General features: G+C 35.7%; 4 protein-coding genes and 4 long non-coding RNA genes across 17 annotated transcripts; 3 read left to right on the top strand and 5 right to left on the bottom strand.

Moving 5' to 3' along the window:
* Positions 1–62: 62 nt before the first annotated feature.
* LOC137572487 (uncharacterized) lies at positions 63–1,488 on the bottom strand. 3 transcript variants are annotated; one of them, XR_011031673.1, is made up of 4 exons: positions 1,474–1,488; positions 534–706; positions 284–477; positions 63–193 (listed from the first exon to the last, which is right to left on the bottom strand). It is a non-coding gene; the product is annotated as an uncharacterized lncRNA (long non-coding RNA). The 3 variants fall into 3 exon arrangements; XR_011031672.1 differs by lacking the exon at positions 1,474–1,488 and adding an exon at positions 779–793; XR_011031671.1 differs by lacking the exon at positions 1,474–1,488 and having other exon boundaries at positions 534–725.
* Positions 1,489–8,171: 6,683 nt separating this feature from the next.
* On the bottom strand, positions 8,172–11,134 carry LOC137572483 (uncharacterized). 5 transcript variants are annotated; one of them, XR_011031665.1, is made up of 5 exons: positions 11,120–11,134; positions 10,421–10,614; positions 10,176–10,348; positions 9,926–10,119; positions 9,707–9,835 (listed from the first exon to the last, which is right to left on the bottom strand). It is a non-coding gene; the product is annotated as an uncharacterized lncRNA (long non-coding RNA). The 5 variants fall into 5 exon arrangements; XR_011031666.1 differs by lacking the exon at positions 10,421–10,614; XR_011031667.1 differs by lacking the exons at positions 9,707–9,835; positions 10,421–10,614; positions 11,120–11,134 and adding an exon at positions 8,172–8,189 and having other exon boundaries at positions 10,176–10,368.
* Positions 11,135–19,475: 8,341 nt separating this feature from the next.
* On the top strand, positions 19,476–20,753 carry LOC137572480 (uncharacterized). The gene is made up of 4 exons (XM_068284236.1): positions 19,476–19,567; positions 19,634–19,964; positions 20,106–20,220; positions 20,542–20,753. The coding sequence occupies exons 1-4, from the start codon at positions 19,476–19,478 to the stop codon at positions 20,751–20,753; spliced, it is 750 nt and encodes a 249-aa protein (XP_068140337.1).
* Positions 20,754–21,294: 541 nt separating this feature from the next.
* LOC137572482 (uncharacterized) lies at positions 21,295–22,672 on the top strand. Its single transcript, XR_011031663.1, has 2 exons — positions 21,295–21,645; positions 21,703–22,672. It is a non-coding gene; the product is annotated as an uncharacterized lncRNA (long non-coding RNA).
* Positions 22,673–28,735: 6,063 nt separating this feature from the next.
* On the bottom strand, positions 28,736–34,727 carry LOC137572486 (uncharacterized). Its single transcript, XM_068284241.1, has 3 exons — positions 34,444–34,727; positions 30,693–31,170; positions 28,736–29,465 (listed from the first exon to the last, which is right to left on the bottom strand). The coding sequence occupies exons 1-3, from the start codon at positions 34,447–34,449 to the stop codon at positions 28,897–28,899; spliced, it is 1,053 nt and encodes a 350-aa protein (XP_068140342.1). The 5' UTR covers positions 34,450–34,727; the 3' UTR covers positions 28,736–28,896.
* A 3,428-nt stretch (positions 34,728–38,155) lies between these two features.
* LOC137572481 (uncharacterized) lies at positions 38,156–38,589 on the bottom strand. Its single transcript, XM_068284237.1, is given in 3 exon segments — positions 38,156–38,419; positions 38,421–38,477; positions 38,536–38,589. Coding segments are annotated over 3 exon segments (348 nt in total). The 3' UTR covers positions 38,156–38,182.
* A 766-nt stretch (positions 38,590–39,355) lies between these two features.
* On the bottom strand, positions 39,356–55,976 carry ckd (cracked). Of its 3 annotated transcripts, XM_068284239.1 has the most exons (6): positions 55,933–55,976; positions 55,126–55,389; positions 41,406–41,676; positions 39,841–40,007; positions 39,491–39,613; positions 39,356–39,426 (listed from the first exon to the last, which is right to left on the bottom strand). In XM_068284239.1, the coding sequence occupies exons 3-6, from the start codon at positions 41,467–41,469 to the stop codon at positions 39,358–39,360; spliced, it is 423 nt and encodes a 140-aa protein (XP_068140340.1). In that variant the 5' UTR covers positions 41,470–41,676; positions 55,126–55,389; positions 55,933–55,976; the 3' UTR covers positions 39,356–39,357. The 3 variants fall into 3 exon arrangements, with proteins under 3 accessions (XP_068140340.1, XP_068140339.1, XP_068140341.1); XM_068284238.1 differs by lacking the exon at positions 55,933–55,976 and having other exon boundaries at positions 55,126–55,583; XM_068284240.1 differs by lacking the exon at positions 55,933–55,976 and having other exon boundaries at positions 55,122–55,583.
* Positions 55,977–68,263: 12,287 nt separating this feature from the next.
* LOC137572485 (uncharacterized) lies at positions 68,264–70,437 on the top strand. Of its 2 annotated transcripts, none has more exons than XR_011031670.1 (3): positions 68,264–68,552; positions 68,620–68,802; positions 70,417–70,437. It is a non-coding gene; the product is annotated as an uncharacterized lncRNA (long non-coding RNA). The 2 variants fall into 2 exon arrangements; XR_011031669.1 differs by lacking the exon at positions 70,417–70,437 and adding an exon at positions 69,787–70,410.
* Positions 70,438–72,089: the final 1,652 nt, after the last annotated feature.

Below are 72,089 nucleotides of genomic sequence, written 5' to 3' on the forward strand. Positions count from 1 at the left end.
TTTAAATGCAGATGGATTCAGACGTTTAGCCACACTCCCAAATGTGAACAATAAAAACAAAAAAAGATTCAAAAATGATTTATTTAAGTACACGGATTGCTCTGGTGAGCCGCATCCGTACTGCAGGTAGCGTGGAATGTTCTGACATCCGTCACTTGTTACTTGTCAACTGTCATTAGAGGGAGTTTCCAGGCTACATGTCGAGTCGCAACAGAATAGTGTAGTGGAAACGGCGGTTAAGTGTGAAATTGTTTTGGTCTGGTATGTCATTTTGGAAACTCACTGCGAAGTCTCTTTCACTTTGTGCTCCCTGGGTAAAATGTTCACCTGCTGATGCTAAAAGCTCATCCGGGAATATTGTGGGCACCAGATGACCCTCTGCTGTCAACCGACTGCAACTCAACATTCGTATATGCTCCACCCGTCTAATATCCTGCTGACTTATAATAATTATTTTGTTGCCGACAATTTGAGGGACTAGGAACAGGTAAAAATGGTTAGCTACGGATTACACAGTTGCCCAAATTGCTAACCTTGAACCACTGGTGCAGTCTCCTCAGACACGCTCATTAACTTCTTTATCGTCGGATTGAAATCCATTTTAAATGACTAGCCGACAATTGTTAATTTTGAAATATTCTAGTAAATAAATATTGTTTCGAACTTAAATTTTGCGCTGTAAACGTTAGCTGCTTGAAATCGAAAACTATAAATAGAAATAAGAGAAAGCAAACTCAAAAATATGAAGTTAAGAAGATCGTTTGAATTTAGTACTTACTGAAAAAGCGGTGCCTACTTAGATTAGCTGTATTGGCAATATTGTTCAAAATCGGATAACTATTTTATTTAGCATATAAACATGCGATAAAACACCAAGCTACACAGATGGTCCGCAATGCTCCAGCCTCTGTTTCTTTGCCGTTCTTTCGCGGAAAATAGAGGGTAACAACAAACAAGAGGATAACGATCGCTCTAAAAATAACAAGGTTACATACAATATTCACAAAAATCACTCTTCTCGACCGATCGTTCCTATCTAAGCTATATGATATGGTAGCCCGATCTTGATCACAAGTAACACAGTATATGTATATGTACATATATTATATATATGTATGTATGTATATATTGTTTGAAATTTTCCAAACAAAAAGCTGTTTTGCGAGTAAAACTTTAATATCAATATATTCGACATACACACATACATTAAACTTTATTTCCCATTTCGTTGACAAAGATGGGTAATGATTTTAGCCAGTTTTGTCAGAAAAAACCAAACAAATTTTTAAAATTTGAATAAACCGATGCATTTTCAAGTGTTTCGCATAGATAAATTCTTACTGCATTTTATACCAAAACAAAATCAAGTAAGTCGACTTCGGTATGCCATGCAACAAGTGGAAAAATATTAAAAAAAAAATAAAAATTTGCGCGGATACTAAAGAAGTCTGCCTCCCAAATTTAGTGGCTTACGTTTTGTTAGTCTTCGAGAAAATCAGTTTTATCTAATTTGCGGGAGCGGAAGTGGACGAGTCTACATACCAAATTTGGTGTGTGTTCATACGGACGGACAGACGGACGGACTGACATGGCTAAATCGACTTGCCTGTTGATCAGCAGATATTTATATATGCTTTATGGGGTCTGAAAAGCTTCCTTCTAACTTTTATTTCGACTTTATTATACCATTTTCCCTATGGGTGCGTGGTATAAAATGACCAATGTGCAAACAGAGCTTCCGAATCCAGAAAATAACAAGAACACGAACCATTAAGAGCTTCAGGTTTTTGACCGGGATAAGCGAAAACACGAACCACCGATCGAGCAGGGGAAATAAAATCCACCAATGAAAATGAGCAAAGGAGGTTTAAGCATGTGGCTAAATATCTTGCTAGATGTCTTGCTTGCAAGAAGAAGCGAGAGAGCATATACTTGCTATGCAGCATGCAAACAGAAAATGATGTACATCCATTTGCAATTATATATTTACGAAAATTGTTTTCCTTGGTGCATGGTATACCGAAGACGGCGAGACGACGTTTGCCTCAAAGCAACACTGCCCATAGTATTGAAAACAACAGAAAAAAGACAAATTGGATGTCTGGTGGACACTAAAACCAGACATCTTAGAAACAGAATTCCCTCGATCGATTCTAAACAACCCTCTTTCATGTAGGGCCATTAATGGTATAAACAAAATGAAATATATATTATAACGACTCCATCCCCAAGAGTAATTCCTTGTTGAGGAAAGTTTGAATAACGGGACAGAATTTCCTAAAATTATTTCCCTTGAAAATCGATGGACATCTAAAATTCGTTAGGTACGCTACCCTACAGATACAATTGAATAATGTATACACACTATAACCATCACACAAACGTTCCTAAGCCCTTTAACCTCGAGCATCTAAATGATCTGCAACAACAGCCAACGATATCGTTGTTAAGCAATGTCGAAGACCTTATTTTTAATAAAGCCGACATCCTCACAGCAACACGTGAAATTTGCTAGTGGATAAATCATAAAATTCAAGAATATATACAAATACAACACCTACAACAAATTCACGAAGAGACGATAAACATGCGAATAAAAGAGATGCTAGACCAAAACATGTTCCCGGAAAGTCATTCATCCTCAAATTTCGACTAGTCATTGATTACAAAAAAATTAGATGAGTATGGTCGACCATAATATGGTGAAAAGCTTTTACTGAAAAAATACAGTTTGCTCCTACATTCCAAAGATTAAACACTATCAAAAAAGAGGATTTTGGACATAGTCGTGAAATAATCAAACCACGTATCTACGGTGAAGAGTTTGAACTAGGAAGGCCCACCAACTGTAACTTACATTAGATGTACACATAAAAGATACCACACTATCAAAACAACAACGTGACACGGCTAAAAAAAATTTGCTTTAGTTTTCCACAGTGCACAGTACAAAGAATTTACTAAAACGGTACCACACTGCGAAAACTAAAAGGATTTTAAAATATTAACATATATGTAAGTATGTACATTTGTATATGCCCGTTCTTTGACAAACTGCACGGGGCGGTATCAAAAAATCAGATGAATTATAAAGTATTATGTTTCAATGTATGTCGAAGTGATCTCTTTAACTCACGCAAAAATGCCACCTCATAAATTATAAGTAAGCCATCTATGGAAATATGTAAATCTATCAAGCCGAAGGCCTTAGCTGCCAGCGCTGTGGTTAAAAGCTATGAATAATTTTAATTATTCCTAACTTTATTATAAATAAATATGTGCTCCGGTTAATAATGTTTTGGTGGGAATCGCATAAGACACAAACCCGTTTTTCTGACCAAAATAATATTCGACCGGTTGTTCCCCTCATTGCTATCTAAATACCACAAACCAAATAGAAAATAATGATGGATCATTCTTATGATATACTGGTCCGATTCCGCTGAATCTGAAATATACAATGCCTTAAGCTTAAGAGGTCTAGGAGGAGTTTGAGTTGATCCAGGCAGACTGTCAGATGGACCGACATGAGCTACTCTCATCGTTCTAGTCAGGAATATAAATATTTATCTTATATTGTCAAAGATGCTTCTTCTATGCTCTGCAAACTTCTGACCAATATTGTTATACCTTTTTTGCGTGTTAAAGGGCGTGAAAGAAATTTTAACAATAATCTGTACCTTTAGCACGCAAGGCTTAAAAAGAATCCGTGCTCAAAAATTCATCAGGTGTGTGAGTTCATCGGGGGGAATTATAAACCAAATAGTATGACGGGGTTTGTTGCTAAACTTTTGGCAATATTTAATATTTATATTTACTGGTACCATTCAGCAATGTAAATACCAAGATCTCAGAAGGTATCTTCGGGACATTGCCTACAGCTTCTATTAAGATTGTGCTGTTGCTAAGGCAATGCTTTCAAATGGGAGTAAAAGAGATGGGCGGATGTAAGAACACCTAGATTAGGACGGTTTATCTTGATCCAGAATGCCTAGCGTCAGCGTGCATTAATCCAAGTCCTCTCAGAAACCAGTGGGAGTCATTAGAAATTTGAAGGTGATCAAAGACAGAAGTGTCAGAGAAATAAAAAGTTGAAGAGGCTTGGAAAAACAAAGTTGAACATAGAATCAAATTCAAAAACTCAAACTCAGTAGCGTTATATGTATGTATGCATATTCGTAAAAGTTCGAAAAACGAAAACCATTTTTCGATTCTTTTTCCTATGGGACGTTTCCTAAGAAATTGAATTCGCCAAAAAACGGCACAGAAACGTAGACTGGAACAACGCGGGGTCGGGGCCGCTGAACTCGGGTTTTCTGGGTAGTTTCTGATTTTTCAATATACTAGCAATTTCAAATTCAAAAAAAAAAGATGCATTTAGGTTTGTTTAAAAACGTTTCTTAGGTTTATGTTTCAAAATATAAAATGTGGAAAACATATGATTTTTGCCAATTTATTCAAAATCAACTCGGTGTTTAGAAACTTTTGAACGGTCCTAAAATTGGTATTTCCTAATAGTATCTGCTTTCTAACCGACAAAAAAGAGAAATAGATATCCATTCATACATAAACATATCTCAAATATATACATAGGTTCCCATGAAGTACAGCGCTTCACCATTATGTTTCTGGAATTCAGATTGTTTTAAAATAAATTTGGTGTAAAACTATAAATATTTAGTTATAGTACATCTATAAACAAAGAATGACCATAATGAAAGCACAAGAAAACACTATTAAAAACATGAAATAGGACATAAAATATAGGAAAATATAAGAAACAAAGTAACCACAAAAAACAAAAAAGCTCATTAAGTCGCTGTGCCTACATACTTTTTGGCGGCTCCAGTGCGAATTTATTATTTAAATTTGGCCTCATGTATTTGAAGTATATTTTTCATTTGATGCAGGGTAATTTTGTTTGCATTTTTTCTGGCAAACAGAAACCAAACATTTTTTTGTTGATTGCACAATTAACTTTTTCAGAACTTTCAGTTTGATGTGTTTTAAATCGAACTTCACAAAGTCATCGCACATCTACAACTCAAAGAGTGGCAAATTGTTTCTAATCCAAATCGGCGGAAGCAAAGCCTAACTTTGTTTTAATTTAACAAATAATCGACACTCTTAAATACCACGACTTTCTCAAACTGTTTCACCACTGTTGAAGTCACAACTTCGACTGAAAAGACCAAGGGGTCTGTACGTTGTACATAGTCGTGGTTATATAGGCCTTATATACATACGTACATGTGTACGATCACGACCCATGTACATATGTATGTTTATAAGGACTAAGACGATTCCTATGCTGCGGAGTTGCTTATGCTGCGTTTTCGACAATACAGAATGCTATAACACATATACATATGTATGTACATGTATATGTAGACAGATATGAGCATATACATACATGGATACATACATAGATACATACATAGATACATATGGCTATGTAGCCACATACATACATAAATGCCCAAGTAGTGGCATTAAATTTCAGTAAACAAATTTGACTTAAAGATTATATGTATTCTTGTTAGAAATACGTCTGAGTGTCCGCACAAGCATTGTAATTCTAATGGATCAGATGGTGATACGCAACGAAAATTGATTTCTACCCCACTTTTTAGAATTGTTCCCACTCTGGGCATGGCTAAGGTCAGATATTTCTTTAAGTATTTATTTTAGGGCATACAAAATGACTCTCAATTAGTTTCGAAATGTCGTGCTGAAATTTTTCAAAGTAAATCGCAAAAACCGGGTGCCGAATGCAAAAATAAGTCCTACTATTGTTCTTGCAAAAGATGTTTGTCAAACCTCCATCACTGGCCCCTTTTGATCCAATCGGACAACATTTGCAAGATTGTTCCAATTAACTAACTAAAAACCAACGGGACTTTGAAGGTAGGATCGAAATAAATAAAGCTGTATAGTAGACATTGTCAGGTCACTCCACAAATATCCTTCTATCCCCGTCGAAAGAGACACTTTTTGTAAGTTTCAAGTAAGAATATATTGAGCTCCACGTCTTTTTTTTTTTTGTACCATGCACCCATAGGGTAAAATGATATATTAAAGTTGCCAAAATGTATGTAACAGACCGACCCCATAAAGGATATGTATTCTTGATTTTCCGTCTGTCTATCCGTCCGTCTTTCCATATGAACACCTAGATCTCAGAGACTAAAAGAACTAGAAGCACCAAATTGGGTTTGTAGACTCGTGTAGTAAACGCGCAGATTTCGATTGTGTCAAAATTTTTCCATGCCTGTTTCCACCTCCGCAATTTGAAAAAACCCGATTGTCTCCCTTTTGCTATCAAATCTGGCACACTTAAATTTTATATCCAGCAACATACCAAATTTTATCCAAATCGAACAAAAAATAGACAAGGTATTCATATAGACATTTTCCCATAAGGCCAGAGTTGGCCGTTGGCTCGTGGGGGCACATATGCTTGAGTGAGCGATCATGTGAACATAATTTTTTTAAAATACATAAATGCATAAAAATAATAAATAAATTTTATAATAACTTAAAATATGTTTGTTTTACTGGTGCATGGTAAACCTAAATCGGCGAGACAACTTACTTAATTCAATTTTGTTGAACTCCGAAAATGTTCACCAGTTTTTGATATAGAGATTTACAATGTAGATTAGTAATAATGGCACAGATTCTACCCCCTTTTTATATCCTTGCAGAGGTTATTATAAACTTGGTCAGAGGTTTGTAACGCACAGAAAAAAACGTTTCCGACCCCACAAAGCATGAGAAGCTGAGTCTGTCTGTCTGTCCGTCGGTGCGTATATACATAGGTGACTATATCAAGCAGCTTTTATAGGAACGATCGGTCTAAACCAGTACCAAATTTGAATCTGACCATAGGAGCGATCAGTGGAAAAGAGTGACTTTGATCAATAACTTCGTTATTTGCTATGCTAAGATTGTAGGCCGTTCTTTCGCAAACATTCATTTCAGATAGAAAGTTTTTCCACTTCGCAGGCCATAGATAAGGGAAAAGTATCAAAAATCTTGCAAGCGTATAGAAACTTTGACACGGTCGGAGTTAGCCTTGGTCCTCTGGATTTTATTCATTTTATATTGGATCTAAATATATATATGTATACATCTTTTTGTGTTTTGTTGTTGTTGTGTTTTGTAATTTTCTTTGTTTGATCGATATTATGTCCATTTGTTGAGATTCTTTGACGATTTTTACATGGAAAGCTTAAAAATATATTGTCTTTTTACTATATGAAAACTAATTTTAAAGTTGAAGTAATCGAGGTAAACAACTCATTGAAAGTTCTCAAAGGCGACAGTCTTATCTTTGCTAACAATATTTATATGTAAATCAAAATAACTAGAACGGAAATCTTAAACATAAACAGGAAGAAAGGATGAAATGGCATTTCGGCAAACTGGACACCTGTGTTCGAAGCGTTGTTTAAATTGCTGTGAGCATTCCTTGCACAAGCAGAGGTGACGACATGGCAGGATGACTTCATTACGATTACGATCTATACAAATTACACAACCAGGACGATAATTCAATGAGTTGACATCCATGGGTGTGTCACGCATCTTCTGCATCATTCAAGCCAATTGTCGATCTGTCCAGAAGTAGGCACTTCTCATTTTGGCTGCCATTATAAGTCGCAAACGACCCAAAACATATTCGGTTATAAAAATGTACAAATAGTGACGATATGTATGCATAAGCATGAGAAGAACAAATCCTACGAAGAGCAGAAACAAATTGTTCAATAGCTGCATGCCAAATTCGACAACAGAATTGAATACGACATCCAGCACGTTGTCGGCCAAAGCAATTATTGCTCGCGGCAACAGGAGCACCACCCACAAGACAACTGTTCCTATGGCAATCAATAGATTACATATAAATGCTAGAATCCCTTGGCCCACATTCATAACAAGCCAGAATCCATCTTCAGTCCCGAGATAGACATAATCGAAAACATCAAAGGTGATTAAGCCCACATCATTACAGAAGCGGGATATTTCAGCATATCCGAATCGAATGAAATTGCATCCAGCGAGTCCTCCTTCCACCAGGCAATATCCAACCAGCCAACTGCCCCACAGAAAGTAATGATTCACAGCCAAGATGGTTTCAATAACAAATGCAATTGGCTTCAGCAGCACCAGGTCGACACAACTGCCTATGGTGACCAGAAGGGAAAACATTTTCGTTAAATCATATTAAATTGGCTGAATTTACTGAAATAATAACAAAAAAATAAACAAAAAATAGACGCCGGCTGATGACAATCGATAGTTTTTTTTTTTTCTTATCTTTATTTCTTTGATGATCTTTGTGGATTAACCGCGAATGATTTGATCCTGTCTAATACATAAAAGAGCTCTTCTAGGTAGGTACGAATAAAGCCTCGACCCAATATTGCAACTTTTAAAGACACCGAAGAATATTAAATGTCAATAAGTCATCAAAATAATGCGCATGCAAATCAAATTCTCTTGGGCAGGGGAGAAGGCAATCACGTCCAGATATTGTCATGGTAGGGAGGGCAAGAATTTTAGTATGTTGGCAGTTATGTTGGTCCTTCATTTTTTTCAAAAGTGGAATTGTTATATTTTTCAAAGACCAAATTTATTGTTTCGTGAAAATTGGCAGGGCAAATGTGAGACTCATAGGGTCAAACAGTAGATTAGGATAGTATGTACCATTTAAAACTAATGTCAATTTAATTCGGCACACAAATATTTGTTATCAACACTGGATAAACTAAAAAGCGGAATTGACGAGACAGTTCATCTTTGCTTAACAATGCAAATTTGAAATAGTTGGAAGCGACTACAACCAAGTGAAAACTTGGTGTATAGGACACCAAAGTCCTATTCACGTGTCAAAGCGAAACGAAGGAGTATCCAAAAATTCAAAATTTACCACAATGAGCGGCCTACAAACTGAAGCTGAAGCATGCGGCTCTTATAAATGAAATAAACATAGAATAATTGAAAGAAATATTCGGTATTGATCGATATGGCCAGAAACTGCCATGTTAATTAACTAATTTTGTGATAATCGCATTATTTTTTGACTGATCGTTTCTACGGAAATAATCAGAGCTGTTCTCGATTCTGCTTCCAAGCCAAATTATTCGGTTTGAAATAATTTGCCTTTGAGTAAGTGGAAAACGAAAATAAATTGCAAATTTTTCTATGAATTCATGATATTGACGACTTTGAAATATTTTTTATAATCCTTTCATAGGTCGAATTACTTATGCCACATTACATGGTTGACAATAAACGACAAATAAAATATACCAGGGCTAAAATTAAATTAGTTCAATCTGAATTACTATTGTCGGGTCGTGCACTCAAAACCACTCGGAACTAAGAATGGCAAGTTCGAAAACAATGCTGAATTGCTCTCGATTAACGTTTGAAATAGCCTCCAATACAAGAAAAGTACTAAATTTTATTTTTTATGACAATACAATTTGACAATTGACAAAAATCACTCCTCGCGGCTAAGGAAGCTCTATAATTTGGCACAAGTGTGAAGTGAGAACGAAGTAACAAAGGTGTTAACAAAAGTCACTGGTAGTGACTCAGTAAATATTTTAATGAAAATGTTCATAAAAAAAATGGTTAAGATGGATTCAGAGGTTTAGCCACACTTCCAAATGTGAACAATAAAAACCAAAAAAAATTCAAAAATCATGATTTATTTAAGTACACGGATTGCTCTGGTGAGCCGCATCCGTACTGCAGGTAGCGTGGAATGTTCTGACATCCGTCACTTGTTACTTGTCAACTGTCATTAGAGGGAGTTTCCAGGCTACATGTCGAGTCGCAACAGAATAGTGTAGTGGAAACGGCGGTTAGGTGTGAAATTGTTTTGGTCTGGTATGTCATTTTGGAAACTCACTGCGAAGTCTCTTTCACTTTGTGCTCCCTGGGTAAAATGTTCACCTGCTGATGCTAAAAGCTCATCCGGGAATATTGTGGGCACCAGATGACCCTCTGCTGTCAACCGACTGCAACTCAACATTCGTATATGCTCCACCCGTCTAATATCCTGCTGACTTATAATAATTATTTTGTTGCCGACAATTTGAGGGACTAGGAACAGGTAAAAATGGTTAGCTACGGATTACACAGTTGCCCAAATTGCTAACCTTGAACCACTGGTGCAGTCTCCTCAGACACGCTCATTAACTTCTTTATCGTCGGATTGAAATCCATTTTAAATGACTAGCCGACAATTGTTAATTTTGAAATATTCTAGTAAATAAATATTGTTTCGAACTTAAATTTTGCGCTGTAAACGTTAGCTGCTTGAAATCGAAAACTATAAATAGAAATAAGAGAAAGCAAACTCAAAAATATGAAGTTAAGAAGATCGTTTGAATTTAGTACTTACTGAAAAAGCGGTGCCTACTTAGATTAGCTGTATTGGCAATATTGTTCAAAATCGGATAACTATTTTATTTAGCATATAAACATGCGATAAAACACCAAGCTACACAGATGGTCCGCAATGCTCCAGCCTCTGTTTCTTTGCCGTTCTTTCGCGGAAAATCGAGGGTAACAACAAACCAGAGGATAACGATCGCTCTAAAAATAACAAGGTTACATACAATATTCACAAAAATCACTGTTCTCGACCGATCGTTCCTATCTAAGCTATATGATATGGTAGCCCGATCTTGATCACAAGTAACACAGTATATGTATATGTACATATATTATATATATGTATGTATGTATATATTGTTTGAAATTTTCCAAACAAAAAGCTGTTTTGCGAGTAAAACTTTAATATCAATATATTCGACATACACACATACATTAAACTTTATTTCCCATTTCGTTGACAAAGATGGGTAATGATTTTAGCCAGTTTTGTCAGAAAAAACCAAACAAATTTTTAAAATTTGAATAAACCGATGCATTTTCAAGTGTTTCGCATAGATAAATTCTTACTGCATTTTATACCAAAACAAAATCAAGTAAGTCGACTTCGGTATGCCATGCAACAAGTGGAAAAATATTAAAAAAAAAAAAAATAAAAATTTGCGCGGATACTAAAGAAGTCTGCCTCCCAAATTTAGTGGCTTACGTTTTGTTAGTCTTCGAGAAAATCAGTTTTATCTAATTTGCGGGAGCGGAAGTGGACGAGTCTACATACCAAATTTGGTGTGTGTTCATACGGACGGACAGACGGACGGACTGACATGGCTAAATCGACTTGCCTGTTGATCAGCAGATATTTATATATGCTTTATGGGGTCTGAAAAGCTTCCTTCTAACTTTTATTTCGACTTTATTATACCATTTTCCCTATGGGTGCGTGGTATAAAATGACCAATGTGCAAACAGAGCTTCCGAATCCAGAAAATAACAAGAACACGAACCATTAAGAGCTTCAGGTTTTTGACCGGGATAAGCGAAAACACGAACCACCGATCGAGCAGGGGAAATAAAATCCACCAATGAAAATGAGCAAAGGAGGTTTAAGCATGTGGCTAAATATCTTGCTAGATGTCTTGCTTGCAAGAAGAAGCGAGAGAGCATATACTTGCTATGCAGCATGCAAACAGAAAATGATGTACATCCATTTGCAATTATATATTTACGAAAATTGTTTTCCTTGGTGCATGGTATACCGAAGACGGCGAGACGACGTTTGCCTCAAAGCAACACTGCCCATAGTATTGAAAACAACAGAAAAAGACAAATTGGATGTCTGGTGGACACTAAAACCAGACATCTTAGAAACAGAATTCCCTCGATCGATTCTAAACAACCCTCTTTCATGTAGGGCCATTAATGGTATAAACAAAATGAAATATATATTATAACGACTCCATCCCCAAGAGTAATTCCTTGTTGAGGAAAGTTTGAATAACGGGACAGAATTTCCTAAAATTATTTCCCTTGAAAATCGATGGACATCTAAAATTCGTTAGGTACGCTACCCTACAGATACAATTGAATAATGTATACACACTATAACCATCACACAAACGTTCCTAAGCCCTTTAACCTCGAGCATCTAAATGATCTGCAACAACAGCCAACGATATCGTTGTTAAGCAATGTCGAAGACCTTATTTTTAATAAAGCCGACATCCTCACAGCAACACGTGAAATTTGCTAGTGGATAAATCATAAAATTCAAGAATATATACAAATACAACACCTACAACAAATTCACGAAGAGACGATAAACATGCGAATAAAAGAGATGCTAGACCAAAACATGTTCCCGGAAAGTCATTCATCCTCAAATTTCGACTAGTCATTGATTACAAAAAAATTAGATGAGTATGGTCGACCATAATATGGTGAAAAGCTTTTACTGAAAAAATACAGTTTGCTCCTACATTCCAAAGATTAAACACTATCAAAAAAGAGGATTTTGGACATAGTCGTGAAATAATCAAACCACGTATCTACGGTGAAGAGTTTGAACTAGGAAGGCCCACCAACTGTAACTTACATTAGATGTACACATAAAAGATACCACACTATCAAAACAACAACGTGACACGGCTAAAAAAATTTGCTTTAGTTTTCCACAGTGCACAGTACAAAGAATTTACTAAAACGGTACCACACTGCGAAAACTAAAAGGATTTTAAAATATTAACATATATGTAAGTATGTACATTTGTATATGCCCGTTCTTTGACAAACTGCACGGGGCGGTATCAAAAAATCAGATGAATTATAAAGTATTATGTTTCAATGTATGTCGAAGTGATCTCTTTAACTCACGCAAAAATGCCACCTCATAAATTATAAGTAAGCCATCTATGGAAATATGTAAATCTATCAAGCCGAAGGCCTTAGCTGCCAGCGCTGTGGTTAAAAGCTATGAATAATTTTAATTATTCCTAACTTTATTATAAATAAATATGTGCTCCGGTTAATAATGTTTTGGTGGGAATCGCATAAGACACAAACCCGTTTTTCTGACCAAAATAATATTCGACCGGTTGTTCCCCTCATTGCTATCTAAATACCACAAACCAAATAGAAAATAATGATGGATCATTCTTATGATATACTGGTCCGATTCCGCTGAATCTGAAATATACAATGCCTTAAGCTTAAGAGGTCTAGGAGGAGTTTGAGTTGATCCAGGCAGACTGTCAGATGGACCGACATGAGCTACTCTCATCGTTCTAGTCAGGAATATAAATATTTATCTTATATTGTCAAAGATGCTTCTTCTATGCTCTGCAAACTTCTGACCAATATTGTTATACCTTTTTTGCGTGTTAAAGGGCGTGATAGAAATTTTAACAATAATCTGTACCTTTAGCACGCAAGGCTTAAAAAGAATCCGTGCTCAAAAATTCATCAGGTGTGTGAGTTCATCGGGGGAATTATAAACCAAATAGTATGACGGGGTTTGTTGCTAAACTTTTGGCAATATTTAATATTTATATTTACTGGTACCATTCAGCAATGTAAATACCAAGATCTCAGAAGGTATCTTCGGGACATTGCCTACAGCTTCTATTAAGATTGTGCTGTTGCTAAGGCAATGCTTTCAAATGGGAGTAAAAGAGATGGGCGGATGTAAGAACACCTAGATTAGGACGGTTTATCTTGATCCAGAATGCCTAGCGTCAGCGTGCATTAATCCAAGTCCTCTCAGAAACCAGTGGGAGTCATTAGAAATTTGAAGGTGATCAAAGACAGAAGTGTCAGAGAAATAAAAAGTTGAAGAGGCTTGGAAAAACAAAGTTGAACATAGAATCAAATTCAAAAACTCAAACTCAGTAGCGTTATATGTATGTATGCATATTCGTAAAAGTTCGAAAAACGAAAACCATTTTTCGATTCTTTTTCCTATGGGACCTTTCCTAAGAAATTGAATTCGCCAAAAAACGGCACAGAAACGTAGACTGGAACAACGCGGGGTCGGGGCCGCTGAACTCGGGTTTTCTGGGTAGTTTCTGATTTTTCAATATACTAGCAATTTCAAATTCAAAAAAAAAAAGATGCATTTAGGTTTGTTTAAAAACGTTTCTTAGGTTTATGTTTCAAAATATAAAATGTGGAAAACATATGATTTTTGCCAATTTATTCAAAATCAACTCGGTGTTTAGAAACTTTTGAACGGTCCTAAAATTGGTATTTCCTAATAGTATCTGCTTTCTAACCGACAAAAAAGAGAAATAGATATCCATTCATACATAAACATATCTCAAATATATACATAGGTTCCCATGAAGTACAGCGCTTCACCATTATGTTTCTGGAATTCAGATTGTTTTAAAATAAATTTGGTGTAAAACTATAAATATTTAGTTATAGTACATCTATAAACAAAGAATGACCATAATGAAAGCACAAGAAAACACTATTAAAAACATGAAATAGGACATAAAATATAGGAAAATATAAGAAACAAAGTAACCACAAAAAACAAAAAAGCTCATTAAGTCGCTGTGCCTACATACTTTTTGGCGGCTCCAGTGCGAATTTATTATTTAAATTTGGCCTCATGTATTTGAAGTATATTTTTCATTTGATGCAGGGTAATTTTGTTTGCATTTTTTCTGGCAAACAGAAACCAAACATTTTTTTGTTGATTGCACAATTAACTTTTTTCAGAACTTTCAGTTTGATGTGTTTTAAATCGAACTTCACAAAGTCATCGCACATCTACAACTCAAAGAGTGGCAAATTGTTTCTAATCCAAATCGGCGGAAGCAAAGCCTAACTTTGTTTTAATTTAACAAATAATCGACACTCTTAAATACCACGACTTTCTCAAACTGTTTCACCACTGTTGAAGTCACAACTTCGACTGAAAAGACCAAGGGGTCTGTACGTTGTACATAGTCGTGGTTATATAGGCCTTATATACATACGTACATGTGTACGATCACGACCCATGTACATATGTATGTTTATAAGGACTAAGACGATTCCTATGCTGCGGAGTTGCTTATGCTGCGTTTTCGACAATACAGAATGCTATAACACATATACATATGTATGTACATGTATATGTAGACAGATATGAGCATATACATACATGGATACATACATAGATACATACATAGATACATATGGCTATGTAGCCACATACATACATAAATGCCCAAGTAGTGGCATTAAATTTCAGTAAACAAATTTGACTTAAAGATTATATGTATTCTTGTTAGAAATACGTCTGAGTGTCCGCACAAGCATTGTAATTCTAATGGATCAGATGGTGATACGCAACGAAAATTGATTTCTACCCCACTTTTTAGAATTGTTCCCACTCTGGGCATGGCTAAGGTCAGATATTTCTTTAAGTATTTATTTTAGGGCATACAAAATGACTCTCAATTAGTTTCGAAATGTCGTGCTGAAATTTTTCAAAGTAAATCGCAAAAACCGGGTGCCGAATGCAAAAATAAGTCCTACTATTGTTCTTGCAAAAGATGTTTGTCAAACCTCCATCACTGGCCCCTTTTGATCCAATCGGACAACATTTGCAAGATTGTTCCAATTAACTAACTAAAAACCAACGGGACTTTGAAGGTAGGATCGAAATAAATAAAGCTGTATAGTAGACATTGTCAGGTCACTCCACAAATATCCTTCTATCCCCGTCGAAAGAGACACTTTTTGTAAGTTTCAAGTAAGAATATATTGAGCTCCACGTCTTTTTTTTTTTTTGTACCATGCACCCATAGGGTAAAATGATATATTAAAGTTGCCAAAATGTATGTAACAGACCGACCCCATAAAGGATATGTATTCTTGATTTTCCGTCTGTCTATCCGTCCGTCTTTCCATATGAACACCTAGATCTCAGAGACTAAAAGAACTAGAAGCACCAAATTGGGTTTGTAGACTCGTGTAGTAAACGCGCAGATTTCGATTGTGTCAAAATTTTTCCATGCCTGTTTCCACCTCCGCAATTTGAAAAAACCCGATTGTCTCCCTTTTGCTATCAAATCTGGCACACTTAAATTTTATATCCAGCAACATACCAAATTTTATCCAAATCGAACAAAAAATAGACAAGGTATTCATATAGACATTTTCCCATAAGGCCAGAGTTGGCCGTTGGCTCGTGGGGGCACATATGCTTGAGTGAGCGATCATGTGAACATAATTTTTTTAAAATACATAAATGCATAAAAATAATAAATAAATTTTATAATAACTTAAAATATGTTTGTTTTACTGGTGCATGGTAAACCTAAATCGGCGAGACAACTTACTTAATTCAATTTTGTTGAACTCCGAAAATGTTCACCAGTTTTTGATATAGAGATTTACAATGTAGATTAGTAATAATGGCACAGATTCTACCCCCCTTTTTATATCCTTGCAGAGGTTATTATAAACTTGGTCAGAGGTTTGTAACGCACAGAAAAAAACGTTTCCGACCCCACAAAGCATGAGAAGCTGAGTCTGTCTGTCTGTCCGTCGGTGCGTATATACATAGGTGACTATATCAAGCAGCTTTTATAGGAACGATCGGTCTAAACCAGTACCAAATTTGAATCTGACCATAGGAGCGATCAGTGGAAAAGAGTGACTTTGATCAATAACTTCGTTATTTGCTATGCTAAGATTGTAGGCCGTTCTTTCGCAAACATTCATTTCAGATAGAAAGTTTTTCCACTTCGCAGGCCATAGATAAGGGAAAAGTATCAAAAATCTTGCAAGCGTATAGAAACTTTGACACGGTCGGAGTTAGCCTTGGTCCTCTGGATTTTATTCATTTTATATTGGATCTAAATATATATATGTATACATCTTTTTGTGTTTTGTTGTTGTTGTGTTTTGTAATTTTCTTTGTTTGATCGATATTATGTCCATTTGTTGAGATTCTTTGACGATTTTTACATGGAAAGCTTAAAAATATATTGTCTTTTTACTATATGAAAACTAATTTTAAAGTTGAAGTAATCGAGGTAAACAACTCATTGAAAGTTCTCAAAGGCGACAGTCTTATCTTTGCTAACAATATTTATATGTAAATCAAAATAACTAGAACGGAAATCTTAAACATAAACAGGAAGAAAGGATGAAATGGCATTTCGGCAAACTGGACACCTGTGTTCGAAGCGTTGTTTAAATTGCTGTGAGCATTCCTTGCACAAGCAGAGGTGACGACATGGCAGGATGACTTCATTACGATTACGATCTATACAAATTACACAACCAGGACGATAATTCAATGAGTTGACATCCATGGGTGTGTCACGCATCTTCTGCATCATTCAAGCCAATTGTCGATCTGTCCAGAAGTAGGCACTTCTCATTTTGGCTGCCATTATAAGTCGCAAACGACCCAAAACATATTCGGTTATAAAAATGTACAAATAGTGACGATATGTATGCATAAGCATGAGAAGAACAAATCCTACGAAGAGCAGAAACAAATTGTTCAATAGCTGCATGCCAAATTCGACAACAGAATTGAATACGACATCCAGCACGTTGTCGGCCAAAGCAATTATTGCTCGCGGCAACAGGAGCACCACCCACAAGACAACTGTTCCTATGGCAATCAATAGATTACATATAAATGCTAGAATCCCTTGGCCCACATTCATAACAAGCCAGAATCCATCTTCAGTCCCGAGATAGACATAATCGAAAACATCAAAGGTGATTAAGCCCACATCATTACAGAAGCGGGATATTTCAGCATATCCGAATCGAATGAAATTGCATCCAGCGAGTCCTCCTTCCACCAGGCAATATCCAACCAGCCAACTGCCCCACAGAAAGTAATGATTCACAGCCAAGATGGTTTCAATAACAAATGCAATTGGCTTCAGCAGCACCAGGTCGACACAACTGCCTATGGTGACCAGAAGGGAAAACATTTTCGTTAAATCATATTAAATTGGCTGAATTTACTGAAATAATAACAAAAAAATAAAAAAAAAAATAGACGCCGGCTGATGACAATCGATAGTTTTTATACCATACACCCATAGCACTAACCGTCATACGGACGGACGGACGGACGGACAGACGGACATGGCTACATCGACTCGGCTGTTCATCCTGATCAAGAATATATATACTTTATAGGGTCGGAGAAGCTTCCTTCTGCCTGTTACATACATTTTGGCGACTTTAATATACCATTTCACCCTATGGGTGTATGGTATAAAAAAACAATATGTTTATTCTGAACACGCAGATCTCGGAGACTATAAGAGCTAGAGCTACCAAATTTGGTATGTATACTCGTGTAGTATGTAAATGTATAGAGTTAATTGGAATTTCGGCCACGCCCCCTTACGCGCCCAGGAATCACATAAAACTGTTTTTCTTAAAAAGTATAACAGCTAGAGACATCAAATTTGGTTTATATACTCGTTTAGTTGGTGCGCAGAAACTAATTTTTGCCACGCCCCCGGAGTTTACATAAAACTTATTTTCTTAAAAACTATGACAGCTACCGACATTAAATTTGGTATGCAGACTAGCTTAATAGACGCGCAGATATTGGATATTTAAACATTTTGCCACGCCCACTTTCGCCCCCACAAAGTAAAGAAAACTGATTTTCTCGAACACTAACAAAGCTAAAGTCACTAAATTTAGTATGTACACTGGCTTAGTATGCGCGCAGAGCATATATATTTTTATATTTTGTCACGCCCACTTCCGCCTCCATAATTTAGAAAAAACCGATCCCCTCCTGTAGTTCTTTGGCTATCGCATTCAAATTCGGCAGACTAATTAATCTTATCTACTTCTACCAAACTACTAAATTTTATTGAAATCGGACTAGAAACATGCTAAATATGCGTATGAACGCATTTTCTAAGCGGTCCACAAGGCCAGGATTGGCCGTTGGCTAGTGGCGGCGCTAGAGTGCTCGTGTGTTTGTAGAGTGAGCGAGATAGCACATAGTATGAAGCATGTAAAAACAATAGACATACATTTGGTTTTCGAAATTTAAAAAAATTTGTTTCACCTGGTGTATGGTATACCATACCCTTCTCGCATGATTGAGTAAAGTCTTGCAATTGACTTTTTAATTTCAGAACAAGTTTTTTGAAATTCACTTATTTACATAAAAGCCGATTACATCTTTCTCTAATTAAGGATTACGGGTTTTTTAATACATTGTTGCACAAAAGCGGCTTACTTCTGCTCCGTTTTAATTTGTTTATACATTTCGTTTTCAAGTCGTACATTACCTCGACCAAATAATAAAACATTAAGATCTAATCCCATCACACGAGATTATTATTTTCATTTTACAGCATAAATATGCTTTTTTAACATTGATCAACGCTCTTGTTGATGCTATTAACCTTCACAATTAACTATAAATATCAATCAACAACGTTGATGCTATTCAAATTCCATATCCGAAGGAAGCAACATGTCTCGAAATCAACTAATTAAGGACTGAAATCAACATAGTGACACTACCAGTTTTCACCTTCCTATTAAAAGCCTGAAGGAACTGCCGTCTAATGAAGCAATCAAAATCAAGAGTGCATGTTGACGAAATACCCTTCGCCTACTCCTACGGCTACAACATATGCGCAATATCAGTCGATATTGGGTGATGTTGCACCAGATAAAGCCTTCGAGATGTGTAATCGTGCAGCAGCCATGGTTTTCTTCAAAGGGGAACAGCAGACGCAACAGAGCAGCAGCAGCAGGCCAATAATAAGTCTGCACAGCAGCAACAGCAACAGACTCCTCGAATTACCCAGTTGCAATCGGATTATAACCAAAACTATCAGCAACAACAAAAGTTGCTGCTGTCATTGCCACAACAACAACAGCAACATCAGCAACAAAACTCCTGCCAGCAACAGCAACAAACGCAGCTAAATCACAGCAGCACAAAACAACAAGGCTCAACTGTTGACAAGCCGGCGGCAGTACCAGAATCCTCGGCGCCATCATCGGCATCTTCTGGGCCTGCAATGCTTGCTGGAAGTACCGCCTCCATGGTACTTCCATCAACGGCACACCATTAGTCCACCGCCACGCAACAGCAGCAACATCATCAACAATAACAGCAGCAGCAGCAACATTATAACAGCTCATCCTCTATTGGCTCGACCAACAATCATTTACAGGCCCATGCTTAGGCACTTCATCAGGTTTCCAGCTTCATACAGGCCTTAAGTCGGGAGGCCCATCTGCCTCAGTACCATCAGCTGGTGCAGTGTCAGGAGCAACACCTGCCGGTCCTGGTAGTCAATAGTAATCCTCGGCAGATGCCGCCGACATCCCGTTGAAAACTTCGTCAGCTGGGGGGTGAGATGGTACGGGACAGTGCCTTTATTTTGCACACACCACTCGGGGCGCATTGGGACTTTATGGCGATCAAACGACTGCAAGCAGTTATTGGGATCAGTTTCGGGAAGCTTATTTGCCAAGGCGCCAGCGAAGAGTGGGGCAACATCTCTTAATTCATCGGGTGCCGGTGTCAATGATGCAGGCAAAAAATGCCAACAAAATCCCCTCAATGCAGCCGCCGGATCGTACCCCTCTTTCCTTGCATCTGCCGCTCATCCGCTGTAGCTGCAGCTGGTTATCCATTCGATCCCAACTCGCAGCTATATCAGCAATACTTGCGACGCGATGACTTTCGTACGCAGATGATCTCTAACCAGAGTCTAGCAGCAGCAGTTGCCGCAGCGGCAGTAGCAGCAGCGGCAGTAGCAGCTTCTTCATCGTCAACCACAGCAACAGCTACTGCGACGTCATCAACACCACCAGGAACAGAGCGATGATTGAATTGAAAAGTTAGAACGGACAAGGGGATTGTGTAATAGGCAAGATTCGACTTCGATTTTATTCAAATGAATTCTGAATGGTAAGGGACTGCCATTTTAATAAAACTTGCAACACTTGGGGCCTTTTGAATGCAATCTTCAAAAGAACATGGGTGGCTCTTCGCCCAGAGGGAGTGTTCTGGATTGGGGATGCGTTGAATAGAGGGAGCATTGCACTTTCAACACATTTAGTTTATTATTTTTTTGAACTGATTCTTAAAGGTAGGACTCGTATTTGCAAGTGTTGTAGCTGTTCTATCTAATCAAGCGTATTGTTTAATGACAATTATGTACGTGTGAACGTAGTAGCTAAAATCTAAAAAGTATAAACAATTTATTTTTTTTATACAGTATATAGAAAGCAAATTCATAATGTATCAACTTCAATTACCTATCACCTATAGGTGTAGTAGCCCTCTTTAATAATAATAAATTTAATTGCATTTCGGAGAAAACATTTTCTTTTGTTTGTTTGCAAGAATAAATGAATAACCCCCCTTGAGTACTACGCACATGTCTTCACTTGGTACGGTTCTTACTTTCATTTCGCACAGCGAACGCAAAGCGTAAGCAAAGAAGAGAACATGGAAAAGATCCGTTAGAATTCGTTCGCATGCATTGCATTTGCTTAGAAACAGAATTTTTGGTACAGGCTTTTTTATTTAACTTGATACTTTGATTGCGGAAAGACGTGAATATTAATATTCAAATAAATATATATATATACATATATATTTGTGAAACACGTGCATATTACATCATCGTTTAAAAAGTACAGTACTGCACAAGGCAGTTATATACATATTTGGCTAAAGTGAATAAAAATATTACTGAATTTTCGAAGAATAAGGTGATATAAAATCAAATTTAGTCAAAATATTAGAATTTAACCCCCGTTATGTTTCAGTTGAAATTTATATTTCGGTCGCGTGGCGTCGACCAAGAAACTTTTGGCTTTCAAGCAGCCTTGGATTTTTTATTTTCGTTGGGACTATTTGGTTAATTGTTCCCCAGCCCAATCGCTGATATTTTCTTCGTTGGAACATCGTTAAATAACCAAGACACCAGCGAGCCTCGGATTTTCTTCATCAACCCTTCCATTTCATCAATAATCATCGCCATGGGCCAGACTAAATTAGTCTGGTGATGAAATGAAGCAAGTCCCCGGCTAATATATATTAAAAATACCAATATTATACACCCAATTTGAGCGAGATCTACTACTTTTCGATTTCTTTTTGGTGCATATGCATACTTAGTAGTAGTTCTGCTACCTTTTCTTGTTTCATCTTTACGCAAAGTATGGAGTAGCAGCCCTTTGGTTTGGATACTACTTTTTTTGTTGCACCACGGCAACACCTTTTCATACATTTTTTTTCTCTTTGATTAACGTAAAAATTTTTGCTAAACTAAAAGAAATTTAAATGAATTATTATTTTAAGTAACGTAACGAAACTTTAAATATTATTAAAATTAAGTCCCTATTTGGTTAAGTAAAATCAGTTTTCCTTATTAGGAAACCTAATGGGTATGTAATGCGTTAAGATTGGCTTTGTTGCATTTCATTTTTCTAATAACCAAATTATACAGCAAATCCCTGCAGCATCGATGGGCCCAGAGATCGCACCGTTGGATAAATCGTGAGTTAACACACACATGTATATACTATAAATATTTGTTTCATTGCCAACTGGCACACGCGGCCACATAACCCAAATCTCTTTTGAATTACTATGAATTTTTTTGAATCTATATTTGCTCTAATTATCGTATTTAAATTTCTCTTGCCATATCTTTTTGCATATCTTTATTTTGTAATTTCTTAGAAAATTAAGTCATGAAAACCCTTTGTTTGGAATTAAACCCGTAACTTGAAATTTCGACGTGTTTGTGTAAACTAATTCTTTGAGGAGTCCGTCACCTGAATCCATGACTATGCTGCCGTTACAAATCGTCTAAGATCATTTAAGTGTCTGTTAAGGGGCAATCAATTAAACCCAATAGTTTGCCAAGGTAGGGTGGGTACAGAAGGGTTAGCGAACAACACCTTTAGCTAATCTGCAGAGAAGTCGTCCGCACAATTAATAGTATCCCGATCTGGTTCAATATTTTGCTTTTTACATCCTTTTAGTTTCTGATAGTGCACTTATATTTTTTCTGTATGATCCGTGCGTATGCCTAGAGTAGGAAAGAACCTCCCCTCATCCGACGAGCTAAGCAAGAGCAACGCTAGAAGTGCACGACCCCGATCTTTAGCATACACTTGTGTTATCGTTAGCAAGGTAGAAAAATTAGGCAGCTAACAACTACACGTGCACATGTACATCATTACATAGGGTGAAATGGTATATTAAAGTCGCCAAAATGTATGTTACAGGCAGAAAGAAGCTATTCCGACCCCAAACAGTATATATATTCTTGATCAGTATCAACGGCCGAGTCGATCTAGCCATATCCGTCCGTCCGTTTATTTTTTCCATAAGGCCGGAGTTGGACGTTGGATGGTGAGGGCCGCTAGGGTGCGCATGTGCGTGAGCGAGCGAGATACTAAGTTATGCTTGTAAGAGCATTTGAGCAGAATTTTTATAAATACATAAATGCATTTGTTATTATAAATTTGAAATATATTTGTTTTACTGGTGCAAGGTATACTTAAGTCGGCGACATGACTTACTTGCTTCATTTCTTGTAATATTCAAAATGTAAAATTTCACCAAATTGCATACTTTTAGGCTTTTTTATTTGTTCGATAAATCATTTTAATATTTCATTATTATTACGATGCATTAAATGGATAAAACGCACATTAACAAAGCTTTATCACACGAACCAATAAATTCGATGCAACAAATTAAAACTAGATACCTTCAAGATCATTTTCCTTCGATTCACCCAAAAATTTAAAGAAAGGCCCTAGATATAGCAATTTAAAAAAGTATGCCACAGAGAGTCGAGATTTTTTTAAATTAAAATAATCTTTCACTTTCTATAGAATACTTTTGGGTGCACATTTCATACATGCACTATGGCCTGGATGTCGATTTTTTGGCATAAAGTCCAAATTTTCATGAAAAGATTCGGTGGTTTTGGTAATTGATTATGAAAGTAGATACCCTGAGCACAAAATATCGATTTAAAAAAAATTTTTAATGGCATCCCTGGGTTCGTACCAAGCTCTCAAAGTCAGACATGTGCTTTGTGCGTAATCGACATTTGGAAAGTGAAAAAAAAACCTAAAGTTTAAAGTGCCACCATTTGTGGAATTTTGCACATAAAAATAATTTAAAATATAGAAAATATACATCAAGGCATGTAGTTTTTAACGTATATATTTATTTTATGTGTAGTCTTGGGATTTAAGTGCTGACACCTGCTGACAAAAAGTAATGACACAAGTTGGTACCTATATATGTCGTCTTTGATCGCAAACTAATGCCTTCGCCCCGTTTTTCCCCCTTTCCCATTAATTTGATAATATTCAGGCAAGTTTGAATTTTGTCATAAAGAACTCATCGATATTTAGTGCAGCAACAATCGAGAAATAAAATCTGTATCAGAATGGATCTATAGTAAAGTCAACAATAACCATCTGGAATACGAAAAAATAAAAGAAATATATAAAAAAATAAGTAATTTTAAATCATTCATTAAAAAAACCTATTGAAATGCAACCAAATGTTGGAACGATTTATGTCCAAGCATTCTAAATGGCTGGAATCTAAAATATCAATAGTTGTTAATGAAAATTGAAAATATACTATCAACCATAACCAGTTTTAGCGAGGCCCTTTTAAATAATTTTCACATTATTTAAATAGCAATTTCATGTAATTTTTATTTAAGTTCGGATAAATTTCGTTCCTTTTGTGAGAGAACTTTTTGCTTATATGTATATGCATATTTATCCGTGGTATCCAATGTCACCAACGATTCATAAAGTGTTAGTTCACGGTTTTCAAATAAACAATTCGACGTTAATTCCACTTGTCAAATTTTATTGTTTTCTACAAATCGCGGTAAAGACATGGTGCGATTCCAAAAAAAAAAATTGAAATTTTCTTTTAGTATTTCCAGCATGCTTGCAAAATTTCAACTCTTTAGCATTCAAACTGTAGTTTATGCCAAAAAAATCGACATCCAGACCATAGTGACATGTTAGAAACCCACCCACAGTGTGTGATACTCTAAATCAGGGGTCGGCACGCCTACAATCAAAAGTTAGGTTTTGCATTTGTGTGTGTGGCAACAATCACGAAGTACGAAACTTTTTTTTATTTATTGTATTATAACCTACTTTAAAGAAACTTGAAAGCAAATAACGCATTGCACATAGAATTAAAATTGTCAATCAAGAGAAAACTAATTTTTCCATTTGTCAACAAACATTTTTTTAGGTGTAGTTTTGACATGTGGACCAATTTTTTTTTAAATCATTTTTTTTCTGACAAGCAAGAGTCGAATTGTTTCCGAAGTGCCATTGCCGAACCTACACGAGCATTTACAGTGTATGTGAGACGACAACGCTGCGGCAGAGCTAGCCCCTAGTCCGGGGAATGGGCCGTGCCGACCACTGCTCTAAATATTGCAAACACAGTTATAGTGAATATTTCTTTATCTTATATCATAGACAATTCCCCAGGACACTTATTAAACATAAATCACTTTCCATACTATTTTCGCCGAAAGCGTTAACTAAAATCGGATTTTAGATTATGAATTCCTAGACGACGCTGATTTATTAATTTTTGAGACTTTTCTGGAATGTAAAAAAAGTAGTACATATGTATGTATGTATGGACAATTCTCTACTCTTGAACGTGACATTCGTAAGCGTTCAAAGTAAAAAAATTGTCAAAAGCAACAAAAAAATACCAAAGAAGTTAAATTCGGCTATGCCGAAGATTATATACCCTTGCACTCCTTGACAATAATAATTTTACATGTTCAAAAATAAATTCATCAATATATAAACTACAATTTGTTCTTTTTCTTCCCTCATTCCCTAAGCTAAGCAACGCACGCATACACATACAGTTCATGTAGAGTTGCGTCTGTGTGTGTATGCATGTGCTCTGTTGATTTGATGATGACGTAGTAAGCAGCAAGCAGCGCTGCCGGCAGCGATTGAACCGATTAAAATTGACTGTAACTTGTGTTCTATTTATCCGATCGGAAATTTCGGAATCTGAGTTATTATATCCAATACTATCATCGTAGTAAATTTCATGGGGATACTCCAATTTTTATGAAAATGTTTGTTCTGGAGCTATATGATATAGCAGTCCGATCCTGACAATTTTCATTTCCTATTTCAGCAAAACCTGAAGGAATGTTTGAATCCCTTTTTTAAATGTTCTGATTTCATGCACAAAAATTGTGATATATATTTGATTCAATAATCTTAAGTAGTTTTTTTAAATGGATTTTTGAAAACTTCGGCACGTGACATGTAGAACGCCAAGTTTTTTTTTTTTATCTTACAATTAGAATAACATTTGTATTTCTTTTCCTAAAACTTAACATACAAAAATAAGATAAGTGATTTGTTTGTGGCATTTATTTTGTATCATGAAACAAATATTATGCGCATGTCCTCAGGGAACTTGAGATTTAACATCTTCAGGATTCTTGCTTTACTATCACTAAAACTATTAAGCAATTTTGTTTAGTTTATTAATATTATTATAATTATCAGTACAGAATTCAGTTGTAAACTATCACCTAACTATATTTTACAAGCATTGGTAACTATGGCCTTCGGCTTAGACGAACACTACACTAGCCTGGGATTCGATCCCATATCCTCGTAAAACTTTTAATTATTTATACATTTTATCCTAAAAATGTCGCAAGCTACAAACTTTAAGCTAAAGCTAAGCACTAACCGTTTACTATTTTTGATCGGGACTTTCCCATTTAATTTTCAGTGCAATTTCCTTTTGGATAAATAATTTGGTTTCTATGGACCAAATAGTTTTGGCTTAAAGGTAAAAAGTGTGCATTTATTCTGTCCGACGCTACAATGAAAGAAACAGTCAATCAAAACGAAATATTACCGTAACTATTAACTATATTATTTCCTATAAATTTTTTCTATATTTTCTAAATATGAACCGATATTTATGACATCACAAGTTAATGGCATATATCTCTCATAAAGAGTAATAATTAAAACAAAACGAGCAATGAAAACGGAAAAAATACGAAAAAATCTTATTTTTTCTCTGAGTGTACTAAAGCTAAAGTCATACAATTTTATAAGTTGACTTGACTAAAAGGTGCACAGGTGAAAGGCGTCTAAAAATGTTGGCACACTTCCTTCCGCATCTATGGGATCTAAAACTCTGCATTTTTTAAGAAATTTAAATATAGGTCCAAATTTCGAAATATGTATTTAATCACAAACAAATAAAATAAATTAGAATATTTGGACGCGGCATCAGATGGGCCATGATGTTTGCATAATTTAGGTTTTTAACACTTTAAAAAAGTTCAAAAAAATCCACTCTTTCATTTTCCAATTATTTAAAGTTTACTTAGTCCTAAAGTTTTTTAGACTTGATTTTCTGATGTCTTGTCTGAGAAATTGTTAACAAAACGTTACAAAATAATACATTTTTTACCCATACAGAAAATATGTTTTTAACCATGCTTCTTGGGTCCGGGTGAAGATTTTTGAAATAGCCGTGAAGTAATTTTCAATTAAATTACTTCTTTGAGAATTGGTTTTAAGCCGGTCTCAATGCAGGGTTTGATTTAAATTAAAAAAAAAAAAAATATATATAAATTGAATAAATTTATTAAAAAAATTGTCATACTTATAAATATTCGATGCAATCGTGTGTCATATCCACCACACTGCTCTACTGCCTAGATTGAAACCTGTAGGAAATAGTAATAGAAATACTTTTTTTTTTTATATAGAAGCGATCTGATCCGAATTAAAATCGTTCTAGTTACTGTAAGATTCTCTGCATAGTAGCGATTATTACAGAGTTAATAGAACTTTAAAATTTATATAAATAAAGAAACTTCGACGAACAATTCTTAGTTTCATTATGCAGGCAAAGTCAGCCACGAGCAAAGAAATCATAATCAAACTTTCAATGAAGAATTCTTAAAAAGTATGCCTAGACTGGTTGTGGTGTGGGTCAGCTTGAAAGTGGGTCACATCTCCACTAGGAAGCCAGTTCGACTGACTGCTGAATTTGACATAAAAAACAAGCCGAAACGAAAAGTCATCAATCAAAGACTAGCAAGAACATAGATTCACTTTTTCTGTACAAGGTTACAATTAGTGAATTTTATCTCTTAATCTTCTCAATTTACCTAGTCAACTTTCTTATATCTATGTATAGCAAATCTTTCACTTTTTTGTGCAAATATTTGAATGAAGTTGAATCACTTAAACAAACAATGTGAACTACTCATTTCCTATTAGCTCAATTTGTTGCAGCTCAACCTTTTTCGCTGAGAGACTATTAACGATTAGACGAAGACCCGCATCACGATACACCAAATAGGGCATATACATTAATATGTATGCGTACATATATAGATTTCTTTCTTCTTTGAAGTCTGCCCCAAGCTACCGAACACCAAAGCAAGACCAACAACATTGATGAAATCAACTTTTAAAGTCATGACTCCGACTTCCATTTCAATGTTGGCGATAATGTCGATGATTAGGCAGCAAAACGTGAAATCCGCACACGCCCATTGTTGTTGAGCTGAAGGCACAATAATAAGCACAACAACAACAATACGATCTTGGCTAGACGGTGGCACATGTCAAATGCCCAATTAATCATAGACCTCCAAAAAATGTGAAGCTAAGCCCACACGAGAGACTTTCTTCGATAGCGACGGACACATCAATCAAACTTCTTCATAATAAGATAGAATTTGTGCATTACAATTAAATTACATTTTATTACACATACATATATAAATAATATATTTATCAATCAGTTTTTGTAAGCCTAATTAACTAGCTGTCATCATTAAATTTAGGTAAAGCTGCGACCTTGGAAAGTCGCTGACTAAATATTCGTTATCCGGTGGTCGACCTGGTGCCTAGAACCTAATGCATCAGCTTCCTTTAGCGTATTAGATTTCTCGCCGGATATTTTGTGGGCAGCAATGCCATGGGATCAGTGTTGTTGGGCAGCTCGCCAATACCGTTGGCGTTAGATGGTGCACTGTCCAGATATTGAGCACCAGTGGAAGGTGCATAACCTCCATACGGATCAGAGCGACTAGCCCAACCACCGCCAACGCCCTGCATCTCATAATTGTAACCACCGGCCAGCTGGGCCTGAGTTTGGGCATTGCCGTGTATGTGCAAATGAATTTCCTTGCTAGGGGGATGGGGTGGTGATCCACTTAGTCCGGTTGTGCCCCAATTTGACTCCTTGGCATGAGGATTCCAACCAGGGTAATTAAACGATGGAGCCGTGTGCTCATATTGACCAAACAAGCTTGACTTTAAAGTTATAAACTTGCCCAAAATGGCAATTGCATTCATCAGAACCAAAACCTTAAGTAGGAATAGAGATTTCATGCCAATTGCCACTAGGAATGCTACCATGGCCGAAAGGACACCAAATTTGAAGATAATTGGTATAAGAGCCATTTGTAATCGGCGAATTTTCCCAAATGTACGACCTTCTGCAAAGAAAGATAACGATTATTTATTTGAATCAACAAACTAAAAGTTTTAAATATAAATTTTAAACATAGGGTAAAAAAACCAACCGACCGCACCAAAGTTTAGGTACCCTTTCAAAATATTTGTTTTATTCCTTGCGCACTTCTGATCCAACTTCATTTTAACCTCTATAAAACTTAAATCGTACGTATTAACCCCAATTGGTTCCTTGAATCAAACTACTCTATAATAGGGCCAACAATTTTCTGTGTGTTTTATAGGAAGAAATCCACATACCAAATTTGGTGGCTATATCGGGCTTTTAAGGTCAAAAAGGTTCTATTACACACAATTGGGCGAATTTAATATGCCTTTGAGTGCATGTTATAAATTGTTTGAAAATTTAATTTGAGAACACAAACTTTGTTGTATTTAAGCGGATTATTATCAACATCAGTGCAAACTATTATTGGTTTAGTTTTTATCTAGCCCCAGTGTCTTAAAAAAAATAATTATTTTATATCTTGTGTTAATTAGCCCGGCCTTTTTCAATCTCACATCCAAAACTTTTGAGTTAATTAATATTTCATTATACATACATATTTAAAATCCTACAATTTCTTCGGTGTGTGACTCAAATTCAAGTTTGTATCTTAAGTCTTTTGTTTTGCAAACATTTCGAGCAGTTCCCTAAAAAAAAGGCTGTTTTTTTTTTTCTTTTGACTCTTGCTTCTTTATTTATCATATCATTACTATAATTTGATCAATAAACAGACCTGAACGACGAGTATTGCGAAAGTCCGAAAAAAAGCAACAAACATCTTGGCAAAACGAAGCTAAGCAAATATTTTCTCATCTTTTAGAGATGCGTGTTAAGCATTTTTTTTTTGCCATTGCTGTAGTTGTTGTTGTCTTTTATTATATATCTTTTATAAAAAAATTCGCGCAATCTAGAAAAACTCAGAAAGAGAAATTACAGAGAGGAGAAGTGAATAACCACCGCCACCTTTCAGCGTCTGTTTACTAGAAGCAAATAACCGAAGACTTGATCAGGTTTCATTGAAAACGAAAGTAAGTCGAGAAACTGTGTGAAGAGCTGTCGACTAGCTATGGGAATAATCAACGTTGATTAGGGAAGTCACTAATCAGTATCATTTAGGCATGAAACAGCTTGAAATCTGCGCGTATATTTTGGTTTTACTATTTACGAATTAATTTTATTTTCAGTTTTTGTGATTTTCACTCACCCACAGCTGCTACTGTTGCTGGTTTTTTTTTATCGTCGTCGTCGTCGTCATCGCCGCCAAAGAGGCTTTCACTTAAATCGCTTCGCAACCAACTCCAAAGCGATCGAACCATGCCCCAAACACTGAGATCTGTGGGATCAGCCGCTTGCACTGCATTCGGATTTTTGTGGTCAGCTGTTGAAGCAGTTTCTTTGTCAGCCTCAACCTTAGCTACAGTTTCTTCCTCCTCCTCGTTATCATCATCATTATCATCGTCGTCGTCATCGGCATCGCCATCGCCATCGTTGTCTTCATTGGATGCTGCTTCTGCTGCTGGTGCAGGTTCTTTTGCCACTGCTCCGTCTTTGTGGTCATTGTTATTCTGCTCGGCCTTTACCATTTTTTTGATTATCTTGGCGCCCAATGCACTGCTTAGGCAACAAAAGGCTAACATCAAGACAAACATTGAGTGCCGAGCACTTGAACTCTTTATGAGAAACTGAAAGTATGTACAGATAGGGAGAGAGAGCAATGAGAAGGGTTTAAGTACTCATGTACAAAACAAAAGTAGAGGAGAAATTGTTAAGAAATGACAAACAAAACAAAACAAAACCATTTCGTCATAGGAAATTGCGTAAACGAAAGACTTTAAAAACGAACCAGTTTACACCTAATGAGTAAGCCAATGTACCGAAAGGTAAGAAACCGCATTTTAGAATCCACTCAAAACTGGCGAACAACCAACATGCACATAAAATATTTATATCATCCGCATTTTTTACGGGCAAGGCACAGCATATTCCATATTTTTGCTTTTTGCCTTTTACACCTTGCCGTTTTTCTAATTTCTTTGACAGTTTTTATGTAAGTCTGTGTCTTTTCGATGTTTGTTTTTTCGGAAATTTACATATGTATGTATATGCAAAACTTAAAATGCTTACGTAATGACGTAAATATCTGCAATAATTTAGCACAAGCATTTTTTTTAAAGACATTTCGGTGAACTAAATTTCTATTTTTACGAAGCAGATAAAATGCAATAAAAATTTATAAATGTATATGTATGTATAATGTACAGAAGAAGCAAAGGGTAGACAATTTGGTCAAAATAATAAATTAAAATAAGTCGTCGCGTCGACTTTGATATACCATAGCATACAAATTAAATTTAAAAAAAAGGTTCTATTTTATTTTTATAATTATGTATGTATTAACAATCAAAGACTTACAATTCTTACGCCCTACCATGGAGTAGAGTAACCCAATAAGAAACTAAAGAGAAAACAAGGGACACAAACCCTTTCAAATTACTCACGCTTAATTATAGTTAGACCTTTCCGAAAACAATAAAAAACTGAAAGTCATAATTATAAGGCAAGTGGTTGGCTTTCAAATCCAACGCAAAGCGATTTGTACTTGAATCGAGAAGAAATCTCGTGCCGAAAAAGAACTCTCTTTAGTTATGCTGGGCTAACGGTTGGCCTATATGCTAAAATTTGTGAAAATATTTTAATTGACCAGGCCCCAAGAGGCCACTGCCGCTTGACATAATTTGTGATCGTCTTGCATTATCTAATAAAGAAAATATAGTCTGATTCCATGTAGCTTCTTAACCTTATTGTCTCCTCTCTTTGTGCCAACTGGCCTTTTGTTTTGGTTTTTGGCATGGCTGCTGTTCCAAATGTTTTGTGCTCAATTTGGAATATTTATTATTTGTTGTAACTGTAAAAGGAAATCGCACTCTCGCATGGCCTTGATGAAATAATAGATCCATTGACTTGCGGTTTGAGACCTTTCGTTTCGAAATATATAATTAAATGCAACTGCAAGAAGCTGTCCAAAACAAAACAGAGAAAGAAAGAAAGAAAATGGGAAGAAAGAAAGTCTTTCACTTCGATGATAAAAGAGGCCTATAAATGCATTATCAAGTTTCTATTTGCTTATACACAAATATTTACGATGTATACAATACAATAAATAATTATACACGCAAATGTATGTATACCTATTTTGGGTAACGAAAAACGCCTCTGCCTCAGGTTTGATATTTCCATATCAATTTTCATTTGTTTACGACCGACTGGCACCACAGTTTTTCCAGTTTAGTTTCACTTTACAATAGGGCAGTTATCGTACGATATGATAGTTGTTTTTGGCCGGTGTTATAAGCCAATTTGCACCTTCTTCTTTGCTTGGTCCGGTCTTGGCGATTTCATAATCAGACGTAATCAAATTATTACATACTAATTTTTTATCAACTGTGTGGACTGTTTCACTTTGAAGCGAAATTGTTCCAACTTGAACTACTCATCGAGCTTAGGCTGAAACATTTTCTCTCTAAGTGTTGCTAGATACGTGTTATGCCCTCATTATGCCGTATTCAGCTGCCTTATGAGTCTTGGGCCACAAACTGGCATTTGCCAAAACTGTTTCCATCGCGATCAATGGTTTTAGTTTAGGATAGTGCTGATCAAACTGAATGATGTGAATCATGGCACTTGATGTTTATGCTAAACTCCCTTAATGTTTTCTGTCTGAGTTTTAATTGGACACATTAATTAATCAGAATGTCTGATAAACCTCATTATTTGTCCACATCACATTGTAAAATAATCACCTAGTGTATGGTGATTGTACAAACAATAAATAATTGATATAATTTGTTATTCCAGCAAATTTGGAAAAATTAACTGATAAACGTATTAAACAAATTACTATTATTTGGCTGTATTATGGGTTTATTCGTGATTCAAAACAAAATCCCGAAATTGAACTTGAACTTAAACTGCTGTAAATATTAACTAGTTCTATTTGAACTGAGGTTTTTAATTAAACTAATGCAATTGTAAGATAAAAATTGAATATAATTTTATATGCATATTGTTTAATAGTTTTATTCGATTGAATGAAAGTCTTTTTGCAGAGCTCTCTTTGCAGTGAACTTTTTAATGAATTGTCATCTGTCGTTTAAGTATTGAAACTAACTATTGACCATTCTGCAATCTATTAAACATGCAGCTTATTAGTGAACAGCTTTAACATAATTGAAAAAGGTAAGTAAAAGCTATTGAAGAATTTCGATAAAGGCAGATTTGAATTATAAACAATTAAGTATTTTGTGAAAATGTGTACATATATTTACAAGGTTTACGTGGGTCTTATGTTTAGCATCTCGATGGGTTTTTATTAGCTATGTAGTAAAACCATAAACCTAACTTTGAATGTGTATAATTATGACATTTTCTTTATGAACGCGTGTTGGTCGATTTACAATTTGTCATAAACAAATACAACATGCATTATGTGTGTAATATGATGCAATTAATCGCCACAGAGGCATTATATAATTGTCCCTTTGGAAGAGTATGTAGTTCATGACATCGACCACATTTAAAATTTTAAGTGACCACTTAAAAAATAACAACCAAAAACCCACACACCAACTATAAAGAAAAAACGTTTTCAATTTAAGATTAGACAAAATGCCAAAGAAAAAAAAGTAGAAGACTTAAATAAGTAAACACGCCTTAAAAGAAAGTTTGTTTTTTTTTTTTTGTTATTATTATTGTCGTTTTGTTGCCATTGTTGTTGTGAAAAGAAAATAAGCAAAACTATTGTATATATTGTGCCAAGAATTAATTGTTGGCTCTGTTCGAGCATTCTGTCCTTTTGCAAAATTGAGGTAAAGCGGTCATTGAACGCATTTCGTTTGGTGTATTAATTCGCCATGCGCCATTTCGGGGGATCACCCCGCGATCGCATGTGTACTCACCAGCATAATTATATAGTTATTATCGAAGAGCTTCCTGTATGCGTTTCCACTGATTGTTTATCCTTAATTATGTGATTAAACTTTGAAACTACTTTCACGCCAAGCCAAACCAAAGCTGCAATCGATCGGTCGCTCACACTCAAAGTGGATCACAAGGAGTTGTGTGATTCCAAAAAAAAAAAAAAAAATAAACAAACGAACAAACTTGAAAAAACAGATCCAACAGATGAATACGATGGAGTCTTTTCTTCTTTTATTTTTTTGTTGGTTAGGCCCGACTGTAGTGCCCGAGATGTAACCGTTGACTGCCACTTGGTGATGGCCTCGACCAACAAGTAAGGTCCGCTGCTACCGCCGAATGCTCTCAGCGGACCAGTCTTCTCCAAAATAACAGCAGAGCTTCTTCTTCAACATGTTTGCTTAGCCATTGCGGCGAATCTCTCTCATTCACACAGATACCGAATCGACGGAGACCACCACTCGCTCCCAGTTACAATATCGTTTTCAACACTTTCTTCACAATTTCCCCTAAAAAAGACAAAAAAAAAAAAACAAAAACCAAAAAAAAACGAAAACAAAACGGACGGCGGCAGCAAAAGATCGGGTCTCAAAAGTGCAAAGTCAATGTAGAGTCGATGTTGTCGTCACAATTGTCGCCATCTCTTCGTTGGGCTGGCCTATTATTACCAGTTTACAACCAACAGTCGTGCAATGACATAGAGAGCATGTAAATGTGGCAAACGTGAAAAAAACGCACCAACTGACATCAGAGAGCAGACATCCAATCAAACAGTCAGACAACCATGACTTAAAAGAACCCAACACAATGCGCTGGGGCTTCTTTATTGCTTCTCCAACAAAAGGTAACCCTCTTATAATTAGTTGACATATCAATAACAACTAATAAATTAATATATTTAGTTCCACAATATCGGATTAGTGTCTGAAAAAAAACTTTGGGTTAATCAGAAGTGTTACATTTAATAATTTCTAAGAAAATCAATTTCGACAAAAAGATTAAAATTCAAAGTCCATCATCTTTTTTCGGGTGGATTCCCTCGGGCCAAAAAACGAACGACTAAGTCGGCCTTTTGGCGATTAAAGATAATCATTAATGAGAAGAACGCAAAAGAGTCTCCATTCGAATGATTCTTTTACATATGAATGTAACTGCATTAAAGCGGATAAATTCAATGGAGCAAGAAAAACGTCATAATCGGTTTTACGAAGAATTTTTCAGACATTTTCAGCAAGAAAACATTTGATGATTTATTCTGAGTGTATAAAAGCCAATACCACCAAATTTGGCTTGTTGACTCGGCTAATATATGCACAGGTTAATAGAGTTTTAAATTTATGCCCCACTTCCTTCCGCATTCTAGGAATCTACAACTCGGTAACTTTTAAGAAAGCGAAATATAGGTCTGACATTTGAAACATGTACATATTTAATCACCAACAATCACCAGATGGAACATAACTTTTAGCCAATTTACTTTTTTTAACACTACAAATTTCGATTTTTTGACCAAGAAATCATAATTTCTTCGAATTGCTCTGACTAACATCTGACATCCCGCATAAAATCTTGTTGGAATACCTTCATTTTGCTGAGATACCAGATGGCCAGATGCAGCAACTTCATGCCACATTCAGGGAACCAAACCACGTATGCAGTTTTTGACGCAAGTCTGACGGCGCGTGATGCCAGTAAATCTAGAATCTAGATGATGTCAGTGCATAAATAAAGTCGTCTATAGAAATCCAAAAACCGTGTCTTACAAAAACGTCTAACAAAGAACATTTCACATTTTCAAAAAGAAAAGTTTTTTTGATTAATTGTTAAAATTCAAGCGAAACGCAATTTTGCTTATATTATCATTCAGTTTAGAGTCTAACATTGTCTGGACGTTCAAGTGGCCATATCCTGATGACAGGACAAAGCCCATTTCGCGCGAGTCCAAGCAGAGATGAGCAGCTCTCTCGCCCAACCGACCGAGGGGCGGATATCAGACGGCACAAATCGCGTGGACAAATACAAATGAAATAATAGACGAACAATTGAAATATGAATGACAATTGCTTATTACGAGCGAAATGTGAAAGAATAGAGGTTTTTAGAAGAGAATGAGAATCCTCTGATCCGATTCCGGAGTAAAAGCGATTGTGGTCAGAGCAAAGTTGGATGTTAACGTTGGAGCAATATAATTTCTGGTAGGTCTATATGCTTAAGAATACGTTTCCTTTCCTAAGACAATGTATGTAAATACATAAGAAATCAACCTGAAGACTTAAGGCTTTTCAGCTTGGGCTATGAACTCATTTTGGACATATGATTTCTTGGTATAATATATTTTAGAATTCATTGTAATGTCTTATTATGGACGCGCTTTTGGCACCCTACATACACACATGTATGTAGTAAAGTGATTTTTGAAACCAATATTTAGCACATTTGCCTTTTTATTATGATACTTAATTAACTTTTTGATTAAGTTGGTCATCGAGGTATCGAGGTAGTATTTTATGAATACACACTTTTAATTAGGTTGAACGCAAAAAATGTTCTCTAGGGCCTTCGTTTACAGGTGATTGCTGACTCGATCCATTTTGGCTGGTATTTATTTTGTGTAATATTTTAGTGAGACAGTCTTGAATTGCATTGAAATTAACTTTCTTAATTCGTGTGAGTATATGTATGTATGTATATATTTCAATTCTGTCGTATCTGGTGGTTTTTGCAGACTGCCTTCGGCAGATTTCTACATTTGTTTTGACTTACTCTGACAACGGCGACGTCGAGTGACCCATTTCCATACCAATCCCGCACCCTATGTATCTATTTTTCTCTTTTGACTTTTACAACCTCTTCCTCTCCATCTATCTCTTGCGCGGTGGCTCTCTGTGTGTCCATTCACCAATTGGTTTGGTTGATGATTTGCATGATAAATAAAAGTTGATCTGAAACCCATGAAGCTTATATGGTTTTTAGTAGCGGTTTATGATAAGAAGATTTTATGTAGAACACACATTTCTGTGTTTTTTTTTTTCCTTTTCGTTTTGATGACTTCAGCTTACAGTTAGGTTAGAAGTGTGTAAAAGCATGAATGTTTAACGCCTTTCCCCTCGCAAGGGATACAATGCGATACATTACATAAAGCATTTAAGAGCTGGGTTTCGTCAGTTTGGAATTACATAAAAATGCAATTGTTCAAGTTCATTGCTCTGGGGACTCGCACTGTGGTGCAAGTATATAAAGATGGGTGGAGGGAGAACGAGCATTTACTTAACAAATTTTCATATTACATAATGAAAGCCAGCAACTGGAACCAGCTAGACAAAGTGGCCTAAGTGGCCCAAACAGCGATTGTGTGTGAAATCCGTTTTGTTTGGGTTAACTTGAGGTTCAGATTCAGGTTTTCTGGGGATCGCATGGCTAGGTCGTGGTGTCAATGACGTCTGCTCTAAAATATGTCAAGAGTGTCATAAATGTGCTTTTAGCCAGACATTACTCTAACGGAATTGACGCCTCTTCTTAGCTTATTATCAATATGAGTTTCACATTGGGTCATATCATTTGCATTTTGTGTTCTGGTTCACTCTGTTCTTTTTCTTTTCTGTATTGTATGGGAAACTCTACTCCCCAATGTATTATTAAACAATAGCAATGTTAGGTATACATTATTTATTAACAATACAAAAAAAAGCCTATTTATTTTATTTTGTGAAGCATAGATATTTACTTTCCCCAATTCGGTTGATAGACACTCGAGTAATAACTTTGCCAATTTGGTGTACCCAGCGAGGCGTAGGGATTATAATAATTGTTGTTATAATACGATGGATACAAGTATTGACCGATCACATAGGGCCAAATGCGTATTTTGCTGTTTGTATAGGGGCTAGGTGTCGTATACGTTGAGTAGAAATAGGGATATGGCGTTGTATAGTATGTATAACTGTTCAAACTCGCAAAAAGTCGGACTCGGCGTATAATATGGATTATACTGTGTGTAGTATTGACCGGTGACAGCCTGGAAGGGAACAACAAATCAGTGGAATTCAATTATGTCGATCAATGGGAAAGCTTACCACTAGAAGCCAGCTGGCAACTAGCAAGAGACTACAGGATTTCGCGCTTATCATGATTCGACGATACGTTTGGTTGAAAATTCAATTCTTAACTAACTGCCAAAATTCAGGGGTTTTCCATATTTATGACATATGAAATATGGTTTTAGTCCAATTTCATGCTTTGACAATTTTCAAAAACAATTTTTCTCAATTAAGTGTTTTTTGTTTGTGTTTGCTTCCCCCATCATTGCCATTTCGTCATTGAACTTGACTCATCGTTGGCTAGGTTTTTTACCCAGTTTGAGTGGTCGGTGACTCCCTCATCTCAATGCATCTTTATCTCATTTTGAAAGTGAACAATTTGTTAATTATATTTGGGCTTTTAAAGCATTTTGTTCACATTAAAAAAATTAACATTATCATAGAAATATATTTCCATTTCGTTTTATTTTGTAAATTATACAATAATGTGTTTGCAATCTATATATAATATTTATGAAGGTATTATATTATATGTATGTATATATTATGTACATTATTTACACAATACGACTCGGGCGATTCTCAAACCAAAAAAAAAAAAAAAAAAAACAGAAACAACCAAAAATTAAAAAAAAAAATACATAAACAAAACGAAACTCAACAAAAACTTGTTAACAATTTCTTAATATTACGATTTAGTTTTCTGCTTCTTTCTTTCTCTCATTTTCAAAGACATTTCACAAAATTTGTTCTGACTTAAATTTTATAATATTTGTTTTCGTTTTTCTTGAGACAATAAATAAAATTTAGTTAATTGTTGCATGTTTTTAATTATTTTTTTGTTTTTCTTTATTCCTTTTAGTAGTCTTCGTCATCTTCATCTGGCGGATCTGTGGCATAAGTTAGTTCATTCAGATAGAACCATTTCTGTAAGACGAGAAGAAATATAGTTTGAGTTGTAGTTTGGATTCCAATTTCCTCTGTATCTCACCGGTGATTCTGTACAATTAAAATTGTAATCCCAATCACAGATTCTGTATTCTTGATTGAAACTCGTTTCGTTGGCGCATAGATGTGGTATACGATTTCCCTCCTCATCGCACATATGAAATATCTAATTTAAAGAAGAAGCATACTTTTAGGCAGTGTCCAAATATTAAGTTATACATTTACTTTCGCTAAGCTCCCGAATTCACCTGGACACAAGTGTATCATATAAAATTCATGGCATTTCTGAGTTTGCTCGTATGTATAGCATTCTTTTAGGCGGGTAGATTCAGGCGATTAGTGATTTTGTGACACCCCGTATATGGCTGTCCTTCTTCTCTCTCTCTTACTCACCTGACAATTGTACTCCATATCGGCATAGAAGCCCACTGAGCGCCGCTTACAATCAAATGAGAATGTTATGTTATCTAAATTCGTCCATTCCTTTGTTTTATGATTTTGAAATACTGGACTGGCTGGTTCTTGGGCCTTAGCAATGGTTACTAGCAGCAAGATGGGTGCTTTTGGATTAATGGAAAATGAAATAGAAACAGAAATTAAAAATATAAACATAACTGCTCATTTTGCAAATTTATCTTATTACAACGCTGCCAACAAACGACAAATAAATTCGATGTAAAATATAGGTATGTTTACAATTGTGTAGAAAGTTGTTTGAAAATGAAGTAAGTGAGACACCGACTTCGGTATACCATGTGTGATACCAAGTGACACAAATGAATGTATCAAAAACCCGTTTTTCATGCTGCAATGCAGCGGTCATTCCTTAAAATACCTCAATATATTAGAACACAAAATCAATATGTCAAATTTGCTGTTTTCTTGGTTATTTGAAATTCAAGGAATAAAAGGCAATATTTGTTGAATTTTTGCATGTGTACGATAAACCTCGACCTCAAGCCGGCAAGCAAAATGTTTGATGTCAATCAAATATTATCAAAATTTAACAACTAATTGTAAGTATATTATACAGCTTTCATATAAAAATTCGATAAATGAAGCAAGTATGTACATATGTACATACATATGTCGTCTTCGGCATAACATGCATCAGGTGAAACTACTGTTTTACACTAATTAGTTTAACTTATACAAATGTGTATTTAAGTACTTAGGAACATACATACATACATACATATATAAAATTTAATTTGCCTGCAAATGATTTCTCCCTCACTCACAAAAACTTATGATCCCTTTAACACCGTCCCCCGTTTCTACACATGAGTAGGAATAAAAAAAGATACCAATCCAACAACGTTTCGTTACAAAGTGGCTATATCTGTATCAGAATATCTGGCAAACCAACAGTAAAAAACTATATGTGGAACAAACTAATCGACAACCGTTCAGTGCAACTTTTTTAAACAATTAACATCTTTAGATGATTAAATAATTAATTCAGTTACATCCCCAACTACGGCAAGTTGGGCAAGTTTGACTGACAATGTGTTCTTATACAAACATAAACCCTGAACTACATACCTCATATATGTAAATGGGACAAGGCAGAGGTAATACAGCAGCAAAAATTGAAAGAAAGAAACATTTCTTGTGTTTGGCTCAGTTTGCATTCAGATTGCATTGCACCAACTTTGAGTTATACGGCGTTAACTAGGCTTAGAGAACAATTAGCCCAACCCCGGAGTTGCATGTCTTCTGACCCACTCCATTAGGCTTCTTGAAAAAAGAAACTTTTCTGTGTTGTATTTATAGTCGGTTTTGGCATGGTGCGTTATTTAAGGTGGCTCACACGTGCCTTGGCCGAGCAGTTACGCCGGCGGTTTAATCGGCGCACTTAGCATTTAATTTATGCCTCGTCTCGTTATTAAGGCCAAACTCAACACACGCACACACAACATACACAGTTCAGTGTCTGTACACACACAGATACTTACCTAGTAAAATGCCGGAAAGCCATAAAATTCTATAGCTATATACCATTTTTGTCGAGCTTAACATTTTGGGCAGTTTATGTGTTTTCCTCTTTCTTCTTCTTTCCGCTCTCTTTTTGTTCTAATGTTTCTAAATTGATTCCCTAGATTGTTCTCTAGATCTTCGACCACTCTTCTCCCTCGCAGATGTTGGCTTTATGCTACACATCCATTAAGTTGGCTCTGCTTTTCAATTAGGAATTGAAGATTTGTATTTATGGCTGCTGGCACATGGCTAAAACAAAAAGTATGCAAAAAGTATTAAGAAGCAGCATATTAAGAAGCAGCATTATCAAATGTTTTTGTTTTTTTACTGGATAATGATTATAATCGCTGTTACAAATAAATAAAAAAGTGGTAAAAAATATGAAAACGATGTTTATGTATCAACGTATCAACCAATCAAAAAACAATTCAAAAGAGAACACAAATTTAAAAAAACCAACGTGGTTTACTTAAATTTAACAAGTTGTACATAGTTCCGAATGCATGTTATACCAAATGATGTATTTGCCTTTCCTTATCAACCATCCGACCCTTATTAGCCCAGTACTTGCAGCTTTTGAGCGACTTAGTAAGGCTAAGGGCGAGGGGCTGAAAGTTCGATACTACAAAAACACTTTGTTCTCCTTATTGTGAATGGATTTTATGGTCTCCCCAATTCCAGAATCCGTACAAAAACTGTTGTTACTTTTTGCCTTTTGTGATTTGCATTTATATAAATCTTACAGCTTATTCTACATACTTGCCTTCAACTTCCTTCGAAACTTTTCTTTATAAAATTTTAAATGTTGGAATTAGGTCTCCGTGCTGTTCCATGCAGAAGAATAATACACCGCCAGCACTTTCCATCTACGTTGCTAACTATGTCCTACAGAAATCGTTGATCGTTGTTTTTGTGTAAGATTGGAGCGAACACAGGTAGTAAACAGTATCTATACCTAGGGTCCTTTGTAACAGGCCTCGGCCTGGTGTCATTTGCGCCACTTGTTGGAATTAAGCAATGTTCTTACACGTTCTTGTCGGCTTTTCTGCCACTTATTACTTACAGAAGGTCATTTCAACTTAAACTATAACCATTTAAATTTAAAGATTCGGACAATTAAACTATGGCGATGCACTCCTTCGACCAACATTAATATGCTATTCACATTGGTATACAAATTTAGTTTTAGGCGGTGAAAATTATTTATTTTCTTATGCCACTGTTTTGAAGAAATGAAAACGATTAATTCTAAGTAGCTAGTCACAAATCACAGGATATTTTTAATGATGAATTCGGAGTTTTGAAACTGCCACACCAATTTTGCCACTCAATTTATGCAAGCGAAACATTTTTGGCCAACATGCGCAAGCATTAATCTCTTTGGTTAAGCCTCTTTTGTATGTGTAGGAGCCAAACCCACAATACATTTTTGAAGCCTTGACTCATTCATAAATTTTTAAATATGCCGGATATGCATTACAGCATTTTTTGTTAATTGATTGAATTGATTGGCTCGTCCATAACGTCATCGAAGAGTTTTAAAACAAACGCATTATCTTTTCACATCATCTTCCGGCAATCAATTCTATTTTCTTAGCGTTGACTCACTGCCGTAGCTAAATATTTCATAATAATTTCATATTTTAACAAACTAACAAGAAAGAAACGAAAATCGAATAACAAGAAAACAACTCACAAATTAATAGTAAGAAATCAAAGACAAATACCATTTAAAAACAATAACTCAATAGCTGACCAAGTCAGCAAATTGGATTCACATTTTACAACTGAAATTCAATGCTTAACACTTTCATGCCCAAGCTGGCCTATAGGCAATAATACATTTTTATATTTTTTCGTTATTGTCTTTGTTGTGCTTATTGCTTCGGTTCTTTCCCTTTCAGTTATGGGAAGTTTATAAAACTAGCCTTACCGGTTTCATTTCGCTTTCGTTTTAGATGAGTTAACCTTGTGTTGCAAAAAAGTGATTTTGATATGTTAATGTACAAACGCAAAAGATAAATTATTTTTCTGCTAAGAAGAAGTTATGTTAACCAGAGGGCCGGGTCTAACTTCGACCGTGGAAAGTGGTAAAACGTTTTATCTAAAAAATCTCATGTTTGCGAAAGAACGGCCTACAATCTTAGCAAACAACGAAGTTATTAACAAAATTCACTGTTTTCCACCGATCGTTCATATGGGAGCTATATGGTATAGTCACCCGATCTTGATCAAATGATACCTACTTTATATGGTCGGAGATGCTTTTTTCAATGCGTTGCACGCTTCTGACCCAAATTAATACACCCTTTTTACAAGGAATCGTTTTACTCTCGCTTATTCCTACAAGCATTTTGGCGTACACGAGTCTATTGACTCGAATAAGCCCACAAAATTAACGGTATTTTCGATAAGATTTTGCGATAACTAGATTTTGGAAAAGAATCAAATATTTTTTGTTTCTTTGAAATAAAGATGCATCAAAACTTGATTGAGCTGCAAATGCCTTATCCTATATCCTCAAGGCGCAATGTTGCCTATAAGCAACATTTTGTAGCCAGCAAACTAAAACAGGCAGGATACTCAAATTCGCATATTTATTGAAATATGATATGATTTAAAACTTCAACTCTATAGTTTTAACGGTCTAGGAGGAGTTTAAGCCGATCCAGACTGACGACATGACGACATATGAACTCTTCACGTCGTGCTGATCAAGAATATATGTATGTACTTTGTATGACCTACCTCAAATACCCTTTTGCAAAGGGTATAAACATAACACTAATTTGAATTATCGGTTTTTTTTTTACTTACAAACAAGTAAAATTCGCGCGCTTAGTACCAATTTTTTTTATCTTTAGCTTTTATGTTCTTTGAGAAAAGAACAAGCTCACATGACAGCACATGTCGAATTTGGTGGTGGGCGTGGCAAAAATTTGAAACAATCTCGATATATGCGATTATTTGCCTCTTCCGGAAAAATCAGTATGTATGTACATATGTATTTGTAATTAGGCTTGGCTTTAGCACAATTGTTTTGTGCAGTCTAACAGAGCGTTCATTTCTTAAGGCCGTCTATATCGCCATTTACTGAAAATACTGAAAAATAAGGGCCGCCATTCCACGACCTTGCACATGATCATGATGATAATTTCTGATAATGTGGTGGCTAGTCGATGTCTGGAGATTGCTCAATTAAAGTGTTAACGAGACTACGAGTTGAGTTCGAAGATGAACGTTGATTGTATTTTCTCCCTCTACAGCTCTGCCCCCTTCCTTTCTCTTATACATACCTCTAGTGATCTTTCCCTGAATTGCCCATTAAGATCCTTGACATTTTATTGGAATTTATGGCCCAACTTATGGGAGTACACGAGAATTAACAACGGGGCAAAAATGAAAAAGATGGCATAAAGAAATAAAACAAAAGTTAAAGCCAAAGCTCAGACAAATAATCGTAAATTGTTTTGAGCAACATTTCTCAGTTGTCGGTGTCGTAGATAGAGCCGCCCCCGCACCCTGTTGGACCGCAGTGCCGATGAGCGAGACTAATTTCTGCAGCAGGAGCCACAAGACACACAAGAGCGGTCTGCCACAAAATGAATGATATGCAAATTTATTTCTTGGTATCTTCTTCTTAAAGCGTCGTCGTCCTAAAGCGACATCAAAGGTCATCAGTGTGCTAGTCAGAGCCAAGAGGTAAAACGAAAAAGCCTCAGCCAAGCAGTTACAGTTGAAGCCAAAGCCCAAAGTCATCTTTACGACAAACAAAGAGGCGCCTGTGCGATGACACAGCAGCCATGGCAACATCGCTGTCCGTTTACCAGTCGACAAACCCGTTGTCTTTCACCTTTTTGGCTGACCATGGCGACGTAGAGACGGCGAAAATTGGCAAATCCCTTCATGCTCTAACCCCCGCTCATCTCCTTGAATTTCCCTCTCGCCTACTGCCTACGAAGCGCTTCATTCCATTTCTGAAGACGATGGATAGATGGATGAAAAGCCACATTGAAATTTCCGCAACAAAATATCTACTAATACTGTAGAGAAACCTGAAAGAGTCAGTTAGTTAGTTTATCTTTATCAGTTTATCAATTTGGACTATATTTTTTAGTTTTAGTACTGTGAGTTTTCATTTATTTATTTATATTTACATACATACATATGTATATAGATGTATGTATATCCCATAGAAACGGTCGGCCCGAAAGAAAAACTTGGTTCCTTCCTTTTGTTATGACTTTTGACATGATCTTTTGATCGGATAACTATATTGTGTATAGAGCAGTCACACAAACTTATGTTCATATGCGTTTCTTTGGCAAAAACTCGACTTTTTCCATAACTTGCACACTTCGTCAACACCACATAATTTGATTACGTTCCATTACTGAAGTATTTTTGTATTTTATGAGACTTCAAAACGATTATGTTCGAAGATTTTTAAACTTTTTTCGAATAGTGGCAGGAATTTTTTGTAAATTATTTTTCAAAGTAATTTTGTCGTCTTTAGCAACTATTTAAAAATATTTTGAAGAATTTACGTTCGAGTTTGGGTTTTCTTGAATATCTCTAAAAGATATTCTCAAAAGAGAAAGCCTTAAGGAAGAAGCTTGTTGCTTTGCTCCTGCTTTTTTAGCATCTCAGATATAGCTGTTTCTACAGACGTATGGACGGACAGACGGAAATGGCTTAATCGACTCGGCTTGTGCTGTTGATCTTATTCCCTTACACTCAATGCATATATCTAGGACATCTAGAATTGCTGCTGATATCGTATTTTTCTTATGAATAATATTGACTTGAAACATTGGAGTTTCGGCAGAGGCTGATGAAAGATATATGAATATGTAGCCTTAATAAGAATTAATCCCAATAACTATTATCGTTTCAGTTTTGTGATTTCTTTTGTTTCAATTTTATTCAGGCCATATTCGGAATTTTAGTTTTAAAGTCAGTAATAAATAAATACTTATCCAATTTTTGGCTATCAACATTTATGTGCTGAACAATTTAATTACATTTTGTCTTCTTAAGACTTGTGTGATAGTTCTCATCTCTAGGTTAACAGGGATTTCAAACAATTTACTCAACAATGCTGAGCCATTGGGATAAATGTGGCATCAGTTTAATTTTGCCGACAGAGAATTCAAGCTTCGGTGCATGGGTAAAAAGGACTACCAATTTCAGCGTATATACTACGATATGTATGCATCTGCACATTGCAGAAACAACCGAGAAAGAGCCAAACCAAGCTAAGCAAAACCATGTTACTTTTGACATTTTCTGACAAGCGTGAGAAGCAGCTGCGATTCGTCTGGATCATCATTATTGCCACCATCTTCGTAATGATGATAACGATGGTGCTGATGGTTGGCCTGCAGAGGTTGCTGCTGTTTTTGCGTCAATCCAGTCAATCATTTAGTGCAACATTTTTGTTGGTTTCATTTCTGCATTCCATTTAATTGTTTTCCATTTTCATTGTGCTTTGGGATTTGGAAGTTAATATTCGTTGACTTGTGAAACATCGCACTAATTTGGAGTTTCGACGCGTAACCAAAAAACGCAATGTTATATGGTTTTACTTATATACATACGTATCCGAAACCACATGGAGTATAAGAGAAGGTTGTATTGAATCTGGCCTAAGACGCTAAGAAAATCGGTCAAAGTCAAAACGTTATGAGTAATTTTCTCCGTAATGCTGCAGACTGTGGAAAGAAATGAATGGAAGAAAACAATATGGATCAAGGGCATAAGTGAGGCTACTTGTTTTACGAACTTTTTTTGACAAACAAATTTGCACCAGTCTGCTGATAAAATTTAAAATTTAAAAACGAATCATTTCAAGGGCCAAATAATCGAAGAGATGAAAAATAAGAATCAAAGATGCTTTAAATGAGGCAAAAAAGAAGCGTGACTTTGGTTTCTCCTAGAACACGCGATGGAGCAGGTAGCTATAGCGAAAGGAAGAATGATTTTTGGGCATCATCACACTTGTCCAGGTATGGTATGGAGAACCACATCGTGTTATGGAACTTCCTAGCTCCAATTTGTCACTACAAGGATGCACGCAAATGTGTACAAGACTGTGCTCCAAAGGACTTTTCCTCAATTTTTGGTTATATTTCATGGATACACTAACACGACAACAGTCCCTTCCTTACCGTTCGTGTTGTAACACAATGGATTAAACACCAAAATGTCAAATTACTTGAATGGTCACCTTACTGACATTAACATTATCGAACACTTGGGAACTTTTGTCCAGGATAGGAGAAACAATTACACTAACTGATTGAGATAGGCGAATATGTGTTATGTTTTCTTCTTGTTGTTTCTTATGCAAATTGCAAATTATTTACTTTATTGAAACGAAAAAAAGGAAACAACGATTTTATTTGAAAATGCAATGCTAGGGTAAGGTGAAAGAGAAGAAAAAGCCGAGAAAATGTTTCAATGCCTGTGTGTGTGTGTGCGGCTGCAGCGGAAGCGTCGCTAATTGGCGGAACTGCTGCACCAACAACAACAGCCACACCAACAGTGGCAACAATGCATGAAAGAAAAATGTTGAAACGGCCACATGACGACACTCGAGACGACTTATTGCTGCCGCTAATGCCACCGCCCGTTATCGAATATCACCGAGCACTTACATAAACTCAAACATGGCTTTATAATCTCAACCGACTCCCAGCAAGCTAGGCAATTGATTAGGCCAGCTTGGTGGTATGATAAAGTGGTAATGGCTCGTATCGACTCTCTGCCAGTGGCAATGGCGACAACGTTGACACTTGGTTTTTGCACATACATACTTTTCAGCTGAATTCCACCTGAAATCTCAGTTGATTTAATTGAACAACAACCACAAAAAACAACAAACTTTAGGAAAACTCGTTAGCCCGCCCGTCCGTTTCCTGCCCCCTCCATAAACTATTGCGATTATTGGCCTTGAAAATCGCTGCGCAGAAATGCGCTTAATATGAAAAATCAATATCGCATATAGCAAATTGGCAGAAAAAAAAAATATAAAGAAATCAATATAAAAATAAAAATAATAACAAAAAAATGCTGGTTGCTTACCAGCACTAAAAAAAACACAAAAGCAAACCGGCTTCAACTCGGGCTGAGGTACTAAACGACTATGATGAAAGATAAATTAAAAAGAAAACATAGGACCGGGCTAGCTTTGGTCGAAGATTGTATACCCTTGCCTCTATAGGTGTCAAAGTTGAAACCCCAATTCTAGGATGTCGAATTTCTGCAACGGCAGAGTAATGTAATCCATTTCATGCCATTATTATCAGATTTTCAGGAAATTTGGCAGAATCTGGCTTACTTCTGTTCTATTCGATACTGAATATAATTTCCCAGCTTAGAAGTGAGGTAACGAAACCACACTTTTGACTTTAAATTTTTTAAATCTTAACAAAGGTATTAAGCTGATCATCTTTTTACTTTCGTTGCCCCAACTTTAAAGGTCGACTTCAGAAGTCGGGCAAGAACGGCATTAGTTGAATATTACTCTTACAATTTCTGCATGAATGCAATACTTATATGTACTATATACATATGTATATTCATTTTTATTTTGGGGCTATAATCATTTCCGCAATAGGCCATACAACCGAAAATATCGATTCTTGAGACCTTTAAAGGCCGCTCAAAAACTAATAATTAATTAAAATTCCATTAAACATAAAAAAGAAGAAGACGGTTTTGATTGATCCGACACAATCAAAAGGAAAAAAAACACCCCAACAAAAATGTTGTCAGCCTTTTGAATGATTTAAAAGCCATCAGAGCTCAGTCACAGTTAACAACAATATCGCTGACAGGCAACAACAAAAGCCAGACACAACGGCAGATTAGAGGGCTACCGGTCTGAGCAAGCAACCGACTGACAGAAGCAACATTTGTTGCCCTGGTCCCTGATTCGGCCAACAATCATTAACATATCAAACTAACACAACAACAGCAACAACAACAAAATAAAAACTAAAATAAAATTCGTTACAAGGGCACCGATCATCAAATCAACCTGCATCTTTAAATTGTTCAGTTTATTTATTTTTTTATCTACATATGTATCTACCCTATACTTACCACCATGAATACCTATTGATGTACCTACACCTCAATGGGAACATATAATCGTACACCTTATGGTGAACATACACATTTCGATTTCGTGATGATAATTTTACCATTGAAGGTGCCTTTGATGGATCGCTCTGTAATGAGGCGGCCTACAAAAACAAACAGTGCATAGCAAAAACTGTTCACTGGTCAGGGGCTAACAAGATGATGCTCGTACATACAACCTCTAATGTTAATGTGATAAGGCAACTACGATAATAGATCAGAGCCCGTCATAATAGTCGCCAAGAAAAGAGCAAGACGACGAAGATGTTCGCGTACTTTTCTAAGAAGGACTAAATCTCTATTGGTTACCCAAAACATTTTTCCACTATTCGTACCAAGTCATTTATAACTTTCTGGATATTTTACCTGAAATTGATTTACTTTGTTTTCGAAATGTTTGATCAATCCGCTATGGCTAACGGTAAGTCTCATCTGATTGTAAGTGTATCATTAATCAAAATTTATACAATAAATTTACCATTCATTTAAGTGCTAATGTAAAACGACGTGTGTTCCTAATCAGGAACGCCAAATGAACCAACCCTGACCTAATTTAGAAATCCACGAGTTCCTAGAAGTGCAGAAGTTGTTTATGACTAAATGAAAATTTTAAGGATATTCTGACTATTCTGACTTTTGAAACCATTCGACAAGACACATGTGAAAAATTACACAAGCTTCTTGAGGAAAATAAAGAATTTTCGTTTATATGCCTATAAAAACTGATGCCAAATATTGATAATTTGTTGCATTGTAACCACTAAAGTTACTTTGTTTAATGAAGTGTCATTAATATTGTTCAAATTAATCAAGGTCAATTAAATCAGCGATCTTTTAAATTTAAGAATTAAAATAAATACATATACACATAAATCGTCGCGACGACAATGGTTGCCATAAAAGAGCATGTTTGGTGAAACTAGCAAACAAGCAGGCCAAGAAAAATTATCTAGTAGCTTTTCACACTATTCATTAACGATCTTATATCAGACAGTATTCATATTGGTAACTTGATGCTTTTTTTCGACTTTGTTAGCTTGCAACTCGTAAAGTTTTCATTTGAAGTAAGTACCAATTTAATAACTTTTATGGAACAATACCGATTTTTGTGACGTATATACATATATGTTGCTAGGCAACAAGCTAATCGCGAATATCTTAAAAAAGTAAAGTGCTCAGTGAACATAAACGAATTTCACCATCGTGTTCCTCGACATCCGATTATTGTAAACATGTCGTCATTTGGAAGGTGCATTTTGAGTGTAAAGTACTGTAATTTGTTATTTAACTGTACATAATCGTAAAACAAAATCGGGTTAGTTGCATGAATACCCCTCATTCCAACACATTTCGAATTTGTCTCACTGCCTACATTCATTGGGACAGTCACTTCCGAAAATAACCAATTTTGGGCACGTGCCTTGCTTTGAATCGGTAAATTGCCTTTATTTCGTACAAATATACATCCATACATTTACACATATGCATGTATGTATGTACTTAGTACTATGTGTTAGGTTTGTTAAATAAGGTTTTTCAGTATTTCTATGATATTTCTCAGTAAAGTAGTCTTTTCCATTAATGGTTTCTATGCCTGTTATTTCGATATACTGGTCCGATCCAAAGTATTGTCAATCTTGATATTAATTATGCGTAAATACGATGTTTTGATTAGACAAACTGAGATGGCTATATCAACTCGGCTTCTCCCGCTGATTAAGTATTGAATTGGTCTTCACAATGATGCAAGTTCTGGGCAAACTTTATGAACCGAAGACGATCAAAGTCAAAAGAAATTGCTTATGTTCTACATTTCGCCTAGAAATAATTTATTAAATTTCCCAGTCCTTTAACCTCTGTATCTAGTCCATAAATATGTCCGTCCGTCCGTCTCGATCAACGCAAACTCCTCCTAGACCGGAAGAGCTACAGAGCTGAAATTTTGCACCTAGGCTTGTATATACTGCAGGCGTTGTATATCTCGGATTCAGCCGTATCGAACCACTATATCATATAGCTCCCATACAAACCCCAAAGTCACGAACAGTGACTTTTCACAATAACTTCGTTATTTTCTGTGCTATTATCGTGAAACTTAATATTAGAAATATTACGCTTATTAACGACTGTGCCAAATTTGATCAAGATCGGATGACTATATCATATAGCTCCCATAGGAACGATCGGTGGAAACAGTGACTATGATCAATATCTTTGTTATTTGCTATGACTGTAGGCCATTCTTTCGCAAACATAAGCCTGTTTAGATAAAACGTTCTTCCACATTGATGGCTAATAGGTAAGGAAAGAGTTACCAAAACAGTTGCAAGGGTATACAAACTTTGACGCGGTCGAAGTTAGCCCCGGCCCTCTGGTTTTATTCAGATTTGGCCCTAGACAGATACCTAAATATTCATAAATTTTTTGCCTACTCAATGTAGACCAAACACATGGTGGCAAAATGGTTATAGACAACAAAGTCTACAATGTTGTGTTACCGTACATCGAAACGAATAGAACATTCATTTTGACACTTTTCGACAAATTACCAAAACTAGGTTAGGCAATGTAGTATCCAGAAGTGTCCATAAACCGAAAACTGAGAAAACCAATGGAATACTTTTATTGTATTTCTTTAAATAAAATAAACAACCCAAAGTCCATACCAATTTTATACTCCAACTGTGCTCATCAGACAAAACCCTTATTAACGTGGTAGGAACTGAGTAACTTATTGTCAGTACCTGGCGCACTTAAAGCTGCAGCCGAAACCCATTCAATTGAACATTCATTTACATGAAATAGACTCTAAAATACATTGATATCAAATCTAGCAATTCTTTGCCATTTATACCATGCAGTTATAGGGTAGAGTGGTATATGAATGAAGATAAAAGGAAACTTTTCCGACCCCATAAAGCAAATAGATTGTTGATGAGCACCAACATCCAAGTCGATCCAGCTATGCTCTTAAATCCATCCGTCTGTCCATATGATCCTGAGATCAGTCTGAACCGAAAGTATGAATTCCGAAGCCCCCAAATAAATAACAGCATAAATTAATATACATTTGGAAATTTTGTTTTTTCACGATAACTCCTTTAGTGGTGATATTTTTATGTATATTCACAGGTGCACTCACTTGCATTTTAATCCTGATCAAATATACTTCATGGATCGATAACACATTATCTGTGCGTTAGAAACATCTGATCAATCTGAGCGAGTTTTGCGATTTACCCATAAACTACCACATTGGCAGTAAAATCGGTCGATGCATCGAAAATGATCCACATTGATTTGCTATTCAACAACTTTCTAAAACGGCAACAGACATTTTTTTCGGAAAGACTTAGTGAACCATTGCCAATGCAAATAGAATTTTAATTTGAGTGTTAAGCAAATTAGCTACTTCTCGGTTCTCTCATTTTAAGTAAACTGGTTTATAACCCTGTTTTTCTTTACTAACTTGCTATTTCCAAACGCTTCTCTCGAGTTCAAGGCTCGCCACGTGTCGTCGCATTGTGGACGTGAAATGCCGGGTCTAAAGCAGAAATGCCGCAATGCTTAGTAAACGCTTTTCGCACAATTAAACAGCAGCAGCCAACAGCGACTACATAGACTACAATAACAACTACTTTATTAACTAACTACGTTGTAATGTGGCAGCTATAAATTTTATGTAAATCGCTTTTTTGCTTTCGACTAAAAGATGACGATGAAGGAAAGGCCGAGAAGCAAGCCATAGATAAAAGAAAACGCTTTTTGTTCAGCGAAGAAGTTAAACAATGCAAATAAATTACATGAGCAGCCCCACCAGGCATCATTTGATATGTGCAATTGAACACAGAGTTGTTACACATACATACATACGTGCATATGTATGTACATACATATGTACATATGTAGGTACATAGTAGGAGTTTAACACATTCATACATTCATTAATGCCAGGTGTATTTCCAAGCGATCTTTAACTTATTTAAAGACTCATAACTGGTAATGACTTATGAGTTACTAAATTGAAGCTACAAAAAATTCCAAATTTAAAATCCTATTTTCTATTTTCCTCAAAGTTACTCCTTGACAAAGTTACTGTTTACTGAGAAAAGTCATTGATAAAAGATTTAAAGGGAGCAACAGCAACAACTTGCTTTGGTTAAGTCCTTCAAGAGTTTTTAACTATTTTCATCTTTATCACTCTCTGCGCCATTTGTGTCAATTTGCCATCTTTTGACAACTTTTATCATATTAGTTAGTTGCTTATATGTTTTATATGATTGATTGATTGATCATAAATGCTTGCTGGACTTGTTATTAATTAACTACATATGTACCTACATACAATAGATGGAAATATTTTTCAAATGAAACATGTGGGCATAAGAGATGATTCGAAATGTTTAAAACTATTTATGATTTCTTCTCTCTCTCCCGCTACTTCTATCTCTGGATTTCCTCGTCTGTCTCTTTGTGCTTGTTTTCAGCAATTTTTTAAGTTGAAATTGTCTAGATTCTAGAATTTGGAAACAATGATTGAAGAATTTTTCTGTCTTTGTATATTGCACACTTTCGGAGGCAGAACAACAACACAATTCTGAAAAGATGTTTTCTGCATTTCGAAAATAAAAATGAAATTCTGAAACAGAAAAAAAGATAAAGAAAAGGGCAAGACGTTTTCGACAGGTTCTCCAATTAACCGGAATGACCACGTACGTAAGCAACATAAAAAATGGTTATAGCATTAGTTGTATATTTATATTAACAGATATACATATATGTATGTATGTATGTATATGTGTGCATATGTATTATGCGAAATTCAAGACGAATTTATTTGGAATTTTTTTTTTATCTAGTTCTGGAGATTCGCCTGTCTCCATCATCCATAGATAAGTTATCTAATTTATTCCAACTTGTTTTATGGTTCTTGTGATTCATGTCTCTCTCCCTCTCTCTCTCTCTCTGTCTGTTTTTCCGCCATTGTTCCAAAGACATTGTTGAATGGCAAAGTTTAAACAATTGCTTGACCAGCAGCAGCAGCAACAACATTAGCAAATGCTGCCACCAGTAATAATGAAGATGATGATGATATTGATGATGATGATGATGTTGATGCTGCTACTGCCAATTAGGTAAATTAAGGCCGATGAATGGGATTTCTCAAAAGACCAAGACCAAACCCTTCAAATAGCTTCATACATACATACATACATACATAAAGACATTCATCTGTACATCTTCGTGCACATTTGTATGTATTTAAGGCTGCTGTTCCAATTTGTAAGAGATTTTAATAGGCATCTACTCCGATTACCAGCCGATTGGGGAATTGAATATGTTTATGCTAATGGTTTTTAATGTGTGGCAAAATATTGCATAAGGGCCTCGAAAATAGATTTGGTTCACTTTCGATCTATTGTATAAGAGTTGCTAGAGTTGTCATTGCAGGCAGGCAACGCAAGCTGCAGCTTGTTCGGAGGAATGTTGTCGATAGGTGAGGTGTACAGGTGGGTGATGGGTGATGGGAGGTGGGTGGTGCGCACCTACCTTTTGGGTCTGCGTCGTTTGATACACAGTGGTGAACAATGCTATCCACAAGTTTCTTGCCAAATCTTCAAATTAATTTTTAACTCTTTTGCATGCATACATTTATACAATACTTATGTGTTTGTATGTATGTATGTGTGTACTTTCCGATTAAACACACTTAAAAAAAACACACACACAAAAAACATTAATAACAATAATAATAATAACAACAATTTCGTTTTTTATTCGGTTTTGTATGATTTCTCTTGCGCACTGGAAAAACTATTTCTCTTCGAAATTTGCTGGTTCAACGGCAATTGTTTTTGCTATTTCAACACACTAAAAACTGTAAATATATATATCTATATAACTATTATATTTATATATACATATATAAATATTGCTCTTTCTTTGCACACACTCGCCTAACGCGCGTAACCGTCAGATTCAGATGCAAAGACAAAGCAACAACCGTTCGCTGGCTCGCACGTCGCACGAATAAAACAAAAACCAAGACCAACAAAAAAAAACACACAGAAAAAGCAAAACAAAAAACCGAAGAAAAAACCCCAAGCCAAACACTTGACGGCAAAGGAAACGGCAAAGTCAGACAAATGCAAACGCAAAAAGCAAACGCGAAATGAAAAGTGTTTTGTGTTTTCATTGCCTTTGTTTTCATGTACCTTTTTGCCAATGCATTTGAATTAGTGTTGTTTTCTTTTTTTTTTTTTTCTTTTCTTGGTTTTGTTTTATTTCGTTTTGGCCTCGTTAGCCAGGTATGGTTTTTGGTATGTTATATATGTATGTAGTTATGTATGTATGTACGTGGGGCTTCGATTTACGTCTGCGCGACGATCGTGAAACTGTTTGCAAAGTCAACGCTCAACTGGTTCGCCACTCGCCACTCAAATTGGTTTTTATACGCGGGAAGCCCAAGCTTCGTCTAGAGTCAAACGTCTCGGTCTCTGTCTCAGAGTAAGTCTCAGTCTCTTTCTCAGTCTCGGTCTTAGTCTCAGTCTCTGTCTCCTTCTCCTTTGTCATTTTCCAGCTCCATCACCATCTTCCAGCTTCGTTGCAGCAGTAGCTTGCTTGCTGATCCAAAAAGAGGCCAAAGAGCGTTATGTGCTGCAAATGTTTAGGCCATTGAGGTAGGTTGAGTGCCGTTTAAGGCCCAAATACGCAGCCATACGAATGTAGGTTTGAGTCGACCTGCCAACTTGCCTGAATTCGTTGATGAATCTTCGCACGAGCAACGGCTTGGGCAAAGCTTGAATACATATTTATATGGCTGTATGAAATTAAAAGAAGTGAGTTCACGCGTGCATATTAATGCACATGAATAAAGTAATCAGAAAATTAAAACAAAATATAACCAAAGGGCCTGGCTAACTTCGTAAAGCCAAGCGAACAAGTCAAACTATATAACGACTCGTCGACTCCCCACCCCTGGATCCATCCATAAGAACAGCTATATGATATTGTTATCCAATTTCAATCAAATTTATCCGAATTATAAATTGTTATATGGGTAAGTTAAAAGCCTGCTGATCGTTTCCACTTAAAACCGCTTAGAACTTAAAAGTTATAAGCCACAGTTTTCGACATAGTTTGATATAGGTTGCTGATGCAATTCGGAACATTCGGCAATAACTTAATTGAGCTTAAAAATATTAGTTTGTATGACAATAGCTACGAAAACAAAGCAATTTTTAACAGGCCACTTTTTTGACCTTATGGGAACTTAATGATAAGGTGTATGATGAGTATATTATACTCACGAACATCCTTTTTGTAATTGTAAATAAAGCTTTATTCATTTATTTCTATTAGAAACAATCCGAATACGATACAAATAAAGTTTCAAAGATTTTTAGGAGTTATGATATATATACATATATATGGGGAAAAAACGGTTTTTTCGATCTGTTACTGTATTAAAATATTATGAAATAGCACTTACTCAGCAAGATACCTTTCTGAACGATATATAGTGATCCTGCTGCATCAACAGTCATGTCGATCTAGCCATGTCAGCCTCTCCATCCGTCGGTCTGAATAAGCAACTAGATCTCGGACACTAAATTTGGTAAGTAGACTTTAAATTCATTTTTTTTCTCCCAATATTAAAACTATCCCAATTAAATCAGGCTGGCTAATATTTGTTGTTATTGTCTATAAACATTTGTTTTCCTGTGCATGGGGTATTAAAGGTCGACTTGTGTGAAAAAAATCCTGACAAAATACGACCCATTAACTTAGCAAAAGACTATTTTTATTTATAACAGTACATATATATTCATTGTGAGACAATATTTGGGTTGTCATATTAGTGTACAGCTTACTGGAACAAAAGGAGAGAAACAAGTTTAAGTAGACTCGCACATTTGGCCAGGCGAATATGGCTTTAATAGTAGACTGCGGTGCCAACTTATTCACGTTTTCCATAATTTTATCTGCTGTAAATTCATCAAAGACCAAATTCGCATAAAAATTATGGACTGCTTAGACAGATCGTTTTTCACAAAATGTAAAAAGTACCAAACTGGAGAAAATCCCTATCCTGAAATAAAAACTGTAAAATGAAAACCAATTACCTGCAAATTGTTAAAACACTGAGTGCAAACCAAAAACATTTCTTCACTTTTATACCACACACCTAGAATAACTTTGAAAATCGTATGGCTATATTATACAAAATATTATATAAACATACCCGTTATATAATAGCGTCCTACATATGGCCGTATTACTCAGAGAATTCGACTTTTTTGATCAAATCTTATGTACATTGTACATATATACATACATACATATGTGAACTAGAATTCACAAGAGAAGGTACTAATAAAGAGTAGGAGAATATCTGGTATTAGTTTCTTCCTCTCTCGTTCTGCATCATTCAATTAACATACAATTTGAAAAAAGACAAACGCCAAACAACAAATAAAAGTTAAAAATTAACATAAGAACAACTTTTAGTTTTATTTAACTTTTTCTAAAATCTACAGCTATAGCCAGAATACCGATACATTCAAATGTACACTCATGGTCAAAAATATAAGTACATAGGCAAACCATATAGAATAAGATATTTCAAAGTTTTATCCCTTTTTATTTTCATTATGTGAGTATTCTTAAATTACTTAATTAATCCCAAAAACAAGGATTTAAACTAAATTTTATTTTATTAGTATTACATGACAAACATACATAAATAATTGGGGTGATTTGCCTCGCAACAGGGAGAGACTCATCTCAAAGCTACGTTTTTTCTAGAGTCGAAATGCTGGACGAAGATCAGACCTAAAGCAACAGTTCCAAAACATAATGTTACAACTCAACTAAGTTAATCTTTTTGCAAACAATTTGCATTCCGACTTTCAAAAACAATCGCCTCCGATTTTAATATTTTTAAATTTTACAGAAATATCAAATAATGTACTTATTATTTTGGCCAGACACTATTTCGACCATGAGTGTGCATATGTATAAATTTATTTGGTTGCTCTTTTTTTGTATTGGCATTCTGGTAACTGCCCGTCAAGTTCATCAAACCGCCCGCTTAACTGGTTGGAGGTGGGCCTGGGCCTGGTCATTTGAATGCCAAAGGCATTCGGATGGCTTTTTGCTCTTTGCCAACACACTACACACAGCACATATTTTCGGTTAATGATGAGCAGCGCAGCGACACTCACAGCAGTCGGAACGGCTGTGCCAGTGTCAGAAATGGAAAAAAAAATTTATGACCAAAGACTATGGATATGCGAAACTTAAATGTCAAACTAATTTAAACAAGACGGTCCATAAAAACTGGATTAATTAAGGCAAACAGCAGCCAGCAGTTTTTGGCAAGTTATTCATTTGTATATGGCTTTGGCTTCAGCTGGGTTAGGGCACCTATAGATATTTCATAGTCTCAAATGAAGCTAATGAAGGGTTTGAGCTGCCAATGGGGCCCGTCTCACTGCCGCTTTGAGCATGTATGTAATTACTTTTCGTCAATTGCACTTGTCTCCTTTTTGTTGTATGATTAATTTCAAATATTTTAATTAACAAGTGTCAACCGGACAACTGGGCGTATGTGAAATACTTGAATACACATAATGCTGCACTTAATCTTTATAAGTATAGTGTACTGATCGAATTTCCTTATTTTCGTAGAGTCCATTTACTTTTGCCTTTTTTGCATCATTTTTTCGGATACCTTTTAGTACAATCGGTTTGAAATGATCTTAGATAAAGACATATGCTATGCATTCTTAGACTATCCCTCTAATAACCCCCTCAACCTGGCGGTCGACCATGAAATCAAAATGTAAGCAAGTAACTCATCTCGCCGACTTACATATACCATGCACCAAGTGAAACAACTTTAGGTAGTTTTTCGATAAATCAAATTTGTTATGTCAACATGCAGCAACTAGGATGCTAAGATTGATTCCAATAGTTGATGAATTGTGGGAGGCGATGAGTTTTTCGACTTTATTTCAAATAAAGGGAAGTGGGAAGTAAAAAATTTGGTAGCTCTAGCTGTTATAGTGTCCGACATATATAGATATTCGTACGGACGGACGGACGAACATAATCATGTCGACTCGGCTCTTGATATATTACACTTTGTCATGTTGAAAAAGCTTCCTAAGCTATTTTTTTTTTCTAATAAAAATAAGTATAGCACAGCATACTAAAAACATAAATAAAGAGAAAATTTTCTTCTTTAATAAAAACTTAAATTCTGTAGAGCGTTTTTGTCAGGTGTTTGATAGATCTTTTACTTTGCTTCTAAATGTCGATTAGCAGCGATCGACTAACTGGAAAGCTTTTCTGAAAAATGGATTGTCCAATCGATTTTATATCTTTTGGTTTTATCCGCTATCATCGACTTTTCTGCTTGTTTTGTACCTATGGTACTCGGTATTTAATAATCGGCTTTAAGTAAAAAATGTTTTTTCTTGCTCTGTTACTGCTGGCGCGCCAAAAGGAAAGGTGTTGACCTTCTACGCATACTTGCTGGACCCATGCCTGGGCGTTCACTGGTTTACCTTCCAAAAAAAAAAAAAAAAAAACCACCAAAAAAAAAAAGTCTCTCACACACTAAATTGGAGTGAAATAACATTTTCAATTCATGTGCCCTTTACAAGAATATTAATCCAATACAAAAAACAAAAGTGAAAGTTGCCGTTATCCCATCCCAAAAAACTGCCTTATTTTTGGGTTTTTTCCTGTTCTTTTTTGTTGTTTCAAGTTCAAGGTTATTTGGTCAGTGGTATTTTTCTCATTTTGCGCTAATTTCTTGACATTTACTTAATTCAGTTAAGCTTTATGTTAATATCTGGTTGCTGTTGGTGATGTGGCTGTTGTTGTTGTTGTTGTTGCTGTTGCAACACTTGGAGTCCCACAAATTATAACCATAATTACATTGATGTTAATCGATTTTTAAGACGTTGTTGTTGTTGCTGGGTTATACAACAAATTTTTAACACCTTACAAACAATGGTTATGTGAGAGAAACAAAGAGAGAAAGATGGAGAGAGAGTAAGTGAGAGTGAGAGAGGCATGTATACATACATATATATTTATACATTTGTATACACTTATACATATAGTAAAGTATAGGCATCACACAGATACCATATACCTATAAATATTGTACATATTATATATTTATTCAACAAATTTATTATGCGTGTAGATCATTCAACAAAAAAGTAATAACCTGTCCCTATCAAGTTTTTGTATATTGTCTACCACTGAGCTCACAAAAATGTTTGTGGTAAAAAAACAAGAAAATAAAGCTAACTGCATGTTGTTATCTAGAGCATGAAATTCAACTAAACCGCCTGACTGTGGAACTGGTACTGGCCAAGTGGCCAGTCCCCAGTGTTAGGTACATAAACTTGAGAGATTGTGAATTGCTTGGCTCAGCTGAGAAATGATAATACACCTAAATAGTATATAGATATTTTATATACATACATACATATACATATATAATTGCTCCAATTTGCCATTTTAAATAACATAAACATTTTCAAATTTCTTATTTAAAACATATAGAAATAGTTTCTGTCTGTTTCAAAATGCTTTCAAAAGGAACTACTTACATACATTCTTATCAGTCAGAATGTTGAATTTCAGTTGAATTTACTTACTTGCTTTATACATATATTTTGCCACCGCCCAAGTCGTTGGTGTATTTTTAACATTTGGACCTAATTTAACTTGTTTCGTTTTACAAAGAGTCGCTCGTCTCTATGGAAAATTTTTACTTTTTTAGGATTGCCTGATCCACATTGCCCCTTGCCACATTGTTTAACTGATGATAATAGTCGTGACATATGTACATACATACATATACCATGCTATATACACCGCACCGCTCCACCTCGAATTTTTAGAGTCCATCTGGTTTATTGTTTACGGAGGGGTCTTATTAGGCAGTGGTTGGTTAAAGGCTCCGTCCCTGTGCCAGACCCCTCTCAGTATTTCGAATTTCAGACTCCGTACAGCACACGGTCTTGTAGAATAAATCGTATTTCTGACAGTTTAGGGAGCATTTTTCGGTATTGTACTATCCCCAACGCAAGAAGCTTTACCGCTGTAAGCGTGGTCAGTTTTGATCTTAGTTAAGTACGCACTTTTCGATTGTACCCTAAAATGTGTTTTCTATATGTGTTTTTAAGGGCATGAGTTTTTAATGCAATTTGCATTGACGCTAATTTTAATAGCTACATTTTAATCGCTTCTAGCGTGGAATACAGAAGCGATCACTATTAGTGTTTATTAAGCTACCTTGGTCGCTCTTAGTAAATGATAGTAACGACTGATAAGCTTCACGATTCACATTTTCGAGATTCATGGCCGAATAGCTGGCATTGATAACATGCGTTAATTTTGTTATGGGACTTGAATTTATATTCCCACCGCACCTCGGTATCATACTAGCGGAAAATCTTAAACCAATGCCAATCCATCTTTTGTAGGCCATAACTTATTTGCCTCAGTGTTATGTCACAGACAATGTACATACCAACTTAGAATCTATGAGAAAATGTGGGCTAATAAGTTTTTATTCGTTTTTGGTCGTACCATTAACTTGGACGTGCGCACCTCTATAATTACGTATACGCAATGTTCTTTTATATTGGTGGTAAGGGTTTGCGTGGTCAAGACAACCTAAATTGGTTTAATGTTCTAGGCTGTTATTAGACTTTATGCCGAAACATCGACGATTGGGCGCAATGTGAATTGTTTCAATAATTGCGCCATATAAAGTGTATGGGTTGGTACCGATATATGTACTTATATAAGTACATAGGTCTTCAACAATCTTGCAAAATTTAAGGGTGAAGAAAAATAAATTGCGAGTATAGCGAAGGAGAAATGGATAGAGTGAGAATTTGAAAATTATGTGTGCATGTACATATGTGGATACATCTATGAATTGAGACACAGAAAAAGAGTTTAAAATATTCGAAAATTTGAAGACTGCAAGGATATATAAATTTTGGTTCAACCGATTGGTTATTGTTAAACGGATTTAGAGTTAAAACAACCAGATACAACAGGTTCTTGGGTCAACTTTTTTCTCTTTCTGTCATTCCTTATTTGGAAAACACTTGTTCTTAAATCGAATAATGCGAATTCTCTACTTTTACTGCATTGTCTCGAAAGAACTTGTAATATTGCTATTTCAAAATTTGTTGTTACTGTATTGATGAGTAGGCAAGATGGAAGCTAAGTAGAAAGGAACAATTGTCGCATAGCTTTAGCTTAAATACATTACATACCAGCAGAGCATTCATTCCATATACAAATTCTGCCAGTTACAAAAGGCCAAAGAAGTCACAACGTTCGCTTTCTAAAAAGATGCCACTGACATAGCCCACATCTGGAAACAAGTTTAATTTATAAAAGGATTTCCGATTGCCTTTTACGGTGGGGAATGTCTTCAGGGTTGAGTGGTCGTAATGATTGACCTTTGGAAATATCTTATATTATAGTACTAGAGCTATGTCGTACCTTTTTATACCCTTGCAAAAAGCGTATGTTAATTTTGATCAGAAGAAGAAAGCATTCTCCCACTATACAATGTATTCATATAGCCGTGTCCCTCCATTCGTCTGGATCAACGCAAACGCCTTAGAGGAACGGTCGGTCGGAAACAGTTACTTTTATCAATAACTTTGTTACTTTTGAACCGATTTTTACAAAAATCAACATCAAATCATTAATGATGTAGGCTATAGTAATTATTCAATTTATAGCGGAAAACGGTCTTGCATTTTGAACAGAACAGAACAAAACATATCTGACGCCTTTGAAAATAAAGATATATTAAGCTAAAAAAGTGAAAGGCACAAAAGAAATACGTCCAGGACCTCATTCATTCATTCTTGTTGTTTGTTTGTTTGTTAAAGAAGCCGAATTCTGAGTAGATTTTACATTTGTTTAAATACCACAATTTTATTGATTTTAATTTTTTAAACAATACAAAATTCAGTAGGATCCGGTTACGACGACTCCAGCAAAATAATGCCATAAACTTTAGAAATGTTGGAATATATCGGTGATCGGCACTCGAAAATTCATAAGCTCAATAATTTCTCAGAATTTTAGCTGTCACCTTAGCAGCGCTGCTGAGGGCGAAAGGGAAAGATAAGAAGTATTCAAATTTTTTGTGAATAAAAAAAAAAATTTGTGTTATTTCAAAACTTGCCATCAGAAAGATAAGCAATAAATCATTTTCTTTTGGCCCCTTTTAAGTTAGAACGTCTTCCGGGACTTGAGCATCCTTATACCGGAATTCTACTGTAAGTCCTTTTTCCAACATTTCATTTTGTGAGGAATCACTTTTGATTGAAATGTTAAAACTCTGCTGAGTATGAATTGAGGTATTTCCAAGAAGCTTACTAGTTCAGAATATATGTAGGTTATTTAGTTAGTTTCTCAATTTGATAATATATTTGACTAGACGATCCGCGACTAGACTGGGCTAGCTTCAGCCAACCAATCTGAACGAGTAAACAATTGCTATTTAAAGTTGAAGTTGAGATACATTTGGAGTGATTGGCTTGGCTGTTGCCGCTGCCGCCCTCTTAGCTATTGCTCGCCATTTACATTACAAGCGGGGGGCAGTGAGGAGAGAGAGGACTTATTTTGTGGTGGTCGCACACATACACTGACATTGGGAAACACACACTCACGTGCAGACAGGCCTTTAGATTCGCCTTGCATTGCGTTCGTTTCTTAAATCATTCGGTTTACCTGCTGACACTAAACTGTTGCATTAAAAGTGATGATGTTGTGTTTGTTGTTACTGTTGTTGTTTGTTGCTTGTTGTCGATTTTACAGTCGAGTTTGTTTTGGTTTTGTATTACTAGTTGGGTCAGGTTGCAGATTCGAAAGTGGGTCAATTTGTTACTGCAATGGATTTTAAACGCTGCTGCCTTAGCCGGTTGGCTGCATAAGTTGTTTTAGCATTTGAGAGGTTTTTGCTTAAATTTAATTAACCAAAGGCCTCAGATAATGATGATGCGGATGGTGGGCGTGTTGATTAGGCCGTCAAATTTACCTGCCAGCGCATGGATCGGAAATTAATGTTTTTGTTACTTTTTACTTGCCTTGCTTTTGCCTTCGGGTAAAAGATGAGACCAAGGAGAAAAAATAAAGTAACTAAACTGACTTCGGTACACCGTTCACCGACATCAACTTTATAGGACAAAATTTATATTCATACATATGTAAACACGAGCTACCTCGCTTACTTACTTGAGCAATTTGACACCCCAGCGGTCGATTGCGCCTTATTGGTTCACTTGGTAAAAAGCATTACTTTGTCAAATTGGATAAATAATGATACCATGTACAATGCCATACTTTAAATCTTGTGTTTAGTTTTCTTTTGAATTGGAAACAAACTTGATTCACACAATAAATTTGAAACTCTCACTTTCGTAGTCTCCGATATTTAGATAATGATACAAGCACTGGGCTGACGGATGGTCGGGTAGCAATGCTATATCCTTTTGGTATTTGATGCTTATAAATAGTATATAGTGACTCAACTTTTTTTAATATAACAGAAATTAATGATGTTTAAAAAATTGTAAGTAGATATAATTTAAAAATGTTGAGTGAAATCGTAATCGTAATTGTGATTTGTTGAGGCTAGATAATTTTTGTTAAACTAATTGTTTGATATTTTCTGAGGCCACCTTCGAGTGCCAAAACAGCAGAGATAAAAATATACATGTTTTAACCAGGCTCCAATTTTTTTTAAATCTTGATGTACTTAAAATTTTACTTAATATGCATGTGCACATTAAAAAAAAAATAATGAGCCCTGGTTCCTTATACTAATAAGCAATCATTGTACCAACTGATATTTTTTTTATAAGATCAATTGTCTGTATTAAAATCGAAAAAAAATTATTTTCCCAAATAAAATTTTTGGAGTTGTACTATTTTTTGTATAATGTACTATTTCACCCTAAAGGTACAGGGTACAAAACCTACAGGACTGAAGCTACTTCGGCGGTGCCGAAGTTTGGAGACCCTCAAATGTCATTGTGTTACTTATTTTCAACCCCACCCCACAATAGTTTAAAACGCAAACAAAAAGTATCCGAATTAAGGAAAAAGTTAGAAAGGCAACAAATCCAAAATCAAATTTTTCATATGTGTCTTGGGTATAAGGATTTCCGACTATTATTGAGAGATCAATTGAATGTCAACTGCATGTCAATCCCAACAGACGAACAGAATATGGCTATATGTATGTGCTTATCTCGTCCTGCTAATTAACTCACCGTCTTACACCGTTTATAAACCTTACCTTAAACACTTGGGTCTGGGTGGACCCGTACATTCCCCATACGCCAATATGTACATGGCAAATGCGGATTCACTTTTAAGCAAAGTAGATGTATGTATATTTGTGTATATTGTGCAATGAAGGGCTAAGAATATCTCAACTCTGTATCGTGGGAGATGATTGCTTCCGTGAGTTACACACTTCTAATTTAAATAAATATACCCCTTTTGCAAGGGTATAAAAACACACACAGAAATCAATATAAATTGCATAAGCTTTTGGCCGCTGGCACTTGCAGCAGTAGCAGCTACAACACCGGAGAGAAAAATAAAAACAATACATGTAAGACAGAGTAAAATGGTTAGAGTACAGGCCATAAATACGTCAGGCCAAGTACCCACCAAATACCATGCAAAAGCCATTAGAGAAGACATGAAGCGGCAGAAAAAGCTCCCTGGCGATCCGTTGGTTTGGTTTGGTTGAAACTCTGATTTTGTATTTATGTGTGAGAAATCGACAAAAATTGTTGCCTAAACGATTTGAAGCCTTTAGATCGGTATTTTATGTTCAACCAAATAAAATGCATCACCAATACCAACAACAACTAACATCGGCACTGCCCATGTTAGCCTGGCCCTCTTTTTTTTTTTTAATTTATGGAAAAATTTGCTCTTTACTTTAAACTGAAATATTGTGGGTACACTTACTATTTTTGCGAACCATACTTTGGAAACTTAGAGTACCTAAATCCGATTGCAATAAATGGAAACTCAGCAGAAGTCGAAATGAAAACCCATGTTTATTGCAGAATTGTGGCTTAGAACAATATCATTACTGTTTCATTACCATTGAAAAACATCATGCTAATGTCGTAAATATTTAATATTTTCCATTGCCATTAGAAATAATACTGCTAATGAAATTGATTTTCACCACCACTCCACAATGTATTGTGATCATTTTTAGGCGTTTTTTTAATTTTCCGATTTTTCTTGATATGTGTATATAATAAGTTCTCCTCTCATTCCTATTTCCATAACCATTTGGCTTCGTTTGATCCTTATGAAGACCCATTTACTAATCATTTGTATTTCTTTCGAGCAAGGAATTGAGGTTTTTAATTCACGTTGACATTTCACACCTTGAAATCAACTTTATATGCAATTCTTAGGACGAATTAAAACCGCTAAGTTTGTATACAATTGCAGTTTTTTTGGTAACTCTTTCCTTACCTATAGCCATCAATGTGGATAAACGTTTTATCTAAAAATGTTAAAGTCACTGTTCTCGACCGATCGTTCTTATGGGAGCTATATGTTCATTCCATATAGCAATGTCATTTGGCTCGGCCGACATGATTTTCGCTGACGTTAACGTGTTGCTTAGTTGATTTTTGTCCATCACATCCAGATTTTGTAAAATCATGGGATCTGGGGTTGGAAAATTGGCACATAGAAAGTTGAAAACAAAAAAATCCAAGATTTTTAACAGATTTCAGAATATCCTGTGTAGGTAAAAAACTCTTGTTTGCAGCCATTAACAATAAGCTATTTGTTAGACGCATAATTTTCCCATTATTCTTTAAAACTAAAGAGGAGACAATTCTTGAAATCCCGACAGCATACTTTGTGGTTCAAATTTTAATCATTGAAGAACTAAATAACCAATAATTATAACGCTTTTTTTTTAAATCCTGACGTGATGGACAAGAACTAGGTACAGGGCCGTGATCAGCAACCCCCATTCACTATAGGAGTCCTATTGAACTTAAAACACTTTTTCATGACTTTAAAAAATGTGGCCCATTTATATAGCTTTATGTTTTATCGCATGTTATCATGCCATATAATATATATAATCGATTTAAATCAAAATTACCAATAATCTATGTAGGCACCGCTTTTTCAGTAAGAAGGTACTAAATTCAAACGATCTTCTTAACTTCATATTTTTGAGTTTTCGATTGTAAGCAGCTAACGTTTACAGCGCAAAATTTAAGTTCGAAACAATATTTATTTACTAGAATATTTCAAAATTAACAATTGTCGGCTAGTCATTTAAAATGGATTTCAATCCGACGATAAAGAAGTTAATGAGCGTGTCTGAGGAGACTGCACCAGTGGTTCAAGGTTAGCAATTTGGGCAACTGTGTAATCCGTAGCTAACCATTTTTACCTGTTCCTAGTCCCTCAAATTGTCGGCAACAAAATAATTATTATAAGTCAGCAGGATATTAGACGGGTGGAGCATATACGAATGTTGAGTTGCAGTCGGTTGACAGCAGAGGGTCATCTGGTGCCTACAATATTCCCGGATCAGCTTTAAGCATCAGCAGGTGAACATTTTACTCAGGGAATACAAAGTGGACAAGTACCAGAGCCAGAACCAGAACCAGAGCCAGAATAAGAGCCAGAGCCACAGATTTTTCAAACCTTAGCCAGTATTGCTCAACAATTGGAATGGGCAAAACAAATGCAAACTTCGTCGCCACGGCACTCTTCTGTTGCGACCTCGACACGTTTTCTCACTTACGAGAATAACACTAATTCAAAATAACCAAACAAGCAGTGCCAGGTCACAAGTTGTCAGACAGATGTCCAAATGGATGCGGCTCACCAGTGCAATCTGTGTAAGTATATAAATAAATCATGATTTTTGAAATTTTTTAATTCTTATACCCTTGTATATTAATATAGAAGAAAGCGTCTGCGACCAAATGTGAGGTTTTATTTTCAAGTTAATTATTGTCTAGAGCAATGCGAGCACGTTGAATTCACAATCAAAAGTGAGAAGTAACCTACGAAACTGCAAGAAATATGAATTGGATCATTTGGGATGTATTTTTTGAAGTGGTACTTGAAAGGAATGAAAGGGGGCAGGTATTATTCAAAATTTGGTTCCTAAGGTGTAAGGTTGCTGTGCAGTCTTTAAGGATGTGCGTAATATTATGGTCATGGGGCGATGTTGTTGCGGTCGATATGTACTTCTTGAGTGAGCCTTGTGTGTCCTAGTCTAAGCCTTAATATTTTTATTTAGGCTAGCGTTGACTTTTTGCGCGGTTTCGGTAGAAACCGCAGCATTTTTTGATTGCAAACAATAGCCTAGCCATGGAACCCCAGAGAACTTCGTCAAAAATTCGATTATTTGTACTCTCAATGAGAACGTATCGTGGATGGGCAGCTACTGATAGCAGGCAAACCACTTCTGACCGCAATGGCATCTTCAAAGTTTGCACTTATACTGCTTTTCCTGACGTGGTAGACGTCCTGGACTTGTAGTATTTATTCCTTGTCTCAGCTCCTTTTTCTGGTAGTTGTAGTGACCGGATTTTTCAAAAGGAAGAGATTTTTGTTTTTTAAATCAACCGCGCTTTCATGAAGAGCAAATAACAGAACGGTTACACTGATATGATCATGGTCAACTTAATTGCAGGGTTGAGTTTTAGCTTTGAGTACAGTTAACTGATGCAGGCGCATCGCCCAATGAAATGACGCCACGTCGCAACATTTGGGAAAAGACCCGTTAGAAAGCTCTGTCCGCAAATTCTTTGGCATAAGACGCGTGCTTAAGCTCAAATTTATTCTATTCTGCCGAAGCGATAAGTTGCATAAATTATATAGTGATTTTTACTTAAAGAAATTTCAAGTCGTAATACCACGTGGTGGTGGACAATACAAAAAAATAAAAAGTTAATTACCAGGCTATCTAGCCAATATCGGTGCAAAAGTTGAAGACCAGTACAAGCGAAACCGAACCGTTCGGTTAATTTGTTAAAAGTGAAAGAGTTAAAAGTTGATATTTTTTGTATAATTATGTGAGGTTATGATTCCCTGACCCGGTAAACTAAATTCATGTTTTCACAGTCCCAGCCGTAACAAGGTACCGAATATCCGTACTAGCGCTAAGAGTAAGCCTAGGCCTCGGAATTTCGTGACTGAAGTTTCCAAATTTGAGGCGACGAACGCCCCATGGTTCACATACGGTGACGTAAGGCGCTGAAGGAAGGCCGTAAATTAGGCAAAAACATAAAATCCTCATACACCGTCTTGAGAGGGAGCTGCCTAGGCTGCTAAAAATTAGTCGTTGTCATATAGTCACGTAAATACCCTACCTCGCACATGTCGCTCGTAGGCCAAACAAAAATATAATAATCGCCTAAATGAATAAACCCCAATGTGGTTAAGGAGAGTGTTAAATTGAGTCAGTATCTCTCATAATCTATAAAGATTCGCACTTTGTCATTCGATTGGAATCAATCATAACCTAACGTTTCTTAAGCAACGGACTTAAACCGAACAATTTAAATTTAGTTCAATTTTTGCTCATTACGAGCTTTAAACCTTTTTTTTTTATAGTATTTAAGTAATCTCTAGTTAAGAATCCTACTTTAATTGTTTGTTCTAATGGAGCGATATGCGTATGGTAACCTATGGAGTATATTTCATTGTCATTTAAATAATTAATCTAAAACTTCTTTAAAAACCACACCACAGCCAATTCAACGTCATCTTGGGCCCAACGATTGCAACGAAAAACTGTGAAGTAAGCCGAAGTCGTGAGTAAAGTGTTAATCCTTTAAAATTTATATATATATGTATATATATTATATTTGAAATATCTCCATATGGTTGGATCTAGCTCATCCTTTTCCTTCTTTTATATTTAAGATGTTAGTAATTTAAGTCACTTTTGGATTTGAAAGAATGAAGTCAACAATATGAAATTTTGCCAAACTTGTTAGAAAATAAGTTAAGAAACCCAAAATTTTGTTCGAAACAGAAATAATGAATTGAGTTACTCTAATATGGTCTGTCAAGTATCCTTGCTGAACTTTCATAAGATGTCATAAAAGAAATAAAACAACATTGTTTTGGGACAACCTTTGAATTAGAACAGTTGTCATGGTCGGGTGGGTAAAGAAGAGAGACTCATCACATCTAAGTTCTCTCCCGTTCTTTATTTAGATTCATGTTTGTCTTCTTTCTTTAGGTCATGGTGAATTGGCACCTTAGCAATAGTAATAATAGTAACATCACCTTTAACTTTTAGTAGTTAGTTTAGTTTTCATAACGCGCATTAAATTTATTAATGATAGTGAGTGTGAAAAGGGGAGAAAGAACCCCGACCAATCCGACGAGCTAGACCCGAGCATAGCAAGAATGCGCATCCTCGAAGCTGATCACACTGGTGGTTTAATCATTTTGTCAATTCAACAACTAATAAGCGCAACGAAGCATAACGCTTTCGGAGGATCCGGCTCATGTTAAAGACTTGTCCCCAACCTTAGTGCCTCTACTTCTGAAACGAAGTTCTTGTAAAAAGGACTATGTCCACTTACACCTCGGGACTTTTAGAGGTTAAATAGGTTGAGGTAGAACTATGAACCATAACCCATTCTGGTCACTACATACTATTAAAATTTCCATTATTTGCCTTGAGGGAACTAAAACCTTATGGACGGTTGTTATCATTGGCAGTCATGAGTATTGTTCAATAAATATACATACATACATACATACATGCTGTAACGGCACTATATCATTTCAAACTTAAACCCTTGTCAATGCCAGAGATCACTGCTCAAAGTTTTCTAATTCTCTACGCACCGTGTTCCCGTCGTTTGTACTGCCGAACCTTCCTTGCTCCTTGTTGTTTTAGCGAAAGCACGTGTCCTCATCAGCGGTTTTTTCGCGAGTGCTGCACAACGTTAAAAAAAAAACTTGCAACAATGTGCTTCAATGTTAACTGCTAATCGGAAAGTTTATCGACTTGAAAAACTTTTACAAATTGACTGTAGTGTTCAAAAAATGTCCTAAACAGTTCATTTGCAAAAAATAAATATTTTAACAAAATATGTGACTATTGAAGCTGTTAATGCGTATTAAATAACGGTGCGAAAATGACTGTCAAAGAATCTATTAATAGTTCATGCCAAACTTTATGTTCTTTAGCTTTTGTTTTCTCTTTCTGCTAATAAGAATGCAAGCGGAAATCTAATTTCTGCGTAACATATGTAAGTATTTTGACGAAACCTTCGTGGTTATTATCTCGCGAGTTTAAGCAAGAGTTAAAGGAGGCCTTAATGGTGTGGGCGATTTGGACCCAGTTGACAGGGCAATGAACAAGGACAAATATTTGCGTGTCCTGAATGGCAACGCATTTACAC

Source organism: Drosophila tropicalis, unplaced genomic scaffold (genome assembly GCF_018151085.1).
Source record: "Drosophila tropicalis isolate 14030-0801.00 unplaced genomic scaffold, ASM1815108v1 contig_330, whole genome shotgun sequence".
Taxonomy (NCBI): Eukaryota; Metazoa; Arthropoda; class Insecta; order Diptera; family Drosophilidae; genus Drosophila; species Drosophila tropicalis.

What these genes read in the sequence shown, in the direction of transcription:
- LOC137572480 (XM_068284236.1), top strand. Translation starts at nt 19,476, where the DNA reads ATGAAGCAATCAAAATCAAGAGTGCATGTTGACGAAATACCCTTCGCC. An exon ending in CTGGAAGTACCGCCTCCATG is followed by an intron (nt 19,965 to 20,105) that starts GTACTTCCATCA and finishes GCCCATGCTTAG; the next exon opens with GCACTTCATCAGGTTTCCAG. An exon ending in GCCGGTCCTGGTAGTCAATA is followed by an intron (nt 20,221 to 20,541) that starts GTAATCCTCGGC and finishes CATCCGCTGTAG; the next exon opens with CTGCAGCTGGTTATCCATTC.
- ckd (XM_068284239.1), bottom strand. Translation starts at nt 41,469, where the DNA reads ATGTTAAGCTCGACAAAAATGGTATATAGCTATAGAATTTTATGGCTT. An exon ending in GCTTTCCGGCATTTTACTAG is followed by an intron (nt 40,008 to 41,405) that starts GTAAGTATCTGT and finishes TTAATCCAAAAG; the next exon opens with CACCCATCTTGCTGCTAGTA. An exon ending in TTAATTGTACAGAATCACCG is followed by an intron (nt 39,427 to 39,490) that starts GTGAGATACAGA and finishes CTCGTCTTACAG; the next exon opens with AAATGGTTCTATCTGAATGA.
- LOC137572486 (XM_068284241.1), bottom strand. An exon ending in AGCAACAGTAGCAGCTGTGG is followed by an intron (nt 29,466 to 30,692) that starts GTGAGTGAAAAT and finishes CTTTCTTTGCAG; the next exon opens with AAGGTCGTACATTTGGGAAA.